The sequence below is a fragment of the Apodemus sylvaticus genome, chromosome 20 (assembly GCF_947179515.1).
Source record: "Apodemus sylvaticus chromosome 20, mApoSyl1.1, whole genome shotgun sequence".
Taxonomy (NCBI): domain Eukaryota; kingdom Metazoa; phylum Chordata; class Mammalia; order Rodentia; family Muridae; genus Apodemus; species Apodemus sylvaticus.
Window position 1 is genome coordinate 58,026,208 of NC_067491.1, and position 72,089 is coordinate 58,098,296.

The window sequence follows — 72,089 nt, forward strand, 5'->3', positions numbered from 1 at the left end:
CTTGCCTGACCTACAGGATCCGCTCCCCGCCTCCGATGCCCTGCGACCTCAGCCTGCTGTTCTGTCTCCAAGAGCTTGCCCCTTGTTGCTACTTTTGTTTCCAACACAATTCCCGGTAAAAGAAATCTCAATCGCTTAACAAAACAAGCTACAAGTCTAGATTGGGCAGATCTCCCTCCACACTACTCTATTCCCATCTATATTAGTCCATGTAACTTGCAGTTTCTCCAGGCCTGAGCTTCTTTCTACAGCCTAGCTGGCGATCCCAGTAGCCGCTCCCCTCCTATTTATCCCCCGTAGCCCCTCCCCTCCTATTTATCCCCCTTGGCTCCTCCCCTCGACTCTCAGCTCCTCCCCCTTCCTCCTGCCCAATCATTGGCTCAAGCCTTCATTTGAAAAGTTAAGGTGGGGAGAAGGTTTCCAAGGCAACTCCTCATCTGCAGTCCCTCTGAGGAGTGGAATTAGCATCAAACAGCCCCTCACTGCTGGCCCCACCCATCCACATAACTACACCCCCTCAGCTTCTCCTTCATGGACCCCAGAAGACGTTCATTTTCTTCCAGTCCTACTCACTGCTTTTCCCCCTCCCCAGGTCCGCTATGTTTCATATTTCTTCAAATCACGGCCACCCCAGCCCTGCCAGGAGGGTGAAGAGCCAGAGCGCAAGCCCAGTCTGTCACTGACGCTGACCCTTGGGGTCCGACCCTAGCTGCTATGGAAGCTCGAAAGTCACCCATGGGCCAGTCATGTGTTGGCCCTATGCCCCTAATCAGGCACTCCTGGCTTTGGAGCTGTCCCGGGGTCCTGGCTGGTGACTGTGGACCAGGGTCTTGGGTGCCTGTCTGGCCCTGAGTGTGGGCAGGGCCCATCCCCAGCATTCCTTGACTATCGAATGGCCTCAAAAGATGTGGTCCTGCTCGGAGGGCTTCTCTGGTCACCAATGGGTTTTCGAGGAGGGCCATCCCAGCTTGGCCCCGGGAATGGTTGGCCCGAGACTGTTCTCGAAGTCAGCACCCTCCTTGACGGCCCTGCAGGTGATGAACACCTTGTTATTCTGCGTGGGCAGGTGGCCTTGGGAAGATGGCTGCCAACCCTTGGACTGCCTGGAAGGTCACACGTTGCTTTTGGTCTGAAACCTTTAATCAAGCCTGTGGAAGATTACTGCTCGGGGCCTCCAAGCTCCTCCCTCAGGCTTGATGTGCTGTCCTGCCCCCACTCTGACCATGTGGACCAAATGTGTAGCCAGGCATTGGAAGTAGGTCCTCCTGGATCTGCCCTTCCTGATTGTTTCAAAACACTTTAAGTTACTGTCTCATGGGAGGGTGTGTTATAAACTTTGTACCAAATGTTTCTGCTGTGCCTGTTGCTTTTCAAGCTCTCCTGGTGAGGCAGAAGGTCCTCCTGTGCTTACCTAACCTCTCAGTGCATCATTGTGCAGGACCTGCCAGTCTTAGCAGAGACTTGGGGGACAGAGACCTGTCCTGGGTGTCTTGTATATAGGCCAAGACAGAGATCTCATAGCCACTGTGGCCTTCCTCTGTGCGTGGTGGATACTTATCCTAGGTCCAACATAGAAAACAGAGACCCTTCATGATTAGTGCTGGTGAGGTGTCTGATCGTGCTCCCAGGGTGCCTGGCCGGTCTCCCAGGGGCAGCAGGAGGGGTGCAGGTCTTTCTGTATCCCAGGACAAGGTGTGTGTTTCTCTGGGACTGGGCGGGCTCCTTATGTCCTTCAGGTCTTTGGGTCTGGGAGCTTGGGGGGGACAGTCAAAAGCACCGACCCCCCCCCTCCATTTCCTTCCTCTCCTTAGAGGCTGGGTCAGGATCCTCTGTATGCCACTGGCAGACACTAAAATCCAGGAGGCCCAAGAAATTCAGCTCAACTCAGAGAGCACGCAGGATGCCTCTGCCCTTGGTAGCTGGTGTTCAGCCTTTGACAGCCTGCATTTTCACGGGGATCCTCCCTGTTAAGTGACTGCGTGCCAGCATCCTCCAGCCAATGCTCTGCACTGTAGGTCCTACAGGTCCCAGCTGTTCTGTTAGAGGCAGAAGTTCCCAGTGAAAAGGCGGGCTCACATCCTGAGCACAGCATGGCTCTGCTTGTACAGATCCTCTGTTTGGCCTGACTGCAGCTGAGCTGAGCCTCTCCTGGGCACCCATGCCTGCCTCTATGCCTCACTGCCCGGTGCTGGCTCTGTTTAGCAGGCACAGAGACTGTGGGTGTGGGACACGTGCCTGTGACTTTGGCACTGGATGGCTGAGATAGTAGAATGGAGAGTGTGAGACCAGCTTGTGCAACAGTGATTCTCCCGTGTGCCTGCGCATGTTGGTGTGTGTGTGTGTGTGTGTTTGCATGTGGAAGTCAGAGGGCAACCTCAAGTGTCCATTCTTAGATGTTTTCTTTCTTTCTTTTTCTTTCTTTCTTTCTTTCTTTCTTTCTTTCTTTCTTTCTTTCTTTCTTTCTTTCTTTCTTTCTTTCTTTCTTCTTTTCTTCCTTCCTTCCTTCCTTCCTTCCTTCCTTCCTTCCTTCCTTCCTTCCTTCCTTTTCTTCTTCTTCTTCTTCTTCTTCTTCTTCTTCTTCTTCTTCTTCTTCTTCTTCTTCTTCTTCTTCTTCTTTTTTCTTCTTTTAATAAAACAAGGTCTCTAATTGGCCTGGAACCTCACCAAGTAGTCGACCTCACATTGTGGATTTCACATGTCATGTCAAGTCCCTAAAACAGTGGTTCTCAACATGGGGGGGGGCACAACACCCGCAGGGGTCACGTCCCAGACATCTTGCAAATCAGATATTTACATGATGTTTCATAATGATATCAAAATTACAGTCATGCTGTAGCAATGGAATAATTTTGTGGTTGGAGAGATGGCCCAGTGGCTAGTGTGCATGGTAACTCATGACTGCCTGTTAGCTTCATCATCAGAGGTATCTGATACCTTCTTCTGACTACTGGGCACTGGGCACTGAACATGTGTGCCTATACCACCCCCTCCCAAACCCCATACACTTAAAATAAAAGAAAAACATTTTATTTATTTATTTATTTATTCACTCTTATTTATTCATTCATTCACCTGGTTGATGCCCTCCCTCTTGGTCTTCCCCTCACTCAAAAAGACAGGTCTTCCCCCCTGTCACCCACCTCCTTCTCCTCTTAGAGGACCTCCCTCGGGTATCCCCCACCCTTGTGCATCAAGTCTTTGCAGGATTACACATATCCTCTGTCACTGAGACCAGACAAGGTAACCAAGTTAGGGAAACATATTTCACAGTTTTAGGGACACACACCACTCCACCTGTTGGAAGACCCACATGAAGACCTAATTACACATTTGCTACATTGCATGTGGAGGCCTAGGTCCAGCCCATTCAATCATCTTTGGTTGGTGATTCAGTCTCTGAGAGCCCACAGGGGTCCAGGTTAGTTGACCCTGTTGGTTTTCCTGTGAGTTCCTATCCCCTTCCAGGCCCTCAATCCTTCCCCCAACTCTTCCATAAGATTCTTGTAATGGCTGATCCTGGTTGTCAGCTTGACTACATGTGGAATGAACTACAATTCAGAATTGAGGGGCATACTTGTGATCCAGATCTTGAGGATGGAAGATACAAGCTTCTGATTTGGATCTTGGCATGGAGATCTTGAGGCATAGTGGCCATGAAAAGTTAGGCCCAGGCAAGGTGGTACACGCCTTTAATCCCAGGGGACTGAGGCAAGGAGATCTCTGAGTTCCAGGTCAGCCTAGGACAAAGCAAGTTCCAGATCCAGGTGTGGTGGCATACTCCTTTAATCTGGGCCACACCTTCTGCTGGAGATCTACATAAGGACATTGAAGGAGGAAGATTCTCTCTTCTTTGCCCAATTGCACTTACTTGCCAGCACATCTGTTGGAACCTACTTCTACAGAAGATCAGCTGAAACAACCAGCCACGTGGGAACTGAGCAACTACTAGATATTTGGACTTCCCATCCACAGCTGACCATTGTTGGATTAGTTGGATTACAAATAGTAAGTCATCACAATAAATTCCCTCAATATAGAGAGACATTCCATAAGTTCTGTGACTCTAGAGAACCCTGACTAATAAAAGTCCCCCACTTCCATCCCATGTTTGGATGGTTCAGTCAGCTTCTGAGTGGACCCTTTCAGAGGACAGTTATGCTTGGCTCCTGTTTGGAATCATAACAGAGTATCATCATAGTGTCATGGACTGGTGCTTGCCCACGGGATGTGTCTCAAGTTGGGCTAGTTATTGGTTGGCCAATCCCTTAGCCTCTGCTCCATCTTTACTCCTCCATTTCTTGTAGACAGGATAAATTTTGGGTCAGAAGTTTTGTGGGTGGGTTGGTGTCCCTATCACTTCACTGGGGTTCCTGTCTGGCTACTGGATGTGGCCTTTTCAGGCTTCATATCTCCACTGCTGTGAGTGTCAGCTAAGGTCGTCCCCACTGATTTCCTGGGGCCTCCCCCATCCCAGGTGTTTGCCACGTTCTTGTGATGCCTCCAGCCCCCAACCCTGCAAGTTGCAGATTTCTGTTTATTCTCCTGGTCTTCTGGGCCCTTCTATCTCCCACCTGATCCTGAACCCGATATCACCTCATTGACCTCCCTATCCTCTCTCTCACCCAGTTCCCTCCCTCCATCTATCTCCTATGACTGTTTTATTCCCTGTTCTAAGTGAGATTCAAGCATCCTCACTTGAACCTTCCTTCTTGCTTAAATTCCTTGGGTCTGTGGAGTACAGCATCAGTGTCCTGTATTTTCTGGCTAATATCCACAATGAAAACAGCGCTTGGAGGAAAACCCATAGCTATGAGTCATTTCCCTGTCCCCCAAAGAAAGAAAAAAATGGAGAGTTCATACACTATCAGCTAAACAGCACACCTGAAAGCTCTAGAACAAAAAGAAGAAAATACATCCAAGAGGAGTACCCGGCAGGAAATAATCAAAGTTAGAACTGAGATTAACCAAGTAGAAACAAAAAGAACTACATGGAAACCAACAAAACTAGGGGTTGGTTCTTTGAGAAAATCAAAGGGAGATATAAGGATGGAAACTGAGGAAATGCAAAAATATTATTAAATCTTACTACAGAACCCTATACTCAACAATACGAGAAAATCTGGATGAAATGGACAATTTTCTAGACAGATACCAGGTACCAAAATTAAATCACGATCAGACAAACTATTTAAATATTCCCATAAGCCCTAAAGAAATAGAAGCATCCATTAAAAGTCTCCCAACAAAAAAAGCACAAGACCAGATGTTTTTATACCAATATTCTTCAAAGTATTCCACAAAATAGAAACAGAAGGAACATTATCCAAGTTATTTTAAGAAGCCACAATTATACTTATACCTAAGCCACACAAAGACCCAACATAGAAGGAAAATTTCAGACTAATTTTCCTTATGAATATTGAAGCAAAATACTAAAGCAATAAAATTCTAAAAAATTAAAGAACACATCAAAACAATTATTCACCATGATCAAGTAGGCTTCATCCAGGAATGCAGGGATGGGTCAATATATAAAATGTTCACCAACACAATAACTCATTATAGGAAAAAAACTCAAAGAGAAAAATCACATGACCATTTATTTCATTAGATGCTGAAAAATCATTTGACAAAATCTAGCACCCCTTCATTGTAAATGTCTTTGAAAAGTCAGGAATTCAAGGCCCATACATAAATATAGTAAAAGCAATGCAGAGCAAATCAGTATCCAACCTCAAACTAAATAAAGAGAAACTTGAAGCAATCCCACTAAAATCAGGGACTAGACAAGGCTGTCTACTCTCTCCTTACCTATTCAATATATTACTCGAAATCCTAGGCAGAGCAATTAGACAACAAAAGGAGGTCAAAGAGATACAAATTGGAAAGGAAGAAGTCAAAATATCACTATTTGCAGATGATATGACAGTATATTTAAGTGACACCAAAAGTTCCAACAGAGAGCTCCTACAGTTGAAATATAAGTTCAGCAAGTGGCTGAATATAAAATTAAGTCAAAAAAAATCAGTAGCCTTTCTCTACTCAAAGGATAAACAGGCTGAGAAAAAATTAGGGAAACAACATGCTTCACAACAGTCAAAAATAATATAAAAACCTTATGACTCTAACCAAGCAAGTGAAAGATCTGTATAACAAGAACTTCAAATTCCTGAAGAAAGAAATTGAAGATGATTTCAGAAGATGGAAAGATCTCCCATCCTCATTGATTGGCAGGACTGATATAGTAAAAATGGCCATCTTTCCAAAAGCCATCTACCGATAAAAAGCAAACCCATCAAAATTGCAACTCAGTTCTTCATAGAGTTCGAAAGGGCAATACGCAAATTTAGTTAGAATAACCAAAGCTTAAGATAGCAAAAACTGTTCTGAACAATAAAATAACTTCTGTGGGAATCATCACCATCCCTGACTCCAGGCTGTGTTACAGAGCAATAGTCATAAAAACCACATGGTAGTGGAACAAAGACAGGCAGGTAGATCAGTGGATTAGAACTGAAGACACAGAAATGAACCCACACACCTATGGTCACTTGATCTGTGACAGAGGAGCTTAAACCACCCAGTGGAAAAGAACATTTTCAACAAGTGGTGCTGGTTCAACTGGAGATCAGCATGTAGAAGAATGCAAATGGATCCACTCTTATCTTCTCATACAAAGCTCAAGTCCAAGTGGATCAAGGACCTCCACATAAAACCAGATACACTGAAACCAATAGAAGAGAAAGTGGGAAAGAGCCTTGAGCACATGGGCACAGTGGAAAATTTCCTGAACAGAACACCAATGACTTGTGCTCTAAAATCAATAATTGACAAATGGGACCTCATATAATTGCACAGCTTCTGCAAGGCAAAGGACACTATCAAGAGGGCGAAACTGCTGTCAACAGATTGGGAAAAGATCTTTACCAACCCTCCATACAACACAGGGCTAATATCCAATAAGTACAAACAACTCAAAAAGTTAGACTCCAGAGAAACATGTAGCCCTAGTAAAAGCAGTGTACAGAGGTAAACAAATAAATTTCAACTGAGGGATATCAAATGGCCAAGAAGCACCTAAAGAAATATTCACCATCATATGATCAGTGGAGCAGCTGGGACAGGAGCCCTCCTGTCACCATTTGCACCAGGGAGCCCGGCAGCTCCACTTCTCTCTGTGCACTCCCCACCAGGAGAGTGGGATCTCCCAGCAGAGCCTTCAATTCTGGGAGTGGAGGTGAGATCCACACTTTGTCTCCAATAACTGTCTGGAGGGAAAAGGTTAAGAATGCACACAGCATCCAGTGGAGCAGCTGGGACAGGAGCAGTCCAGTTACCTTCTGCACCATGGAGCTGAGAGGCTCCACAGCCATCTGCATACAGATCCTGTCAGAAGAGAGTTGGTCTCCTAAGAGTGCTGACACAGGCTTACAGGTCCACAGGAGGGACAAGCTCCAGCCAAAGAAAGGAAGAACAATGAACACCAGAGATAACCAGATGGCAAAGGCAAGCGGCAAGACCATAAGCAACAGAAACCAACACTACTTGGCAACATCAGAAAACAGTTCTCCCGCCATAGCAATCCTGGATACCCCAACACACTGGAAAAGCAAGCGCTGGATTTAAAATCACATCTCATGATGCTGATAGAAGACTTTAAGAATAACATTAGTAACTTCCTTTATAGAAATACAGGGGAAAACAGGTAAACAGATAGAAGCCCCCAAATAATTACAGAAAAACACACTCAAACAGGTGAAGGAACTGAACAAAACCATCCAGGATCTAAAAATGGAAATTGAAAATTTAAAAAATCACAAAGAGAGATAACACTGGAGATAGAAAACCAAGGAAAGAAATCAGGAATAATAGATGCAAGCATCACCAACAGAATACAAGAGAAAGAAGAGAGAATCGAAGATAGAAAACATTGACACAACAGTCAAAGAAACTCAAAATACAAAAAGCTCCTGACTGAAAACATCCAGTGTAGAGAGCCTTACTGGGGTGCCATGCCACCTGGCAGGAACTTGACATTGACCAAGATGAAGTTCTTCTCCCAGTCTCTGAGCAGAAATTCCTGTGTTAGCCATAATCCTCTCCACCTAGGGTGGAACACTCAGACCAAGGTGAAGTTCTTTCTTCCTCCAGATTTACAAATTCCTGAATTAAGCAGGTGACCCACCCAGCTGCCTGAGCAGTGGAGCCAATGCCAAGTGAACAGCCAGACCAGTTCCCCAGAACACACCCTGGAATTTGGGGCAAGAGTCTTGCCTGAAACCTTAAAATTCTGAGTCCTCCATTAAACCTTGAGGCTTTGAGCAGGTGCTGTTGTCTTGGTCTCCATCTCTTTCTCCCACCTTTCCATGCATCCCCAGCTTCCCTTCTAGGGAACCTATTCCATGTAACTGTGGGCAATTACAGATTGGCGACCGACAAGTGTCCAGGCACAGGAAGGTCTCCTGAGGTGACCCTGTCTCGGCAAAGCTTTGCAGAAAATAGAAAAAGACAGTACCCTACATGGGGAGCAAATACAGGAGCTAAATACTAACACTAGTCTAAAATTTCATCTTTTTGAAGCTGTTGTTGTCGGTGCAGAAGGATACAGGCTAAGTGGGACAGCGTAGACCCAACACTAAGCTTGCTTAGGAGGTGACAGTGGGAAATGGGATAGGAACTTCAAAACAGGCATTTGTCCGCAGCCTTCAAGAGCTGCTTCAGGAGAAAGAGTAGGGTTTGAAAAACAATGGTTAGAAGGTTTTTTACATCAGATAGATTCTTGTTGCCCATGGTTCCGAGAAAAAAAGAACTTTATATAAGAGAACCTGGGAAAAAAAATGGAAAATCACTAAGAGCCACCGAGGCAGATAATACTACCCTCTGCCTCCAGATGCTTATAAAAGATGCTACTGATGAAGAGATCTCACAGGCACCAGATATCACACTTGAGGAATCCCAAGAAGGAAGCCTGACAGAGAGGACTTCCTCAGAAAAGAGTCTTCTCAACCCTAACTTAGAAAGCTCTAGAGACACTACTGATGAGCTAACATTAGAGGAGGAAGCTCATTCAGACGAAGGAGTTGCCTAATATTATGGTGAGGATTGGCCTCCTAGTACACCTTCTGCTCTGCCTGTGGCCTCTACTGTAGGAGATGATACCAATATGGAAATGCAATTACATAAATTGGAGTTTGAAATTAAGTTGCAGAAGGTGTCAAGTGCAGGAAGGAGCAGTGATCCTGAGACACACCAAACGCCCCTAGAAAGAGCTGTAAGTCAGGCTCACAGGGAAAGGCAGGACACATCTAACTTTGTCGTTGAGATCATAGGCCAGCAGAATATAGTTAGACAATATCAGACCTTGGAGTTCAAAGTGATAAAGGAATTAAAGACAGCTGTGGCACAGCATAGCCATAGCTCCTTTTCCACAAGCTTTATTGAATACTGTGATGCAGTCAAGCTTAACCCCACAAGATTGGAAGATTTTATGTAAGCCTACTTTGTTAGGAGGAGATATCTTGCTTTGGAATTCCGAATGGTGTGAAGCTAGTAAGAGAACTGCTGGGATGAATCAGGTAATTCAGATTGGGACACTAACATGCTACTAGGAGGAGGTCAATATGGAGGCAATGCTAATCAGATTGGGTTCCCTGTTGGAGTGTATGCACAGGTTGCAATGGCTGCCCACCACTCACCATTCGTGGAATCAATTATCGACTAAAGGGGATCTCAGTGGAAGTTTAGCAAGCATTAGTCAGGCACCTGATGAACTTTTTTCAGGATTTTGTGGATAGGCTACTGAAATCAGGTAGAATTTTTGGAATTTCTCAAGCAGAATCTTTGTCACACAGTTGGCTTATGAGAATGCTAATGCAGCTTGTCACACCACCATTAGACCTTACAAGGGACGGATAGACTTAGCTGGGTATATTTGCCTTTGTGCAGAGATTGGGCCTTCATACAATCAAAGTCTAGCTATGGCTACAGCTTTGCAAGGAACCACCAGGCAAGCAATACTCTCACAGAGACAGAGAATAAAATGTGTTTTAAATGTGTTTTAAATGTTTTAAATGTGGAGGTTTGGGTCATTTTAGAAGAACCCTAGGAACAGAGGCTCTGTAAGTGGGCAATCAAATTATCTCCAGGAGTTTGTCCTAGATGCAGGAAAGGTAATCACTGGGCCAGGGACTGTAAATCTAAGATATATTCAGGGCTTTCCCATGTCGGGAACCAGGCAGAGGGGCTAGCCACAGGAAGAGGGCCCAGCCTCAGGCAGAGGGGCCAGCCTCCTCCCAGATGCCCACAGCAAGCATTTTGTGGGGCCATTAAGCCGCTGCCAGGCCAGGGACATCTGTTTTTGAATTTTCAGGGCAACACAAGGCAGCTCAGGATTGGATATCTATTCCACCTCCCATGTTGTATTAACCCCAGAAATGGGAGTTCAGACCCTGCCTACAGGAGTTTTTGGATCTTTGCCTGCAGAAACTTGTGGATTGCTTCTAGGACGAAGCAGTACTATTGTAAAAGAACTGCAGAGTTATCCAGGTGTCATAGACAATGATTATGAGGGAGAAATTAAAATTGTAGCTGCTTCCCTTCATGGTATTATAATTATACCTGCTAACCAAAGAATTGCTCAACTTAGTTCCTTTGTATCAACTAACTACCTTCCAGATTCCAGTAAGAGAGGACAGAGTGGCTTTGGTTCCTCTGTTGTGTACTGGGTTCAATCTATTACTAGTAAGAGATCTAACCTTAAATTAACAATTGATGGAAAAAACTTTGAAGTATTAATAGATGCTGGAGCTGAAGTGACAATTATTAGAGGACAAGACTGGGCTTCAACTTGGCCCTTGTCAGATACGCTCACTCACCTCTGAGGGATTGGTTATGTCAATAACCCAAAGCAAAGCACTAAGCTTCTAACCTGGAAAGATGAACAAGGCAATTCAGGACAAATTCAGCCTTATGCCAAATTTGCCTACTACAGTTTGGGGGTAGAGAGCTCTTGTCACAGGTGGATTTATAATGTGTAGTCCTAATAAGGTAGTGGCTACTGCTTTACAGTAAATTGCTTTCACTATATTTGGGTATGGGCCTTGAATTCCTGATCTCTCTAAGTTTTTTATCATGAAGGGATGCTGAATTTTGGCAAAAGTGATTTCAGCATCTAATAAAATGACCATGTGGGTTTTTTTTAATTTTGTTTTTGTAGTGGCTTACATTGACGGATTTCCATATATTGTACCATCCCTGCATCCCTGAGATAAAGCCTACTTGATGATGGTGAATTATTGTTTTGATGCATTCTTTGATTCGGCTGGCCAGAGTTTTGTTGAGTATTTTTGCATCAATGTTCATAAAGGAAATTGGTCTTAACTTTTCTTTCCTTGTTTGGTCTTTGTTTGGTTTAGGTATAAGTATTATTGTGGCTTCATAGAATGAATTGGCTGGTGTTCCTTGTGTTTTTATTTTGTGGAATAGTTTGAAGAGTATTGGTATTAACTCTTCTTTGACGATCTGATAGAATTCCCCACTAAACCCATCTGGTTCTGGGCTTTTTTTTTTTTTTTTTTTTTTTTTTTGCTTGGGAGACTCTTAACAACTGCTTCTATTTCAACAGGATTAATGAAACTATTTAGATGCTATTTAGATGGTTTATCTGATCCCGTTTTAATGCTGTCACCTGGTATGTGTCTAGAAAATTGTCCATTTTGTACAGATTTTCCAATTTTGTTGAGTATTAGCTCTTGTAGTAGTATCTGGTGATTTCTTAATTTCCACAGTTTCTATTTTTTTTCCATGAGACAGGGTTTCTCTGTATATCCCTGGCTGTCCTGGAACTCACTCTGTAGACTAGGCTGGCTTTGAACTCTGGAATCTTCCTGCCTCTGCCTCCCAAGTGCTGGGAATTAAAGGCATGTGACACTACCGCCTGGCTAGTTTCTATTGTTATATCTCCCTTTACATTTCTGATTTTATTAATTTGTGGAGAGCCTCTGTGCCCTCTGGTTAGTCTGGCTAAGGGTTTATCTCTCTGGTTGATTTTCTCAAAGAACCACCTCCTGGTTTCGTTGATTCTTTGTATAGTTCTTTTTGTTTCTATTTGGTTGATTTCAGTCCTGAGTTTGGTTATTTCCTGAAGTTTACTCCTCTTGGGTGTATTTCCTTTCTTTTGTTCTATAACTTTAAGGTGTGTTGTCAAGCTGCTAGCGTAAGCTCCATTTTTTTTTTTTGGAGACACTTAGAGCTCTGAGTTTTCCTCTTAGCACTGCTTTCATTGTATCCCATAAGTTTTGGCATGATGATGTGTCCTCATGTTCATTAATTTCTATAAAGTCTTTAATTTCTTTCTTTATTTCTCCCTTGAGCAAGCTATCATTGAGTAGAATATTGTTCAGCGTCCCTGATTATGTATATTTTCTGCTGTTTTTGTTTGAACTAAAGTCCAGCCTTAGGCCGTAGTGATCTGATAGGGTGCATGGAATTATTTCAATATTCCTGTATCTGTTGAGACCTCTTTTGAGATCAATTAATTATACGGTCAATTTTGGAGAAGGTACCATGAGGTGCTGAGAAGAAAGTATATTCTTTTTGTTTAGGGTGGAATGTTCTATTAATATCTGTTAGATCCATTTAGTCCATAACTTCAGTTAGTTTTACTGTTTCTCTGTTTAGCTTGTGTTTCCATGATTTGTCCATTGCTGAGTGTGGGGTGTTGAAGTCTCCCACTGTTATTGTGTGGGGTGCAATGTATGCTTTGAGCTTTAATAAAGTTTCTTTTATTAATGTGGGTATCCCTGCATTTGGAGCATAGATGTTCACAACTGAGAGTTCATCTTGGTAGATTTTTCTTTGACCACTATGAAGTGTCCCTCCTTATCTTTTTTTGACAACTTTTGGTTGAAAGTTGATTTTATTTGATATAAGAATGGTCACTCCAGCTTGTTTCTTGGGACCATTTGCTTGGAAAATTGTTTTCCAACTTTTGACTGTGCGGTAGTGACTGCCTTTGTTACTGAGGTGGGTTTCTCGTATGAAGAAAATTGTTGGGTCCTGTTAACATATCCAGTCTGTTAGTCTATGGCTTTTTATTGGGGAATTGAGACCATTGATGTTAAGAGATATTAAGGAAAAGTGATTGCTACTTTCTGTTATTTACATTGTTAAAAGTGGAATACTGATTGTGTGGCTATCTTCTTTTGGGTTTGTTGAAAGAAGATTACTTTCTTGCTTTCTTTTTTCTAGGGTGTAGTTTCCCTCCTTTGTTGGTATTTTCTACTCATTATCCTTTGTAGAGCTGGGTTTATGGAAAGATATTGTGTAAATTTGGTTTTGTCATGGAATGTCTTGTTTTCTTTGACTATGGTAATTGAGAGTTTTGCTGGGTATAGTAGCCTGGAGTGACATTCATGTTCTCTTAGGATTTGTGACATCTACCCAGGATCTTCTAGCTTTCACAGTGTCTGGTGAGAAGTCTGGTGTAATTCTGATAGGTCTGCTTTTATATGTTTCTTGACCTTTTCCCCATACTGCTTTTAATATTTTTTCTTTGTTTTGTGCATTTGGTGTTTAAATTATGTGATGGGAGGGGTTTCTGTTTTGGTCCAGTCTATTTGGAGTTCTGTAGGCTTCGTGTATGTTCATGGGCATCTCTCTCTTTAGGTTAGGGAAGTTTTCTTCTATAATTTTTGTTGAAGATATTTACTGTCACTTTAAGTTGTAAATTTTTCTATCTACTATACCTATAATGCTTAGGTATATAATCTCATTCTGTCCTGGATTTCCTGCATGATTTGAGTTACAAACTTTTTGTATTTTGCATTTTCTCTGATTGTTGAGTCCATGCTTTCTCTGGTATTTTCAGCCCCTGAGATTCTTCTTTCTCCTGTATTCTGTTGCTGATGTTTGCATCTATGACTCCTGATTTCTTTACAATGTTTTCTATCTCCAGAGTTGTCCCCCTCTGTGATTTCTTTGTTGTTTCTACTTCCATATTTAGACTCTGGATGGTTTTGTTCAGTTCCTTCGCTTGTTTGTGTTTTCCTATAATTCTTTAAGGAGTTTTTGTGATTCCTCTTTAAGGGCTTCTACCTGTTGACCCATGTTTGCTTGCATTTCTTTAAGGGATTTTTGTGTTTCGTTTTTTAAGGGCTTCTTGTTGACTCATGTTCTCCTGTATTTCTTTAAGGGAATTATTTATGTCCTTCTTGAAGTCCTCTGTCAGCATCATGAGATGTGATTTTCAATCTAGATCTTGCCTTTGTGTTGTGTTAGGTGTATCCAGGATTGGCTGTTATGGGAGATCTAGATTTGGATGGTGCCATGTTGCCTTGGTTTCTGTTGGTAATGTTCTTGTGTTTGCCTTTTGCCATCTGGTTATCTCTGGTGTTAGCTGGTCTTGCTGTCTCTGACTGTGGCTTCTCTGTCCTGCAAGCCTGTGTATCTGTACTCCTGGGATTCCTGTTCTCTCTGTGCACACTGGTATGTAGGCACTCTTGGGAGACGAGCTCTCCTGTGGTGGTGTTTGTGTATGTAGCTCTGTGGTCCAGGATCATCACCATGCTCCCAGGCCACTCCACACTCCTGCAGAGGGACCAAGTGCCCTGAGTGCAGTGGGCTCTTTATGATGTATCAGGAGACGTTGTCTTCACTATAGCAGACCCAAAGTCCCTGAGTGCTTCTGGTTCTCAAATGCTCTGAGTGCAGCTGATTCTCTAGAATGTATCAGAAAATGGTGTTTTCACTATGGCAGACCTGGAAAGAGTCTGCCCCAGTAGAAATGACAGGCAGCAGTGGCACATATTATCCTTTTATCAGATGTAGGGTTGGTAAAGATCTTGTCCCATTCTGAAGGTTGTTGCTTTGTCCTATTCACTGTGTCCTTTGCCTTACAGATAACAGGAAAGTCATGAAGAAGGAATATCAATCTGTGGATGCTTCACTTCTATTTAGAAAAGAGAACAAAATAATCACAAGAGGTAGAGGGTGGGAGGGACTTTGAAGGAAGAGAGGAGGGAGAGAAAAAAAGATGGAGCAGGATCAGGTGTTGGAGGAGACTGGGGATGTGTAAAGAGGGTCAGGAAATTGAACGGAGGTCTGTACCAATGGCAGATGGGAACTGGGGGTAGCCAACAGGAAGTCCCAGAGCAAGGAAAGCAAGAGGCTCCCAGGACCCAATGGGGATGACTTTAGCTGAAATATCTAACAAAATATGGAGAGAGAAACTATAGAGACCATATCCAGAGGTTAGGCAGAGCCCCTGGTTGAGGGATGGGGTCACTCACCCTTCTTAAAATTTTAATGTACAATTACTCCTGTCTAAAGGAAATACAGGGACAAAGAATCGTACAGAGACTGAAGGAGAGGCCATCCATAGACTGCCCCACCAGGGAATCCATCACATATGCAGCCACCAAACTCATTCTCTATTGTTGATGCCAACAAGTACTTGCTGATGGGAGCCTGATAAGGCTCTCTCCTGAGAGGCTCTGCCAGACCCTTACTGATACAGGCAAGGATGCTTGCAGCCAACCATCAGACTGAACATGGGGACACCAGTGGAGGAGTTAGGGGAAGGATGAATAAGATGATGAGGTTTGCAACCCCATCGGAAGTACAACAATATCCACAAACCAGACCCCCCCCAGAGCTCTGAGGAATTAAACCAACAACCAAAGAATATACATGGAGGGACCATGGCTCCAGCTGTATTGGTAGCAGAGGATGGGATTATCTGGCAACAGTGGGAAGGGAGGAACTTGGTCCTATGAAGGTTTGATGCCCCAGTATAGGAGAATGGTAGGGCATAGAGGCAGGAATGAGTGGTGAGTGGGGGAGAATCCTCATAGATGCAGGGGGAGGGAGGGTGGGTTAGGGTTTTTTTTAATTTACAGAAGTTTTTGCTTACCTGTATCATTCACCTACACGTGCCTATACATTCTTTTAGTTATTATGTTGTACAACCTTCATGGCAATCAAACTAACAGGAAAATGCAAGCACGTCTACACTACAGAACAATGTATTTATTCTGCCTTAAATTGTTTTATTGATTTAAAATAGTCCCTGCTTATGATACATTTGTTGAGTGACTCCATGAAAGAAACATAGAGACCCCCACAGCATATGATATGTTCTTTGGAGAAATGGGGGGAATTTCTCTAATACCCTCATGTCAAAAAAAGAAAAAAAGGAATGAGTTGTTAAGAGGGCAATGAATATGAATTATATACATATATATATATATATATATATGTAACACACCATAGGTTGTACCATCCCACGACTTAGATCTTGGCAGAAACATCTGTTAATATGCTCTTCTCTTGGCTTTTTATCTTCTGGTTTTTACAGATGCGAACACCCATCTGGATCATTGCAGCCTCTTTTGGCCTAACAGAATCAGAACATGTACTGCAACATGATGGGTCTGTGGTCATTGGTGCATTTTATCCTCTCATAGGTGACACTGCTTCAAGTTTAAAAATAGATTGGAAAACATTACCTTTGGGCACATCTAATTATTTATGGTAAGTGATTTGTATCAACTCATTTTTAAATATTCGTTTGTCCTACTTTAAGTGTGGATTTGAACCTTATTCCAAAAATTTCTCCTCATGAGGTTTCCTTCATATATTCCCTTCCAAGATCCTCTGTTTAAATTTCTTTTCTTGATGACTCCTTATGTCCTCTCAAGTGAGAAGAGAAATATGTCATTAGAGAGTTTTGTGTTTCATATTTGGTCATTGCAGTTTGATCACCTTTCACCATGCTGTCTGTAATTCCTCAGACTGTGAGCACATATTATGCAAGTCCTGTACTACAAGGGATGTTGGCAGTAGCCTAAGACAACACTTCAGAGAATCGCGGAGTTTCATTTGTGATTGTATTAGAGCAGGTAATACCTTTGAAATCTGTGACATTGTAATACCTCCTCAGGTTCTAGAGTGATCAGTGTTGTTTGTGTCAGCTGACACAGATTTGAATGCAGTGATGGCAGAATTAGAAATTTATCTCTTTTCACTTTTATTTTCTATCCTTACCATTTTGCAGAGTATTGAAAGCTAATATTTTTAATTCATATGATTTCAGATTTTTATCCATTACAACCTATTTAATTTATAAATTTCCACTATGCAATACTTGATTTCATGAATTTATTCATACAGGAATATTCTGAGATTATGTCACTGAAGGCTCTTTCCTAGACAGTCTAATATCTGCAGGAACAGCAGATCTAGACAAAGTCTGCTTCAGCTTTCTTGGTAATCTCAGACATAAATAGCAATGTACAATAATTTTTTAAGGAAATAAAGTGTATATTGTAGCATGCTGAAATTTCTATCAGGGTATATATAAACTAAAGAACTGAAATAGAGAAACAAAGTACACACTCAACTCTGAATTCAACCTGGGGAAGGAAAACTGTGCAATGAATGTCCTGCTTCTGGTCAGTTGCTGGAAAATTGCTGAATGTCTAAGTGGATTTAGTCTAAGTAGAAACATTGCTAACACTTTGCTAGCAAATTGGTAAGTTGATAAATTGTTAGGTCAAGACAGTGTAGAAGGGAAATGATTCAGAAATAAAACATCATTAGGTGAAGAAGACATCTTTTCATATTTTGAAATAAATTTTAATATTAAAGATGATCAGAGTAATCCAAAAGTTCACAACCAGCTGGAATATTTCATGTGGCTCTCTAAATGCCCCAGGTATGTATCTTTCTTAACTTTGCAAGAACCATGGATGCACTTGATAAATGTTTTACACTGTTGTGCAGTTGCACCACGTCAGGAACCACTTTGCACTATGCCCCATGTCTGTCCAGACAGTGTAGTGGGAGCAATCTCACTGCAAAAGCACATTTGCAGTAGACCAGCTCATCAAATACTAACAAGTGGAAAATGACTTGTCAGATGATTTAACAGGATATGAAATAAGACAACAGAATTTGGGAAGTGATTTCTTTTTTCATGTATGATAAATATATGTATAAAGTATAAATATATTAAATATATTTATATTCGCCTTATTTAATGTAATTTAAAATTATCTAGTTTTCTACAAGAAAGGGTATCTGAATATAAAGTATTCATATAAAGTAAATATAGAGTAAGATCTATTAAATTTCATTCATACTTCTGATTAAATCTTTTATAATAGAGTGATGCTGTGCACAGTCATTTTGAAAAAGGATCTTTCTGATATTCTTCCCTTTCCGTTTCTATGTGCACAAGTGCAAGTGTCATGGTCACAATGAACACAATGATCATGTACTTTAGAGTGGCTAGAATTATGAGCCTTAACACTGGAGTTTCAATATACGTGTGTGTAATTGAACTCATTTTCTGATTTTTTTATTATTAATCCAATTTGCAATAGTTTAGTGGAAGGTATTTTTTTAATCAAAAAAAATATTTTGGAATCATAAACAGCAGGCAAGCATGAAAACCCCAAGCTGAAGTGTTTCCCAATAAAATGAAGTCTACATGTTTGATCCATTTTATATACTGGTGTTTAAATAACTAACTTTTTTCAACAAAAATATTGCTAGTGATGCCTTCAGTTACAAGGATATTTGGTGGATTTCAAATTACCCAAAACATCCTAATCATTAAACCGTAGTATTTTTGGTGTAAGGTGATTTAAATTAACAAAATAACATGACAATAGTACTGTGGAAGTGAAAGTACATAGTAATAAACAAAAGAACAAGTTATTTTGTTTTTTTTGTTTTGTTTTTGTTTTTTGTTTGTTGTTTTTTTTTTTTTTTGGAGACAGGGCTTCTCTGTATAGCCCTGGCTGTCCTGGAACTCACTCAGTAGACCAGGCTGGCGTCGAACTCAGAAATCTGCCTGCCTCTGTCTCCCAGAGTGCTGGGATTACATGTGTGTGCAACCACCGCCTGGCTAAGAACAAGTTCTTTATACACTCATGACACTAATGTTTGTTACATTGGGGCTATTCTTCCATTGTCCCTTAATCCCTATTTCTTACTTGCTCTCTCCAAATCTGTACCTCAGAACTAATCCACTGGTCAGTGAGAACATGCCATGTTCATCTTCCTGGGTCTGGATAAGCTTGCTCTGGATAAATCTACTTCCAAATTCCATGATGCTCTATTAAAGAGTTGTGTACTATGGCAGTATATAAACTTAACACATTTTTGTCTATTCTTTGCCTGAGGGATATCTAGATTGCTTCTGGTTTCTGGCTGTTATGCAGTAAGTTGCAAAGAACAGGGTTGAGCAAATGTCCTTGGGCACAACTGTAGAATATTTTGATGTATGCTCAGAAGAGGTATGGCTGGCTATTGAGTTGCTGATGGACAAGGTCACTGTAGAAGTTTGCCATGAATGGAGGAGCAAGCACATTCTTTCCTTGAGGTCCTCACCAGCGTCAACTGTCACTTTTGTTTCTGATCTTAGCCAAGCAGACATGTGTAAGATGAAATCACGGAATCATTTTGATTTACATTTTTCTGTTGAATTTTGAACATTTATTTAAATGTTTCCCAGACACTTAAGATTTTTCTGTTGAAAATTCTGTTTAGATCTGTACTGCATTTTAATTGAAATATTTGATTTATTGTTTTCTAGTCTCTTGAGTACTCTAAATATTTTGGATAATAGCTATCTGCAAGAAGTGGAATTGGTGAAAATCTTTCTGCATTCTGAAGACTGCTGTTTTGAACAACTGGTCTTTCCTTGGCCTTACCAAACCTTTTTTATTATCATTTTATTAGCTGTGATAATGTACAGCAACTGCATGATTGGTGTTCTGTTCAGAAAGTCTTTCCTCTTCAATGCATGCAACGGTTTGCCCTAATTTCTCTAGGATTAGATTCAGTATTTCTGGTCTAATGTTAATATCTTTGACCTATTTGGAATTTAGGTTTGTGCAAAACCTGGATGTGCAACTAATTGCATTCTATAATCATTGCCATCTAGTGAGACCACAACAATTCATGGAAAATACTTTCTTATTTACAATTGTATAATTTTTGGATTTTTATCTGAGATCAATTGTCCATAAGTGTATGGATTGCAATAAGGGTTTTTTCGTTTAATTCTATTAATAAACCTGTTTGATGGTTTTATTACGATTGCTGTGTAGTACAGTTTGATATCAGGGAAAGTAATACCTTGGGATTTTCTTTATTGTATATAATTGTTTTATCTACTGTAGGATTTTATTTCTACGTATGAAGTTACATATTCTTTTAAGTTTTGAAAAGTATTCTGTTGTAATTTTGATAATGATTAAGTTGAAACAGGAGATTTCTTTTGATTAGAAGGCCATTTTCATTATGTTGATCCTACTATTACATCAGCTCTTGAGATCTTTCTGTCTTCTGACATCTTCAATTTATTTTCAATGACTGAACATTTTTATTATACATGTTTTTAACTTGCTTGGTGTTTGTTACCACAAGATTTTTATATAATTTGTGGCTGTTGTATAGAGTGGTTCACTAGCAATTTCTTCCTTGGTCTCCTTATTCATTCCATATAAGATGGTTATTGATAATATTTGGTTAGTTTATTATATGTGACTTTGGACTCACTTATTTATATTATCATATCATCTGTGAATAGTGATATTTTGATAGCTTCCTTTTCAATTTGAATTCCCATAAACTCCTTTTCTGTTTTATTGTTCAATCTACAACTTCAAGTACTATATTAAATAGTTCTGGAGATAGTGGACAGCTTTGTCTTGTTCCTGATGTTTGAAGAATTGCTTTCTTGGATTTAGGCTTGGTGTAAACTGGCTTTCTTAAGTGTATGTCCCTTATACCACGGATCAGTAGAAAACTATTTATCTTTAAAGGTTTCTCCATGTTTTCAAATGCTGTTTCAGCATTTAATGACATGATTATGCACTTTTTCAGGTTTTTCATACTGTGGATTACATTGAAAGATTTGTATATATTTAACCATTTCTTCATCTCAGAGATGAGACCCGGTTGATCATAGTAGATGATGTTGTCAATGCCCTTTCAGTTCTTTGCAAGTCTTTTATTGAGTAGTTTCACCTACTTTCAGTAGAAATTTTTCTACAACAGGCTTTCTTATACTCTGTGGTGTTTGGTCATTAGAGTGTCAGTGGCATCATAAAATGAATTGGGCAATGTTCCTTTTGAATATATTTCTAGGAAGATTAGCATTAGTCTTTCTTTGAGAGTCTTGTTGAATTCTCCTCTAAAACCATCTGACCTTCAGTTTTTGTTGTTGTTGCTTTGCTTTAATTGAATGATTTTAATGACTTCTTCTATATCCTTTGGGGCTACAGGTCAATTTGAACTGCTTATCTGATTTTCATTTAACTGTGGTAAGTAATATTTATGAAGAAAACTGTTCCTTTCTTTTACCTCTTTTACCAATTATGTGGAAGAAGGGTCTTTAAAGGAGGAACTAATGATTATTTGAATTTCTTTGTTATCTTTGGTTGTTTGCCTCTTTTTCTTTCTGAATTTGTTAATTTGGGTACAGCTTTCGTGTCTTTTAGGCAGTTTGGATAAACATTTTTTTCATCCTGTTTGTTTTAGAGAATCAACTCTTGTTTAACTGATTGTTTTGTTCTTTTGTTTCAGTTGTAATAATTTCAGCCATGTGTTTGACTATTTCCTACCATGCAATTATCTTGCATGTGTTTGCTTCTTTTTATTGTAGAATATTCTGGTGTGCTGTTAAGTTGAATGTAGAAGACCTCTCCAATTTCTTTATGAAAGTACATACTGCTTTAACATTTCCTCTTAGCACAACGTCATTGAGTCCACAACTTTGATTATGATCTGTGTTCATTTTCATTGAATAGCAACAAAGTTTTTAATTTCTTCCTTTATTTATACCTTGATCCAGTAGTTATTCTGAAGAGATATCTTCAGTGTCCATGAGTTACTATGCTATTTGTTGTTCGGTCATTGATGATAGCTTACAAGTGATGTCATTGTTGATAGCCTGTTAATTAGTATTTTCCTGATCAAATATAAAGGTTTATTTCAATGTTTTTATGAGTTTAAATATACTTTGTGAATAATTATGTGGTAATTTTCTAAGAGTGTTAGAGGAGGTGCTCAGAAGAAAGTATTTTCTTTTGTGTTTGGGCGAAATACTTTTTAGTTATCTGCTATGTCCATTTGGTTCATATTATCTATTACATCTACAATTTCTATGTTTAGTTTTGTCTGGTATGTCCAGACTATTGGTGAGCGTGGAATATTGAAATCTTGCACTACAAGGGTGTGAAGGATGATGGGATTTGAGCTTTAGTAATATTTCTTTTCAAATATTGGTGCCCTTGAATTTGAGGCATAGTTGTTGAGAATTGAAGTATACTATTGGTAGATGTTTCCTTGGTAAGCATGAAGTCCACTTCCCCATCTCCTTTTGGCAATTTTAGCTGGAAGTCTATCTTGTTAGACGTGACCTTACTGATCTTCTTGGAAATTGGTTTGGAAACCCCTTCCAGGCCTTAATTCTGAGATAATTTTTTTGATCTTTGATGTTGAGTAGTGTTTGTATTATGCAGCAAAGTAACATCTTGATTTTGTAGTCATTTTATTTGGTTGTGTTGTTTTTCAGGGAATTATGTCCATTGGTAATGAGAGACAATGATTAATGATTATTAACTCTTGTTATTTTATTTTAGGTATTGATGTTGGTGGTAGGGTGGAGTGTATGTTTGCTTTGCTGCTTTTGTTATGCTGGTATGAGATTATTTATTGCCTGAATTTTCAGGGCTACATTTGACATCCTTTAGTTTGAATTTTTCTACAAGTACATTCTGTACTTTGTCTTTCTCATGGTCTATCTCGTTTTCTTCATCTATTGTTAGTGAAGGTTTCACTGGGTAAAATACTATCGATGGATATCTGTGGTCTCTTGGAGTCTATATGAAATCTTCCTGGGCCCACATGGCTTTTAGAGTGTCTCTTAAGAATTCTGATGTAATTCTATTTGGTATGCCTTTATATATTACTTTCCATTTTCTCTTTTAGTTTTAATCTTTTTTTGTATTTCTTCTTTTCGTTTGTGTACTTAGTGTTTTGATTATTATGTAGCAGGAATGTTTACTTAGCTTGTCTTTTTGGTATTTTGTAAGCTTCTTGCATGATTATAGGCAACTCTTTCTATAGGATATGACATTTTTAGTCTAAGGCTTTGTTAAAATATCCTGGATTTCTGACATGGGGATTCTCTACTTCTCCTATTTCTATGTGTGTAAACTTTGTTTTTTATATTGTCCAAGATTTTTCTGGATGTTTTGGGTCTGGAATTTTTTAAAATTTAACATTTTATTTGAATGATATATCTATTTTATCTATGCTGTCTTCTTTTTTTTTATACAAATACATTATTTATCATTTTTTGTTTATATTTATAATGAGAATTCCCTTCCCAGTTCCACTTCCACAAAGCTCCCAATCACATTGCCCCTCACCCCCCTAATCTTTACCTCTAAGAGGGTGCTCCTCCACCCACTCACCCCGTACTGCCTCACCAGTCTAGCATCCCTTTACACAGAGAATCATGCCTCCTTACCCTCCCTTGATGTCAGAGAAGGCCATCCTCTTCTCCATATGCATCTGGAATCATGTCTTGTTTCATGTACAATCTTTGGTTGCTTGTTTAGTCCCTGGGAGGCCTGGATTGTCCAGTTACTGGATGTTGCTCTTCATATGGGGTTGAAATCCCCTTCAGCTCCTACAGTTCTTCCCCTTCTCTTCTATTGGGGTCCCTGCGTTCAGTCCAGTAGTTGTCTGTTAGTTTCTCCATTAGTAATAATCAGTTGCTGGCATAACCTCTCAGAGAACAGTCATATCAGGCTCCTTCCAGCAAGCCCTTGACATCAACAATATTGTGGGTGTTTGCTTCTACAGGTAGGATGAATTCCTCTCGTGGTGGCCTCTAGATGGCTTTTACTTCAGTCTCTCTTCCATTTTTGTCTCTCTCTTTCCTTTGGACAGGAATATTTCTGGGTTTAAAGTTTTGAATTACATGGGTGGCATCATGATTCAACTGGGGGTCATGACTATCCACTGGAGGTTGTGTGTAGAGGTTTTGTATCTCTTTCTTGGATATTACTACTAAAGCCATCCCCATTGCATCTTGGGAGCCTCTCACTTTTCTGGAGTCTGGGACTGTCTTCTGGTTGCCCCCATTTCGACATCTCCACTGCTACTTGTTTCTGTTTTATTTTCTGTCTTCTCCCCTGTCTCTTCTATTACCTGTTCATGCCCCTCCTTTTTGCCCTCCTGCTCCTCTATCCCTCTTTGGTTACTCCTCTTCTCTAACTCTGTTGGTTTGCTTTATAGTTCTTTAATTATGTTTAGGTATGGAATTGAATTCCGGATCTCTCCTATACTTTTAGCATGAGGGGCTGTTTTATTTTGTCAAAAGTTTTTCAGGATCCAATGAGAAGATCATGTGGGTTTTTGTTTGTTTGACATTGTTTATATAATGGATTAAGTTGATGGATTTCCATATATTGAACCATCTCTGCAACCCTGAGATGAAGCACAATTGATCATGGTGAATAATCATTTTGATGTGTTCTTGGATTCATTTTGCTAGAATTCTATTGAATATTTTTACAGCAATATTCATAAGGGAAATTGTTAACTGTTCTGAAATTCTCTTTCTTTGTTGGGTCTTTGTGTGGTTTAGCATAAATGAGGCTTTACAAAGCATAAATGAGGCTTTGTAAAATGTATTGGGTAGTGTTCCTTCTGTTTTTATTTTGTGAAAGAGTTTGGGTTTATTGGTATTAAGACGTCTTTAATTCTGATCGAAATCTACCCTCAAATCTTCTGGCCCTGTGCATTTATTTATTAATTTATTTTTACTATATTTTTATTGAGTATCTTCTTCATTTAGATTGCCAATGGTAAAACCTTTCCCAATTTACCAACTCCCAAAAGCCCCCCTCCCCAAAGATTCCCTACACCTCCTCCCACCCCCTGCCTCTACATATACGCCCCTCTACCCTACACATTCCCACCTTCCCCCCCCCCACATTCCCCCTGTTCGTTTCCCTTTGTTGGGGTCTCTATTGAGCCTTTACATGACCAAAGACCACTCCTCTCACTGATGCCTAAAAAGGTCTTCCTCTGACACATTTTTGGCTGGAACCATGTGTACCCCTTTGTTGATAGTTCAGTCCCTGGGAGTCTTGAGGTGTCTGGGTGTCTGAAGTCATTGTTCTTCCCAGGGGTCTATATACTCCTTCAGTCCTCCGGACCACCCTCCTTATCCTCCGTTGGGGACCACAAGCCCAGTCTAATAATTGGTTGCTAGTTTCTGCCTCTGTATTTGTAAGGCTCTGGCAGGGCCCCTCTGGAGACAGCCATGGCATGCTCCTTTTGGTACATGCTTCTTGTCGTAGTATCAGGGCTTGGTGACTGTTTATAGGATGAATCTCCACGTAGGGCAGTCACTGGGTGGCCTTTACTTCAGACTCTGCTCCACACATTGCCTCCCGTATTGCTCCTGTGAGTATTATGGATACAGAAACTGTGGTATATATACACAATGGAATACTATTCAGCTATTAAAAACAATGAATTCATGAAATTCTTAGGCAAATGGATGGAACTGGAAAGTGTCATCCTGAGTGAGGTAACCTAGTCACAAATGAATGCACATGGTATGCACTCACTAATAAGCAGATGCTAGTCCAAAAGCTCAAAATAAACAATTTACAATTCACCCAGAACAGGAAGCTCAAGAAGAAGGAGGACTTAAGTGAGGGTGCTATGGTTCCTCTGAGAAAGGGACTTCCAGTTTTGTTGAGTATAGTCTATGGTATTAGGACCTGATAATTTCTTTAAATTTCCTCCATCTCTGTTGCTATGTCTCCCTTTTCATTTATGACATTGTTAATTTGGATACTATCTCTGTGTTGTCTAATTAGTTTGGCTAAGTATTTCCACTATCTTGTTGATAAAGAAACAGCAACTGCTTTTGCTGATTCTTTATATAGTTCTTTTTGTTTCTACTTGGTTGATTTCATCCTCGAGTTTGATTATTTCCAGCTGTCTACTCCTCTTTGGTGTATTTGCTTATTTCTGTAAGAGAGCTTTCAGGTGTGCTGTTAAACTGCTAGTGTATGCTCCCTCCAGTTACTTTTTGGAGGCACTCAGAGCTATGAGCTTTCCTCTTAGCACTGCTTTCACTGTGCCCCATAAGTTTGGGTATGTTGTGTCTTTCATTTTCATTGATCTAAAAGTCTTTCATTTCCTTCTTTATTTCTTTCCTGACAAAGTTAACATTGAGGAGATAGGTGTTCAACTTCCATGTGTACACGGGCTTCCTGTTTTTGTAGTTATCGAAGATCAGCCTCATTCGGTGGTGGTCTGATAGAATACATGGGATTAACTAAAAATTCTTGGATCTGTTGATGTTTATTTTGTGTCCAAATTATATGTTAGATAATTTGAGAAGGTACCATGGTGAGAAGGTGGTTTATTATTTTGCTTTAGGGTTAAATCATCTGTAATTAGCAGTTAAATCCATTTGTTTCATAAATTCTGTTAGTTTCACTGTGTCTCTCTCTTTAGTTTCTGTATCCATGATCTGACCATTGGTTAGATTGAAATATTAAAGTGACCCACTGTTATTGTGAGGTTCACTGTGTGCTTTGAACTTTAATAAAATTTCTATTATGAATGTGGGTGCCCTTGCAATTGTAGCACAGATGTTCAGAATTGAGAGCTCTCCTTGGAATATTTTTCATATGTTGAGTATGAAGTGTCCTTCCTTATCTTTTTTGAAAACTTTTGGTTGTAAGTAGATTTTATTCAATATTGGAATCGCTACTCCAGCTTCTTTCCTGAGATCATTTGCTTTGAAAATTGTTTTCCAGTCCTTTACCCTGAGGTAGTTTCTGTTTTTGTCTGTGAGCTATGCTTCCTGTATGCAGCAAAATGCTGTATCCTGTTCACATATCCAGTCTGTTAGTCTATATCTTTTTATTGGGAAATTGAGTCTATTGATATTAAGAGATGTTAGGAAATAGTGATTGTTGTTTCCTGTTATTTTTGTTGTTAAAGATGAAATAATGTTTTTTCTTTTGGGTATCTTCTTTGGGGTTCCTTGAAAGAAGATTACTTTCTTCTGTTTCTAGGGTGTAGTTTCCCTCCTCCTGTTGGAATTTTCCATTTGTTACCCTTTGCAGGGCTGAATTTGTAGAAAGATAGTAGCCTGGGCTGGCATTTGTCTTCTCTTAGGGTTTGTATGATATCTGCTGAGGATCTTCTAGCTCTCATAGTTTCTGTTTAGAAGTCTGGTGTAATCCTGATAGGTCTGCCTTTATATGTTACCTGACCTTTTAAACTTACCGCTTTTAATATTCTTTATTTGTTTTGTGCATTTTGTGTTTTGACTATTATGTAATGGGAGGAATTTCTGTTCTGGTTCAGTCTGTTTGGAGTTCTGTAGGCTTCTTATATATTCATGGGCATCTCTTTCTTTAGGTTATGGAAGTTTTATTCTATAATTTTATTGAAGATATTTACTTGCCCTCTCTGTCGGGAATCTTTGTTCTATTCTATACCTATTATCCTTAGGTTTTGTCTTTTCATTGTGTCTTGGATTCCCAGGATGTTTTGAGTTAGGAACTTTTTTCATTTTGTGGTTTCTTTGATTGTTGTGTCAATATTTTCTATGGTGTCTTCTGCACCTTAGATTCTCTCTTCTATCTTTTGTATTCTGTCGGAGGTGCTTGCATCTATGAGTCCTGATCTCTCTCCTAGTTTTTCTATCTTCAGTGTTGTCTCCTTTTGTTTCCTTTGTTCTTTCTATTTCCATTTTTAATCATGGATGGTTTTGTTCAGTTCCTTAACCTATTTGGTTGTGTTTTCCTATAATTCTTTAAGGTATTTTTGTGTTTCCTCTTTAACACTTTCTACCTGTTTTCCTGCATTTTCCTGTATTTCTTTAAGGGAGTTATTTATGTACTTACAGTCCTCTATCATTATCATGAGATTTGATTTTAAATGAGAGCCTTGATTTCTGGTTTGTTGGTGTATCCAGGGCTTGCTGTGGTGGGAGATGTGGGTTATGCTGATGACAAGTAGCCTTGGTTTCTGTTGTTTATGTACTTCCCCTTGGCTCTTGCCATCTAGTTATCTCTGGTGTTAGTTGGTATTCTTGTCCCTGATTGTGGCTTGTCCCTTCTGCAAGTCTGCGTGTCAGCACTCCTTTGATATCAGTTCTCTCTGGGAGGAATTCTCTCTGTGGCCCATGGTTAACTCGGGGCAGAGACTGAAACCCAAGCGATTCTATCTCACACTTCTCCTTGATTCCTGCGATCTGAGGACTCTGGTCAGGTCCCTCAGAGCAGATTGTTAGTCTTATCACTGCTCATAGGTTTGTCATCACTACTTGGAGACTAACTCTCTATTGGCAGTATTTTGGTATAGAGAGCTGGTGCACAGGTTCAGCTCTGGGATAGAAACCAGAAGTGAAACTAGATGTTGTTTGTGGGCAGGGAAAATATCCTATCAATGTTGCAGCTTCAGAGCTTATGTGGGCTTCTATGAGTGCTCATCAGTGAGGAAAAGCAGAAATCACCAAATCACTTGAGGCTAGGCGTTCATATGTTATTCTGACCTCCAGACCTGACTGTCCTCTTTAGCAGTGAAGTCCTACTATGTTGACTCCTTTCTTTCTCCTGTATTTTAGAATCATTTAGTGGAGAGCATCTAACTTAGCCAAAAGGTCAAGAAGCGACAACTTAGGTACTTTTAACAATATTTGTGATTTCACAGTGAAATTTTTCTACTTTTTCATTTTCTTTGAGATAGGGTTAATGTATATCCAGGGTTGTCTGGAAGCAAGATATAGACAGACTCATTTGGAATTTACAGATAGGCCTGCTTCTGCATGTTTAATAAGGTTGTATGTAGTAGACTCATGCACCCACCAGTGGTATAGATAATGACAGATGCTTTTCAATATTTTAAGGCATAGGAGTTTTAGGTGGGCAGATTACCAGAAAACTTTGAAACTCTCCACTGTAATACCTGCCACTATGTCCTGGATCTGGTCCACTTTACTTCTCTGCTCATCTTCAGGTCCATCCAGAAACCACAGTGTCCTGCTAGCAAGACTCCCCCCTTTGATTTCTGCTTTGAAGTATCCCTATATCTCCTGGAAGTTTTGCTATTCACTTTCTTCCCAGCTATATGTAGTCAGATATATCTTACATCCAAAAGGCAAGTGAGGAAGGATGTATGTTCACAAAATATCAAGCCAGTGATGGTCTGTAGAAATAGCAAAACCAAGAACTGACAACTAAGCCAGTGCTTTACTCCCTGAAAGATTAGAATTCAGCAATCCAATAATAGTGACAAAACATCATACAAGGTGCGCCAATATAGAAACTTGCCAACAATCTTGATCCTTTTCCTAGTTTTCTTTCTTTCCATCTTTCTTTCTTTCTTTCTTTCTTTCTTTCTTTCTTTCTTTCTTTCTTTCTTTCTTTCTTTCTTTCTTTCTTTTTTTGGATTTGGTTTTTTTTGAGACCGGGTTTCTCTGTTCCCTGAGACAGAGTTCCTTGGCTGTCCTGGAACTCACCCTGTAGACCAGGCTGGCCACGAACTCAGAAATCTGCCTGCCTCTGCCTCCCAGAGTGCTGGGATTACAGGCATGTGCCACTGCCACCCAGCTCCTAGTTTTCTTAAGGAGATGAGTCTGGGATAGAAGAAAAAGCCAGAAACCTAGTAAGCTTGAGTATGTCTGAGACCCTGGCACTCTGGTACCCAGGCACCCACCAGAGATTATAGGCATCTCCTAACTCCCTACTACATTCCTGAATTGGATATTTGCCATATTTTCCACATAAGGACATAAGACTTGTGATCACACACCACAAAACATAGTTTTCCATGCAAATGAGGTACCTAGTGGCTCTGAGGGTTTACACAATATGATTCCCTTTCTAGCCATTCCATCTTGCAAAAGTTATTTAATCTCTGGCCCACACAGAGAAGGTTGCATCCATCTATTTTCCAGGGTAAACCAAAAATGAACAGGTTTTTCAAAAGCCAAATCTTGCCACAGATAGACTGAATTCACAAAGTGAGCTCTTTCATAATAGTATATCACATGAATCTGGTGGCTTCATGAAAAATAAACTATTTTTCATAGTTTGGCATACTGGAAGATAAGTACAGTGAATGATTTGTGAAGAAATATATTTCATTCTACGACGGAATTATGTTATATTTCCACATCTGGAAGTCAGAGAAAGCAAACTCTCTTGGATATATAATTAATAAGTTTTGTTCGTCAGCATATCATTTGAAATGAAGAATTTGTTGAAGGACTGTGTGTTCTAAGCAAACACAAGCTTTCAGAATATAAAAGCCATTGCTCTAAAGTTATAGGTATAATAGTTATGAGTTCCCTATATGAATGCTGTGATACTTCTATGCAGGATGGATATATGAAACTACCAACTTGTTTTGGCCATGTTATTTGCCATCAATGAAATCAACTTGAACCCTCATGTTTTACCAAACATGTCTCTGGGACTTGAGATATATAATCTCCCAGATGCTGAAAGGAACATTCTGAAGAGTGTATTCTATTGGCTCACAGGTTTGAGCATATTTATCCCTAATTACAATTGTAGAAAAAAGTGGAAATCGGCTGCTACACTTACTGGAATATCATGGAAATCATCTGAAATCATTGGGACATTGTTGGGTCTTTACAAATTTCCTCAGGTAGGTGCACATGATGTGAGTGGTGGGAAGCCAGCTTTCTTTTCTCAGAATTAGCTGTTTGCAAAATGAAAAGGAGAGATTTTGATTAATTGGCATTAAAGAGCAAATAGAAAGACAAGTATGGACACAGTCTGTTTTTTTTTTTTTTTTTTTACTTTGATGTAGAGTAAGGAGGGTGAACAGTACACAAGGCAATTTAAAACTTTAATAGTTTTCAATAATTTTTCTGGAAACACTCAGGAGGTGAGATGTGACATTAAGAACTATTGAGCAGAGTATCAACTTTATAACTTAAATCGGGTTTTTAAGACTAAGACTATTTACATGGCATTTATTGTTCTCCTTTTTAAAATACTGATTTCCTTTCAGCTTACTGTTGGGCTTTTGATCATGCAGAGATTGACACAAATCAGTTTACATCTGTGTTCCAGGTAGCCCCCAAAGACACGGCTATGTTCTGTGGTATTGCCTCTTTGATGCTTCATTTCAGCTGGACCTGGGTGGGACTGCTCATCACAGATGACCACAAAGGTTCTAAGTTTGCATCAGATTTTAGAATGGAGATGGAAAAGAACAAAGCCTGCATAGCTTTTGTGGAAACAGTATCATATGTGGGAGAACCAATATATTATTTGCTAAGATATGATCAGATGCGTACTCTAGAGTCATCTGCAGATGTGATTGTAATTTATGAACACAATAATTTCCTATTAACTATAATAGTAAATATCCATAGAAAGTACACAATGAATAAAATCTGGGTTATGAATAAAAACTGGATTAGCCCAAGTATTCATCCATATACAGTGTTACATTTATCCCATGGGGCTCTCACTTTTTCACCCCATCATGGGGAGATTGTTGGTTTCATAAAATTTATGCAGGAAGCCAATCCTGTTAAGTACCCAGAAGATACTTTTCTTCATATCTTGTGGATGCTTCTTTTCAATTGCTCAAGATTGCATTCTGCACGTAAAATCATTGAAAACTGTCTGCCCAATGCCTCTTTGGGATTGTTGCCAAGGAATCTTTTTGAAATGGTCATGACTGAAGAGAGTTACAATGTGTACAATGCTGTGCATGCAGTGGCCCACAGTCTCCATGAGAAGAATCTCAATCAAATACAAGTTCAACCACAGGCAAATATTGATAGGACTCTGATATCCCCCTGGCAGGTAATGTGCCTTTCTTTGTATTTTAAATTCACCAATAGATGCATGAAAAGCTCTCAAACTAGTAATACTATATTATTTTTCCATTCAATAACCTATAAGACATAGTGCATATTTCAGTGCCTACATATCAATATAGTTCAATGTCTATGTATATGATAAGTGGCCTGTAGAAGATTCTGTTCAACAGACTAATTCTTCTTTTTTGTAGAAATAGCAGAGATAGCTGGGCATGGTGGCACATGCCTCTAATCCCAGCACTTGGGAGGCAGAAGTAGGCAGATTTCTGAGTTCGAGATCAATTTGGTCTACAGAGTGAGTTCCAGGACAGTTAGGACTACACAGAGAAACCCTGTCTTGAAAAAGAACCAAAACCCCCCAGCAAACAAAAAAATAGCACAGATATTTGTCTTGATAATTTCTCAGTAGAAAAACCAAGACTTTCATTAATGTGCCGATCCCTGAGGAATCTTCATGTCTTAGAGTTGGGAATACCCAGGGGATGCTCCACCATCTCAGAGAAGATGATGGGGGTTGGGTGGTGAGATGGATTAGTCTAAAAAGAGGAACTGCAATCAGGATGGAACTGAATAATTACATTGAAAAGCATACAAAACCTATAAAAAGGAAATGTAGATCCAAATTCTAGAGTAGTATTAGAAAGTAGAATGGGAATTGCCAATAAAATGTGATTATAGGGTAAAGGCAATGAAAATGTTGTTTAGAGGATACCCCACTTTAGATAAATAAGAATAATTTGTTGTTTCACAGCATGACATACAGTTAGTTGTGATGGGTAGTCATAGTTGTCAATATGACTGCATCTGCAATCCAAATCCAAGTGCCAAGCTGCTGGGTCTCCTGGGGTTACCCTGTTAAGCTGTCTTGAGAGACATGTGTCAGGCGACTTTTTGTGTTAGGTCATTGGATCTAGGGAAATGTTGTGTGACTTTTTATTCATAGGAACTATAAGCACTCTTTAAGTCAGTGAAGCATACAGGACAACTGTGTATCTCTGGGTTTCATAGAAGTCAACATACATGTAAATCATGGCTACCAATTCATGTTAAGCTATGCTTTCTAGTTTGAAAACTGCCATTGTATTCTATGTTGCTAAGTTTATAAAACATTTGATTGTTTGAAATGCATGTTCTCATTCTTGCAAATAAACCAGAACAAAAAGAAAAAAGAAAGAAGAAAAAATTCCAGGTTTTCAAGTTCATTTTACACAAAATATATACAAAATTCCTGTATGCCATTAGCATAAGTATGTGCCATAATCAGCCCACTCCTACTATCCACCAAACTCAAATAACCTCATCTTAAACATTGAGGCTGTGAAAATGTCCGGAAATATAAGGATATACCTAGTTTTTCAAAGAAGTTGAGATCTGTTCACTCCATACTCCTTGAACATTTAGTAGTACTTGGAAGAGTAATAAGATAGTTTTTTTTTCAACCATGGCAAAGTAATAGGGTCTTTTGTAGCATTTTATAGATTCTTGGAATTATATTTTATTCTATTAGATAATAGTGATAGAAATGAAGTAGTTTCAATCTTTTGAAAAGGGATAAAAAGTTGTGACTTGTTTGCTGTATTATTTTTGATCATTTGGTTCTTCTTGGCCTGGCATTTTCTATGCAAACTGACATTTAAGAAATAAATTATATTTATTTTCTCCTAAGGTTTCTTTTGTTGTGTTCAATCCCATAGATGATTAATTAAAACAGTGTTAACATCATACCTTATTGTCAGGAAATAACTCCTTATTCATAATTAAATTATAAATCCATAACTTCAACTTCATCATACGATTTCTCATATCTTTCAGCTTCACCCTTTTCTGAAGACTATTCAATTCAAAAACTCTGTAGGTGACCCTGTGGTTCTGGACTGGAAAAGGATGGCTGATCCAGAGTATGATATTCACAGCGTTTGGAACTTTCCATCAGGTCTTTCACTATTGGTGAAAGTGGGTACATTTGTTCCTAGTGCTTCCAAGGGGGAACAGCTGATGATATCTGAATACATGATTAACTGGCCCATAGGATTTACAGAGGTGTGATTCTAAGTAAATCTTATATGCTTCTTGATGTAGTAAATCTTGGTTGTTAATAATTACCCCATCAATACACTCATAACTATTATTATTAAGAGTTTTACTGATCGCTCATTCTTGTGGAAGTGTTTTAAATATTTTTAAATTATCTAATTATTTTGACCTTTAAAGAAAGGTTATCAGTTAGTACTTTCTGATATCATTGTAACATAAGAGATATCAAGCTGTTTACATTAACTTCTAGAGTCCAAGGTAAATTTTTTTCAAAATAACACAAATTGAACTTCCCTGAGAAGAGGAATCTTAGTATAGATAGTATTTCTGATCTTCTTTCATCAAGGAAAACCTGTCGAGTATTATCATAAAACATGGTAGTATGAGGGACCATTACTATGGGAGATATTTCCCTAATTTATTAAAAAAATGGGATTAGAAAGAAATTAGTGAAAAAACCACCCTTACCAATAATAACCACAAATAATGTAAACTATTTTGATGTATCTCTAACCAAGGAAATCAAAGACGTGTATGAAAACAAATTCAAGTCCTTGAAGAAATAAATTGAAGAAGATGTGAGAAGATGGAAACCTCTTTCATTCTCATGGATGAATTTGATTAATCTAGTGAAAATTGGAAATTTAGAGTGTTACCTAAATTTTACAAATTTAATAAAGGAATCTACAGATACAGTGTAATTCCTATGAAAATTCTCACACAATTATTTACAGACCTTCAAAGAGCAATTCTCAACTTCATATGGAAAAAACAAGAACCAAGGATAGTTAAATGAACCTGAACAATAAAAGAACTTTGGGAGAAATCACCATCCTTGCCCTCAAAATGTAATACTGAGCAATGGTATAAAACCTTTATAGTTTCCTATAAAATGAAAGTAGTTGATCAGTGGAATGAAATCAGCTCCCTGTAGTACATTTACGGACACTTGATTTTTGACAGAAGCCAAACCTTACAATGGAAAAAGAAAGAAAGCATCTTCAACAAATGATATCTCTCCTACTGAATATATGCTTATAGAAGAAGGCAAATAGACCAATATTTATCACTCTGAAGACACCCAAGACCAAGTGCATCAAAAACCTTAACATATTGAAAAGATATGGAGAGAGGGGGCAGCCTTGTCTAGTCCCTGATTTTAGTGGGATTGCCTCAAGTTTCTCTCCATTTAGTTTGAAGTTGGCTACCGGTTTGCTGTATATTGCTTTTACTATGTTTAGATATGGGCCTTGTATTCCTGTCTTTTCCAAGATTTTTAGCATGAAAGGATGCTGAATTTTGTCAAATGCTTTTTCAGCATCTAATGAAATGATCATGTGGTTTTTTTTCTTTGAATTTGTTTATGTAGTGGATAGCATTTATAGATTTCCGTATATTGAACCATCCCTGCATCCCTGGGATGAAGCCTACTTGATCATGGTGGATGATCGTTTTGATGTGTTCTTGGATTCAGTGGGCAAAAATTTTATTTAGTATTTTTGCATCGATGTTCATAAGGGAGATTGGCCTGAAATTCTCTTTCTTAGTTGGGTCTTTGTGTGGTTTTGGTATCAGCGTAATAGTGGCTTCGAAGAAGGAGTTTGGTAGTGTTCTTTTTGTTTCTATTTGGTGGAAGAGTTTGAAGAGTATTGGTGTTAAGTCTTCTTTGAAGGTCTGATAGAATTCTGCACTGAAACCATCTGGTCCTGTGCTTTTATTGGTTGGAAGCCTATCTATGACCCCTTCTATTTCTTTAGGGGTTATGGGTCTGTTTAGATGGTCTATTTGATCCTGGTTTAATTTTGGTAACTGGTATCTGTCTAAGAAAATGTCCATTTCCTCCAGATTCTCCAGTTGTGTTGAGTACAGGTTTTTGTAGTAGGATCTGATGATTTTTTGAATTTCCTCGGTTTCTGTTGTGATATCTCCGTTTTCATTTCTAATTTTGTTAATTTAGATACTTTCTCTGTGCCCTTTGGCTAGTCTGGCTAAGGGTTTATCTATCTTGTTGATTTTTTCAAAGAACCAGCTTTTGGTCTTGTTGATTCTTTGTATGATTCTTGTGGTTTCTACTTGATTGATTTCGGCCCTGAGTTTGATGATTTCCTGTCTTCTCCTCCTCCTGGGTGAATTAGCTTCTTCTTGTTCCAGGGTTTTCAGTTGTTCCGTTAATCTTCACCTCACACCAGTCAGAATGACTAAGGTCAAAAACTCAGGAGACAGCAGGTGTTGGCGAGGATGTGGAGAAAGAGGAACACTCCTCCACTGCTGGTGGGATTGCAAGATGGTGAAACCACTTTAGAAATCAGTCTGGCGGTTCCTCAGAAAACTGGGCATGTCACTTCCTGAGGACTCTGTTATACCACTACTGGGCATATATCCAGAGGATTCTTCAGCATGCAATAAGGACACATGCTCGACTATGTTGATAGCAGCCCTATTTGTAGTAGCCAGAAGCTGGAAAGAGCCTAGATGTCCTTCAACGGAGGAATGGATACTAAAAATGTGGTATATTTACACAATGGAGTACTATTCAGCCATTAGAAACAATGAATTCATGAAATTCTTAGACAAATGGATGGAGATGGAGAACATCATACTAAGTGAGGTAACCCAGTCTCAAAAGATCAATCATGGTATGCACTCACAGATAAGTGGATGTTAGCCTAGAAACTTTGAATACTCAGGACATAATCCACAAATTAAATGATGTCTAAAAAGAATGGAGGAGTGGGCCCTGGTTCTGGAAAGACACAGTGCAAGAGTATAGGAGAATTCCAGAACAGGGAAGTGGGAAGGGGTAGATGGAAGAATAAGGGGACAGAAGAGGGCTTATTGGACTTGCGGGGAGTGGGGACCCAGAAAAGGGGAAATCATTTGCAATGTAAATAAAATAAATAAATAAATAAAAACAAACCTTAACATAATACCAATATACACAGAGTCTAATAGAAGAGAAAGTGTGAAATAGCTTTGAACCCATTGGCAGAGAAGACAATTTCCTGGACGGATCATGAAACCATTGATAACTGAACCTGAAATGCTTCCATAAGGCAAAGGACATTATCAATAGGACAAAAGTGGCAGCTGATAGACTGTGAAAAGATCTTCATTAACATTACATTCAGTAGAAGTCTAATATTCTAAATAATGAGTAATTCAAGAAATTAGATTCCTTATTTTGAAAAGCTAATAACAAAATTTTTAAAATGTGGTAAAGAACTAAATAGAGAATTCTCAAAAGAGGAGCCTTGAATGTCTTAGAATCAGTTAAAGAAATGTTCAACAACCATAGTCATCAGGGAAATGCAAGTGAAAATGACCCTGAGAAATCATCTTACACCAATCAAAATGGCTAAAATAAAAAGAAATACTCAAGAGATAGCATATGGTAGTAAGGATATAGATAAAGGGCAGCACTCCTCTCTTTCTGGTGTGATTGCAAACTTGTACAATCACACAGGAAAACAATCTGGCATTTTCTCAGAAAACTTGAAATTGTACTACGTGAAGAAGTGTATATATACTGCTTCTGGGCATATAACCAAAACTGCTCTACCATATCAGAAAGACACTTGCTCTACTATCTTTATAGCATCCTTATCCATAATAGCCAGAAACTGGAAAAAATGCAGATAGGCCTCAATAGAAAAACAGATTCAGAAAATGTGGTTCATTCACATAGTGGTCTACTATTCAGCTATTAAAACACTTGGCCATTATAAATTTTCAAGGAAAACGGATGGAACTAGAAAATATCCTCCTCAATAAGGTAACCCAGACCCAAAAGGCATGCACTGTATTTGCTCACTCTTGAGAGGACATTAGTCATAAAGTACATGATAGCTCTGATTCAGTCCACAGATCCAGTGAAGCTAAATAAAGCAGGATACTGAAGGAAGCATACTTGAATCTCACTTAGAAGTGGTTTTTAAATAGTCATAATTGGTAGATGGAGGAAGGACTTGGGTGTGAGAGGGAAGGTGGTAGGGAATGGTGGTCTCAGTATCAGGTGTTGGGAGAATTAGAAGAATGAAAGGCAATCTGTAGCTGTCAGCAGTGGAGGGTTTGGGGGAATCACAAGAAGTGTCAGAAACATGGCTTCAGGAAGGGTACCAGTAGAAAATTCAGGTGATCATAGCTGAGAAAAATAGCCGTGGAGATATAGTACATGAAGAGGACAAACAACTCCTATAGCCATGCTGGTCCTGCCTTGGGGGGATAAGGACAACAACACAGACACTAAAATTTTGACCCCAAATCTGTCCTATTTAAAAGAAATGCAAGGATGGAAGAGAGATTGATAGAATGGCCAACCAATAATTGGCCCAATTTGAGATCCATCCTGGGGCAATACTCAATCCCTGAAACAGTTAATGATATTTTGTTATGCTTGCAGAAAAAGACCTAGCACAAGTGTCGTCCAAGATGCTTCACCCAGCAGTAGACAGACACAGATGAAGAGATCCACAGCCTAACACTGGACAGAGCTAAGGGTCTCTTATGGAAGGATTGAGGATAGTTTAGGAACTGCACAGGAAGACCAAGAGTCTAGTAACCTCAACCCTTGGGGGCTCTGACAAAATAATCCACCAATCAAAGGTCATACATGAGATAGACATAGTCTCAACACCCTCAAAATATGTAGTAGATGTGCAGCTCAAACTCCATGTTTGTTCCAAAAAGCTGAAGTGGGGGCTGTCCTTAAGCTATCTGTGGGACTCACTCCACAACTTAGCTGCCTTCCTTGGCCAGAGTGGGAGAGTATGAAGCTAATCCTGTAGAGACATGATGTGGCAGAGTGGCAGTAAATCCAGGGGGCCCACACCCTCTCAGCACAGCAGGCCAGGGGGAGGAGTGTTAGGGTGTGGACTAGGAGAGGTAGCATCCTGTATGTGAAATTAATAAAACAATTAGTGAAAAAATAATCGCAATGACACATAAAATGGAGTGGTGTCAGGTGGTCCTAAGTTGTTTAAAAATCATGGGTGAGAAACCCATGATTAGCAGGATAGTAAACAGAAATACTGCATGTTCTCCATTTCTATTAATTTTCCAGTTTCCTGCTTTAACTCCTGTCCTTATTTCCATTGATGAGAAACATGTCTGTCCTCAGTTTACTATTGGCATGGTGTTTGATCACAATAGAAACCACAACTAAGACAACTAGAAAGGCAGTCACAGTCAGTTTTCTGGAGGCCTTTGCTTTTAAGCCTTTGGCAGACACACAACAAACTGAGAGGATGTCCCTTTATTCTTAAGTCTCATCTTGGAAAAATGGCAACAAAACCAATGCGAGGAAAGTAGGATTGTCTTCAGAACATCGCAGTTGGAGGGTGAAGTTCATCATGGCAGGGAATCAGGACAGCAGTGATGTGAGGAAATTGGGCAGATTCTGTCCACATTCAGCAGGAGGAAAGCGATCGCTGTTGCTGGCCAAACTTCATTTCCACTTTTCATTCAATAGCACGTTTGTACGTTTTTAAATATAAATTTTAATTAATACACCTTCCATTATAAAATATGTACTTGGGCACTGATTAGGAGCTAAGCATTTTGTATCTTGTATTAAATATTTTTCAGATTCCTCGGTCTGTCTGCAGTGAGAGCTGCAGTCCTGGATTCAGGAAAGTTGTTCTGGAGGGAAGGCCTACCTGTTGCTTTGACTGCAGTCCTTGCCCAGACAATGAGATTTCCAATGAGACAGGTGAAGGACAAGTCGATCAGAGGATTTTACATCCTCCCTATGGCGCACTGACAAAACTAAGTAATGAAAAAAAACTAAACAAGAGAACTACGTGGCAATTACATTACTTCAGATTCGCAACTAAATCTTTAAGTCTATGCTCTTTCTTTAAAATTTTTTATTGTTTGTTTTATTTGTTTACATTTCAAATATTATCTCCCTTCCTGTTTTGCCTTCAGCAACCCTCCAATCCCATCCCTCCTGCTTCTATGATGATGCCACCCCCACCCACACAACACCTTCCTCCTTCAGAGCCCTAGCATTCTCCACCGCTGCGTCATCCACCCTCCACAGGACTAAAGGGCTCCCCTCCCACTGATGCCAGATAAGATAATCTTCTGGTGCATATGCAGCCGTACCCATGGTTCTCTCCATGTGTTCTGGTTGGTTGATACTGTTCTTCCTATGGAGTTGCAACCCCTTCAGCTCCTGCAGGCCTTCTTCTAACTCCTCCATTGGGATTCTTGTGCTCAGTCCAATGATTGGCTGTGAGCATCCCCATCTGTATTTCTCAGGCTCTGTCAGTAGACATCTGTATCTGGCTCCTCTGAGCAAGCACTTTTATAATTATTAGTTATATTCTTTATTTACATTTCAAATGTCGTCCCCATTCCTGATTTCCCCCCGAAAATCCCCTAACTCCTCCTCCTTCCCCCTGCTCACCATTCCACGAACTCTCACTTCCCTGTCTTGGGGTTCCCCTATACTGGGGCATCTAGCTTTCTCAGGACCAAGGGCCTCTCCTCCCTTTGATGTCCAACTAGGCCATCCTCTGCTTCTTATATATCTGGAGCCATGGGTCCATCCCTGTGTACTCTATGGTTGATGGTTCAGTCCCTGGGAGCTCTGGGGGAGCTGGGTGGTTCATATTGTTGTTCTTCCTATGGCGCTGCAACCCCTTCAGCTCCTTGGGTCTCTTCTCTAGTTCGTCCATTGTGCTCAGTTCAATGGTTGGCTGAGAGCATCCACCTCTATATTTGTCAATCACTGGAAGAGCCTCCCAGGTGACAGCTATATCAAGCTCCTATCAGCAAGCACTTGTTGGCATCCACAATAGTCTCCAGGTTTTGTAAATGTATATGAGATGGATCCCTAGGTGGAGCAGTCTCTGGTTTATCTCTCCCTCAGTCTCTGATCTACACTTTGTCTCTGTATCTCCTCCTGTGGGTATTTAGTTCCCCCTACTAAGAAGGACTAGAGTATCTATAATTTGTTCTTCTATCCTCTTGAGCTTCATTTAGTCTGTGAATTGTATCCTGACACTCTTTTCTCCTCATCCTCTGCTCTGTCAACCAATTTTCTCCCTCTAGCTCCCATTATTATTTTCTTCCATCTTCTAAGTAGGACTGAAGGATCCACAATTTGGTCTTCTTTCAGCTTGATCTTCATTGTTTGTCCATTGTATGGTGGGTATTACAAGCCTTTTGCCTAATAGCCACATCACTATGAGAGACTAGTACATATGTTTCATGTTCTTTTGCTGCTCAACATTTTCAGTGAGGATGGTATTTTCTACTTCCATCCATTTGAATGCAAAACTCAAAGTTGCCATTTCTAATAGCTAAATAGCACTCCATTGCGTATTTGCATGAAAAGTATTGTATCCATTCTTTCATTGATGGGCATCTGGGTTGTTTCAAGTTCTGGCTATTATAAAAAAGGCTGATATGATCATATTGGAGAGTCTTTTGGATATATGCCCAGGAGTGGTGTAACTGGATCCTCAGGTAGTACTATTTACAATTTTCTGAGAAACTATCACACTGATTTCAAGAGTGGTTTTACCAGCTTCCATTCCCACCAGCAATAGTAGAGTTTGCCTCTTTCTCCACATCCTTACCAGCATTTGCTGTCACCTGAGAGTTTGATTTTAGTTATTCTAAAGGGTGTGTGGTGGAATCTGAGGGTCATTTTGATTTACATTTCCCTGATGACTAAGAATGTTGAACAATTCACTAGGAGCTTCTAAGCCCCTTGAGATTCCTTATTTGGAAAGTCTTTTATTAGCTCTGTATTTCATTTTTAATAGCATTACCTGGTTCTCTGGAGTCTTTATGCTAACGTCTTTGATCCACTTCACTTGCAGTTTTGTTCAGGGTGATAGATATACATCTATTTTCATTCCTCTACATCAGACATCCCATTAGCTCACCACTATTATTTAGATGCTTTCTTTTTTCCCTATTGTATGATTTTGGGTTTTTGTCAGAAATTTAAGTGTCTGTAGGCATGTGGCTTTGAGGATTGATTCCATTGATCAATATGTTTGTTCCTAGACTAGTATCATGCAGATTTTATTACTATTACTTAAGGTCAAGGATGGGGTTGCCTCCAAAAGTTCTGTTATAGTTCAGGATTCCCTTAGTGATGCTGGGATTTTGTTTTTCCATATAAAGTTAAGATTACTATTTCAAGGTCTGTAAAGAATTGTAATTTTGATGGGAATTGGATTGAATACGTAGATTACTTTTGGTTTGGTAATCATTTACATTATGTTAATTTCAATTTCAAGGGCATGAGAGATCTTTGGATATTCTGATATCTTTCTCAACGTTTTCTTCAGTGATTTCAAGATAATTTCTTATAGGTTTTCAGTTGCATGGCTAGAATTACATGAAGATATTTATATTATTTGTAAATATTGTAAAGTAATCTGTTTCCCTAATTTCTTTCTCAGCTCATTTATCATTTGTGTAAAGAAGGAGTATGGCATTTTTAATGTTAATTTTGTATTCAGCCACTTTTTTCTGATTTTTAATATTTCTTTAATTATTATTTCTTTTTTCTTTTTTATTAATTTTATTAATTTTATTCGATACATTTTTTATTTACATTTCAAATGATTTCCCCTTTTCTGGTCCCCTACTCCCCGAGTGTTCATCAGTTGTACGTGTTCTCTGGTAGAAATTTTTGGAATTATTTATGTTTATTATCATATCATCTGTCAAAAGCAATACTTTGACTTCTTTCTTTCCAATTTGTAGCCACTTGATCTGTTTTAGTTCTCTGACTGTTCCAGCTACAACTTCAACCTCTGTATTGAATAGATTAGTGAGAGTGGGCAACATTGTCTTGTCCCTGATCTTAGTGGAATTACCTAAGTTTCTGTCCATTTAATTTGATATTAGCTACTGGCTTTCTGTATGTTGTTTGTGTAAAATTTAGATCTTTGACATATATCCCTGATTTTTCAAATACTTTAAAAATGAATTGATGTCACATTTTCTTTATTTTAATTAATTTTTTACACTCCATATTTTATTCACCCCCATCTACTCACCAACTGTTCAACATCTCATACTTCCTTCACACCCCCTGTCTCCACATGGAGGTCCAGACCCCCAACCTTCCTGACCTCTAAACTCCCTGAGGTCTCCAGTCTCTTGATGGTTAGGTGCATCATCTCATAACACTGACCCATCAGTCCTCTACTGTATGTGTGCTGGGAGCTGGTATATGCTGCCTGTTTGGTGGTCCAGTGATCGAAAGATCACATAAGTCCAGATTAATTGAGACTGCTGGTCCTCCTACAGGATCGCTCTTCTCCTCAGCTTCTTTCAACCTTCACTATTTCAACAAGAGGGGTCAGCTGCTTCTGTCTATTGGTTGGGTACAAATATCTGCATCTGACACTTTCTGCTGCTTTTTGGGATTTCCAGTGCTCTGTCAAGCTAGGAGGTTCCTTTCTGTGAATGAATTGGTATCACATTTTCATAATGTTTCCTTCAGCATTTAATGAGATGATCAATATGTTTTTTTTTCTTCAGTTTTTTTTCTATGGTGAATCAGGCAGAAGGATTGTCATGTATTGAACCATCTTTGGATCTCAGGGATGAATCCTACTGAGTTATGGTTTATGACATTTTTGATGTGTTCTTGGAATTGGTTTGTGAGTTTTGATTTTTATAGATTGTTTTTAGTATTTCGGCATCAATATGCATAAGTGAAATAGGTCCGAAATTATTTTTGTTTGTTGAGTCTGTGAAATTTGTGTATCAGTTTGACCGTGGACTCATAAAATGAGTTTGGCAGTGCTCCTGTTTCTATTTGGTGGAGTAATCCGTGAAGCATTGGTTTTAGCTCTCCTTTAAAAGTCTGGGAGAATTTTGAAATAAAACCACCTAGCCCTGGGTATTTTTTTTTATTTGATATATTTTTTATTTACATTTCAAATTATTTCCCCTTTTCTGTTCCCCCACTAACCAAAAGTCCCATAAGCCCTCTTCCCTCTCCCTGTTCTCCCATACACCCCTTCCCACTTCCCTGTTCTGGTTTTGCCCTATACTTCTACACTGAGTCTTTCCAGAACTAGGGGCCTCTTCTACATTCTTCTTGCACATCATTTGATGTGTGGATTATGTTTTGGGTATTCCAATTTTCTAGGGTATTTTTAATCAAGAGACATTTCATGACTGCTTCTCTTTTTTTTTTTTTTTTTTTTAGGGTTTTACAGATATTTATATAGGATACCTGATCTTGATTTAACTTTAGTAAGTGTGGAATTTGTTTAGAAATTCAGCCAGTTCATTAAGCTTTTCCAGTTTTGTGGAGTATAAGCTTTGAAGTAAGCTAACACTTTTTTTTTCTTGTCTGTGTTTTTGCCTCCCTTTTCATTTCTGATTTTATTTATTTATATATATATATATATATATTTATTTATGTTTGATTAGATATTTTCTTTACTTACATTTCAAATGTTATCCCCTTTCCTCGTTTCCCCTCTGAAAACGCCCTATTCCATCGCCCCTCCCCCTGCTCACCAACCTACAATCTCATGCTTCCTTGTCCTGGCATTCCCCAATACTGAGGCATCGAATCTTCTCAGGACCAAGGGACTCTCCTCCCTTTGATGTCCAACAAGGCCATCCTCTGCTACATATGAAGCGGGAACCATGGGTTCCTCCATGTGTACTCTTTGGTTGGTGGTTTAGTCCCTGGGAGCTCTGGGGGGGGTTCTGGTTGGTTCACATTGTTGTTGCTTCTATGGGACTACAAGTTCCTTCAGCTCCTTGGGTCCTTTCTCTAGGTCCTCCATTGGGGACCTTATGATCAGTTCAGTGGTTTTCTGAGATCATCCACCTCTGGATTTGTCAGGTACTGGCAGAGCCTCTCAAGAGACAGCTATTTCGGGCTACTGTCAGCAAGTGCTTGTTGGCATCCACAATAGTGATTGGGTTTGGTGACTGTATATGGGATTGATCTCTCTGTGGGGCAGTCTCTGGAAGGTCTTTCATTCAGGCTCTGCTCACACTTGGTCTCTTTATCTCCTCCCATGGTCACTTTGTGCCCCCTTCTAAGAAGGACCAAAGTATTCATACTTTGATCTTCCTTCTTCTTGAGCTTTGTTTGGTCTGGGAATTGTATCTTAGGTATTCTGAGCTTCTAGGCTAATATCCACTTATCAGTGAGCACATACCATGTGTGTTCTTTTGTGATTGGGTTATCTCACTTGGGATGATATCTTCTGCTTCCATTCATTTCCCTAAGAATTTCAAAATTAATAAATTCATTGTTTTTAATAGCTGAATTGTGTATTCTATTGTGTAAATGTACCACATTTTCTGTATCCATTCCAGTGTTGAGGAACATGTAGGTTCTTCCCAGCTTCTGGCTGCTATGAACATAGTGTAGCATGTGTCCTTATTACATGTTGGAGAATCATCTGGGTATATGTCCAGCAGTGGTAAAGCTGGGTCATCAGGTAATACTATGTCCAATTTTCTGAGGAAACAGCAAACTGACTTCAGAGTGGTTGTACCAGCTTGCAGTCCCACCAGCAGTGGGGGGGGGGGTGATCCTCTTTCTCCACATCCTTGCCAGCACCTGCTGTCACTTGAGTTTTTGATCTTAGCCATTCTTACTGGGGTAAGGCAGAAATTCAGGGTTGTTTTGATTTGCATTTCCCTGATGACTAAGGATCTTGAACATTTCTTTAGGTGTTTCTCAGTAAGAGAAAGAAATTACAAAAATAACATCCTACACAGTAATCACCAACAATATAAAGTATCTTGATGTGACTCTAACCAAACAAGTCAAAGATCTGTATGACAAGAACTTCAAGTCACTGAAGAAAGAAATTGAAGAAGACCTCAGAAGATGGAAAGATCTCCCATGCTTGTGGATTGGCAGGATTAATATAGTAAAAATGACCATCTTGTCAAAAGCAATATACAGATTAAATGCTGTCCCCATCCAAATTCCAACTCAATTTTTCAGAGTTAGAAAGAGCAATTCTCAAATTCATCTGGCATAACAAAAAACCCAGGATAGTAAAAATGATTCTCAAAAATAAAAGAACTTCTGTGGGAATCCAGCATCCTGGACCTCAAACTGTACTACAGAGCAACAGTGTTTAAAAAGTGAATGGTAAACTGGTACAGTGACAGACTGGTAATTCAGTGCAATGGAATTGAAGACCCAGAAATGAAACAACACACCTATGGTCACTTGATGTTTGACAAAGTAGGTAAAACCATCCAGTGAGATAAAGATTATCATTTCATCAAATGGTTATGGATTAACTGGTGATCAGCTTGCAGAAGAATGCAAATTGATCCATTATTATCTCCTTGTACAAAGCTCAAGTTCAATTGGATCAATGACCTCCACATCAAACCAGATCCACTGAAACTAATAGAAGAGGAAGTGTGGAAGAGCCTCGAGCACATGGACACAGGGGAAAATTCCCTGAACAGAGCACCAATGACTTATGCTCTAAGATAAAGAATTGGCAAATGGGACTTCAGAGCCCTGATTTGATTATTTCCTCTTCTTGCCTCCTCTTCCTGGTATTTCATTTTTCTAGAGCTCTCACATATATGCTTAAATTAATCTTTTGAGAATTTTCAAATTAAATTCTTTATAAAGACACTCAGTGCAGTGATCCTTCCTCTTAGCACTATTTTTACTGTTTCCCAAGAATTTGGGTTTGCTGTGCTTTGTTTTTATTGAAATCTAAAAATTTCTTTATTTCTCCCCTAATCCAGAGATCATTGAGTAATGAGTTCTTCAGTTTTCATGAGTGTTTAGGTTTCATGGTATTTCTGTTGTTGAAGTCCAAATTTCCTCCAAGGTTCTCTCATAACAGAAAAAATGATGTTTCAATTTTCTTGTATCCATGAAGGATGCTTTGTGACTGATTATCTGGTAAATATTGGGGGGAAGAATCCATTAGGTGCTGAGAAGACAGTATATTCTTTTGTGTTTGTGTGAAATATTCTCTAGATGCCTTTTAAGTGCATTTGATTCATAATGTCTGTAAGTTTTGTTATTTCTCTGTTTAGTTTCTGACTAAATAACATGTCAATTGGTGAAAACAGGGCGTTGAAATTAACCACTAGTAGTGATCAGAGTTTGACATGTGGTTCAAGCTTTATCAATGTTTCATTTACAAATGTTCATGCCTTTGAACTGGAGGCATGCATGTTGAGAATTGAAATATCATCTTAGTAGATTTTTCCTTTGCTGAGTATGAATTATCCATTCCCATCTCCTTTTATTAATTTTAGTTGGAAGTTTATTTTAATAAGTATAAGAATGATTATTTCAGCTTACTTCTAGGGCTTTTTGTCCTGGATTTTTTTTTCAGAACTTACTCTAAGGTAATGTCTATTGGTATTGCTGAGTTGTTTGTTTTATACAGCAAAATGAAAGCATCTTAGTCAGGGTTTCTATTCCTGCACAAACATCATGACCATGAAGGAAGTTAGGGAGAAAAGGGTTTATTCAGCTTACACTTCCACACTGCTGTTCATCACTAAAGGAAGTCAGGACTGGAACTCAAGCAGGTCAGGAAGCAGGAGCTGATGCAGAGGCCATGGAGGGATGTTACTTTCGGGCTAGCATCCCTGGCTTTCTTGGCCTGCTTTCTTATGGAAAGCAAGACTACCAGCCCAGGGATGGCAACACTGACAAGGGACCCTTCCCTGTAATCACTAATTGAGAAAATGCCCCACAGCTGGATCTCATGGAGCCATTTTCTCAAATGAAGCACCTGTCTCTGTGTCAGTACAACCTGTGTCAGGTTGACACACAAAACCAGCCAGTACAGAGAGTTCCTGTTTTTGTACTTGTTCGGTTAGTCTGTGTCATTTATTGAGAAATTGAATCCATAGATGGTGAGAAATATTAATGATCAGTGTTTGTTCATCCCTATTATTTGATGTTGGTGTTGTGTGTATATGGGTTTGTGTGTGTTTAAATTGATTTTCCTTGTATGGAATTACCTATTTCTTGTGTTTCCTTCAAATTAGCTATCATCTTTCTGTTGGAGTTTTCATTCTAGCATTTTGTTTTAGGAATGGATTTTTGGATAGATATTGTTTAAATCCAGACTTGTCTTGAATTATGGTTGCTTACTCCATCTATTGTGATTGACAGCTTTGCTGGTTATAGGACTCTAGGTTGGCATGTGTGATGTTTTCATAGGTTTTAAGATATTTGTCCAGGCCCTTCAGTTTTTAAAGAATCTATTGAAAATGCACAATTCTAACAGGTCTGCCATGGAATGATACCTGGTCTTTTCCCTCAGTGCTTAGTCTTTCTTAGTCCTCTACATTCTGCATTTTCATTATTTTGTTGAGGGAGGACTTTTCTGGCTCACTCTATTTTGTGTTACACAAGCATCTTTTATGTTTATAGGTATTTCTCTCTTTACATTGTGATTTATTCTAATATAATTTTGTTGAAAATACTTTCTCACCCTGGGATCTGGGACTCTTTACCTTCTACTATTCCGATCATTCTAAGGTTACTTGTTTTCCTTGTATTCCAGATTTCTTGGCTGTTTTGTTTCAGGGATATTTTAGCGTTACATTTTCTTTTACTGATGTGCCAGTTTCTATTTTTGTATGCCTGAGATGCTCTCCTACATCCTTTTATCTTATTGGTGATACTTGCATTTGTTGTTCTGTAAGCTTCTTTAGGTTTTCCATCTGCCGTTTACCCTCGGTTTGTATTTTCATTCTGGCTTCTATTTCCACTTTCATTTCCTGAACAGCTTTACTTACTTCCCTGGTTAACTGTAGTTTCTGCTATTACTTTAAGAGATTTATTTGTTTCATCTGTAAAGTCCTATATTTGTCTGATTGTGTTTTCCTTTTCTTTTTTAAGCATTTTATTCCTTTCCTCTTTAACGGCCTCTATCATCTTCATAAGACTGGATTTAAGGGCACTGTGGTTCAGTTGTGTTAAGATTTGCAGGGCTTGCTGTTGTAGAGTAAGTTTGCCCTGTTGGTGTCATAATATTCTTGAATTTTGTTGTTTGAGTTAGTTTCATGCCTTTAGCCATCTAGATTTTTTTTAATAATAAAACAATAAATAAAACAATAAATAATTCGACAACATAAGGAGGTCAAAGGGATACAAATTGGAAAGGAAGAAGTCAAACTATCATTATTTGCAGATGACATGATAGTCTACCTAAGTGACCCAAAAAACTCCACTAGAGAACTCCTACAGCCATCTAGATGTTTTAGTCACTGCATGTTCCTGTTATGATATATATTGGGATGATGGCTAACCACCGTGATCTTGGTGTGATAGTCCCCTGGTATATATTTTGGGGCTATATGGTTCTTGAATAGCAGGTCTTAAAAAGATGGCAAGAGACTTGGCAGAAAATTTTATATCTGGCAGGGACGATCTCCTCAGAGCCATGCCTGACAAAGTTTTTTGGGCAGGGAAGATTAGAGAAGGAAAGAAATCTAAATGTTTTGGTTCTGGATCAACAGGCTTGATGAACCTGGGCAGAGATGTAGTGGGAGAATAGAAGTCTGGTGCAGATTTCTGGATAATTATATTTCCTCATCTATTAATTTCCATTATTTGAATGTAAAATATTTTATATAAGGTATTTCTCTGCTACATATAGACTACCTAATTGCCTGTTAATTCGGTTATAGTTCCTGTATGCAGATTGAAGACATATAAATTTCACTTATGAATTTAATGTGGTTGTAGAAGGACCACTTCAACTGTCTCCCCAAAATGCTTTTTTTTATTACAGACTAAAGTTCAGACACTTTAGAGATATGTACATTTGGAGGGATGGAATAGAATAAAGGTTTAGACCTACATCACAGTATCAGATTGCATTGATTAAAAATACAGCTACATATATGTTGAACACTCAAAAGTTAAAGAAATTACTGATCAAAGGAATTTGAATACAGGGAAATATAATAAACATATATTTCAAGACAAACCATACGCCTTATACGAAATAAATTTTGTCTTATAGATCAGTTGCCATAAATTAATGAATATTGTTTATAAGATATAATATTAAAAGCTAGTATAACACAGCAACAAATATAATCTAACAACACAGCAGAACAGATTTATGTAAAATTGTTACATTAGCATGAATAGTCACATTGAGAAAATGTTAACTATTTGACAGGAGAGTTTAAGAAAGCATAAGAAAGATACACAAATACAGAACTGAGTGTAAAAAGAAGTAAATGTAGTCTTTCTGTATCTTTTAAGGAAAAGTGAAACTAAAATAGTTTTTGAAATAAAGCCTTTACAAAAATACGGAAAGTTATTTGTGACAAGAAATATGTGATTAAATAATATTAGGAGCATTTATTTTTCTCCTCTGAGTTTTATTCACAAAGATTTAGTTCTTAAAATCTATTCTGGAGGAACAAAGAAAACATAAATTAAACTATTAAGTAGTTCTTTTCCTGGAAATGTTTCAAAAAGTTTTCCAAAACAGTAAACAAATAGCCACGAAATTATCTCAATATGAAAAGGAACTTACATCCCCTACTCTACCCAAAATTTCATCACAGAATCCAGTAGTAGTTAAAAGAGAAAAGGCCTACTAACTTTTCTCAAACATCCATATATTCACTATAATACCTGTGAGAACTTCCTTTCATCAAAAATGAAAGGGGCTGGGGAAAGATAAGGAATGGTTTGAAGACATATTTAGTAGTTTCCAACCAACTTCACATGAGAAGAAAATATTTTCAAACTGAAAAAATTTTATAAATAAAAATGAATTTGTGTCATATATCCCAGACTAAAAAATCATTTTACATAAGAAATTCAATGAAAAATGTTTATTTCAAAATTGAATTCGCATCTTCTATTGGAAATTTAGAAATATTTTTGAGAACTGCTATAAAAATTGAATTAGTTATTGCAATGTAATTTGGTATTTTCTAGTTTGAAAATATGTGCTTCAACTGTACTACAAAATATAAATAAAAGAGAGGTAAAAAGCTAAAAATAAGAATACTTCAATAAACAACTAAAATAAATAGGCTCTCGGTATGAGATTTTATGGGTTTTTTTCATTGTCAATTTGACACAATCAAGATTTATGTAAGAAAAGAAAAACCACAATTGAAAATCCTTTGAAGGGCTGGACTGTAGCAAAGAGTTTTGTACATCCTCATGTTTAGTGGTTGCTGTGGGCTGCGCTGCCTCACTGGGTTGGTGCACCTCTGAGGAGGTGATCACAAGCTACATAACAAAGCAGGTCAGAGGCAGCACCTCACCCCAGTGGACTCACCTTCAGTTCGTACCTCCTTATCCTCCCTCCAGTTCCTGCATAGTTTCCTCAGTGATATACTTATAATGTATAATGTGAAAAATACCATATTCTCCAGAAAAGGATACTCTTCATGGGGTTTTTGGAAAGAAGTATAAACCTTAACTTGTGTAATTATTTACTTTAGAATACTCATATCTCCATACCAAAAGTGGCAAGGGAACATGGTTGCAATAACAATCCAATGAGTTTGAAGCATAAAATGTAGTAGGGTAAAGGGAAACTTGACCATGCATTCATGATCAACTTCATTTCCACCAGGTATGGATCAGTGTGTGCACTGTCCAGAAACTCATTATGCAAATGCAGAGAAGACACACTGCCTGGAGAAAACTGTCACCTTTCTGGCCTATGATGATCCCTTGGGGAAGGGACTCACATTCGTGTCCTTTGGATTTTCTACTCTCACAGCTCTTGTTATTGGGGTCTTTGTAAACCACAGAGACACTCCAATAGTCAAGGCCAATAACAGATCTCTCAGTTATATCCTGATCATCACTCTGACCCTCTGTTTCCTCTGTCCATTGCTCTTCCTTGGTCTTCCACACACAGCCACATGTATACTGCAACAGAACGTGTTTGGACTTCTGTTCACCGTGACTCTATCCACTGTGTTGGCCAAAACCATCACTGTAGTTATGGCCTTCAAGATTACAGCTCCAGGAAGAAAGATCAGATGGTTGCAGATATCACAGGTCCCTAAGTGTGTCATTCCAGCTTGCACTCTGATACAAGTACTTCTCTCTGGCATATGGCTGGGAACATGCCCTCCATTTATTGACATGGATGCTCACTCTGAACAGGGACACATCATCATACTTTGCAACAAGGGCTCAGATGTTGCCTTCCACTGTGCTCTGGCCTACCTGGGAGTCATGGCCTTGGGTAGTTACCTCATGGCTTTCTTGTCCAGGAACCTTCCTGACACATTTAATGAATCCAAGTCCATGGCTTTCAGCATGCTTGTGTTCTGCAGTGTTTGGGTCACGTTCCTCCCTGTCTACCACAGCACCACTGGGAAGGTCAGGGTAGCTATGGAAATGTTCTCTATCCTGGCTTCCAGTGCAAGCATTCTAATAGTGATCTTTATAAACAAGTGCTACATTGTTTTGTTTAGGCCAGAATTAAACACACTTCCTCATACCAGGGATGAAAGACACCACAGGGGCAAATATTTACTTAAAACATAGTTCACATGATTCTTCATCTAAACTGAATTTTACTGGATCTCTACCGTTCTGACCATCACATATTAGGTCACATGTTTTTCCTGTGATGGCTTTGTGGGTATGGCTTCTTCTCAGCAGGTATTATATTCTGAGCTTAATTCCCTGGAACCCCATGATGAAGTAAGGAATTGATTTTCTGAAGTTGGACTAGTGCATTTCCAGTCCCCAAAATAAGTAAACATTTGTAATATAACTTTAGAAAACCCTTTTGAAAACAATCATTACGTTGAGATATGATTGCATTAGCTCTTATTGTTTCCACTGACTTAAATTATTAATTTTTCCTATTGAAATCTCTCACATTTTGCAATAAGGACACTCTATTCACCAAATCATGTGATGGTCCTGGGGCTTTTTCTCTAAATTCTTATTTCTAAATCATATTAATTACTTCAACCAGTGGTGTTTTTTCCTTTAAGGACCTTTTCATTTCTCCCAGTGCTGACTATGCAATGTCTTTCTGGTGGCATTGATTTCTAACAGTTTCAGATGACAGGAATTTCACACAGTTTGTCTGCCACATAAAACTTCATACCACAACATTCCTCATAAATTTTCACATTTTCAAATCTTTCAGTACTGTTCTTATTTCAACTGAAGTCCTGAAACAGCAATCAGCAGAAACCATGGCATAGCTAAATGTGACCCATCTTGATGTCTGTCCTGCTAAATACCCAATTAGTTCTCTGAGTCTGAGGTCAGCATCATGTGGGCGAATCCTTGACACTGCTTCACATTATGTGCAATGTGTAACATGATTATATTGACCAATAAAATTCTTGTTCCTCTAGAACCATAAGTTAATTGTGACATCACTCTAACCATTATTCTCTACCTTCTTATCCAAAATTATGAAAAGTGTCCTTTAAACTCTTCCCACCACATTTTGAAAATTTTGTGTATCTCAAAATCTAAATTTATTTCTTGACACCATATAAGGATAACAGTGGATTAAATCCTGAGTCTTTGCAAACAAACAATGTGCTCTAAAAATTATGCATAATTTTTAGCACCTAGAATTCTTTACTTTTAAAATCTATTCAAAATGTGGGCATGTTACCCACATATTTCAGACTAAGTTAGCAGACCACTTGCCCAAAACTCACAAAGATAATGGTTTGCTCCTAACATGAATTAAAATTTGCTTGACCATCTTAAATCTGTGGTTCACAAGCTCTATAACTCTGTGACCGTTTAATAGTGTGCATAAGCGTGAAGTTATATTTCTTAGATTTCCATTCAGTTTCATTGATCAACCTGTCTGTGATGTAGCAATACCATGCAGTTTTTATCACTATTGACCTGTAGTATAGTTTTAGCTCATGGGTAGTGATTGCCCCACACATTCTTTTATTGTTAAGAATTGTTTTTGCGGCAGCAGCAGCTGCTCCAGAGGAAGGGCCATCAGCAGTAGAACCAAGCGGACAGGGTCCAGGCAGACCCTGCGCCCACGACCACTGGCCATCTCTGGTCAGCCAGGCTGCGAGCAGTGGAGGATTTACGGCGCCTTTCACCACACAGAAGCCACATCAGAACTCTGCCTCCTGCCAGTCAGATACGAGGCCACCATATTGATTCTCGGTCGCCAGAGAAATCAGACTGAGGTACTCAAATATAACCCGAGACCAACATCGCGGGGGTCTAAGCCCGAAGGGCGTTGGCCTGCACCCAGGCCCTGGGCTGATCGGGGGGCCACCAGGGTGCAAACCCGGCCAGGAGCTTCACCCCTCCCCCCGCCGGCGCACGCGCACCACTGCCATTTTGCCTAAGGGAAGCCAGAGAGACCTAGCAGGCAAAACCAAACAGGCTAACAGGCATAGCCCGAGGCGGACATAGCAGGGTTCTCAGAGGCTGAAACACCAGCCAGAGACAAGACCAATTAGCTCCAGAGAACATGATGGCAAAGGGCAAACGCAGGAACGCTACTAACAGAAATCTAGGCAATATGGCAGCATCTGAACCAAACTCTCCAACATCAGCAAGTCCTGGTTATGCCAACACACCAGAGAAACAAGATTTGGATTTAAAATCACTGTTCATGATGCTGCTAGAAGAACACAAAAAGGACATGAATGAATCTCTTAAAGAAATACAGAGGAACATGAATAAGCTAGAAACCCGTATAATGGAAACACAAAAAACACTTAAAGAAATGCAGGAGAATAAGGCCCAAGAGATAGAAGCCAATAAAGAAGAAAGGCAAAAAAAACTTAAAGAAATGCAGGAGAACTTGAGTCAACAGGCAGAAGTCATGAAAGAGGAAACACAAAAATCTCTTAAAGAATTACAGGAAAACACAGACAAAAAAATGATGGAACTGAGCAAAACCATCCTGGACCTAAAAACAGAAGTAGAAACAACTAAGAAATCAAAAAGGGAGACAACTTTGGAGATAGAAAACCTTGAGAAGAAATCAGGGGCCATAGATGCAAATATAAACAACAGAATACAGGAGATGGAAGAAAGAATCTCAGATGCCTAAGATACCATAGAAACCATTGACTCAACTGTCAAGGAAAATACAAAATGCAAAAAGCTTGTATCCCAGAACATCCAGGAAATCCAGGATACAATGAGAAGACCAAGCCTAAGGATTATAGGTATAGATGAGAGTGAAGATTTACAACAGAAAGGGCCAGCAAATATCTTCAACAAAATTATGGAAGAAAACTTTCCTAACTTAAAGAGAGAGATGCCTATGAATATACAAGAAGCCTACAGAACTCCAAACAGACTGGACCTGAGCAGAAATACCTCCCGTCACATAATAATCAAAACCCCAAATGCACTAAACAAAGAAAGAATATTAAAGGCAGTAAGAGAGAAAGGCCAAGTAACATATAAAGGAAGACCTATCAGAATCACACCAGACTTCTCACCAGAGACCATGAAAGCTAGAAGATCCTGGGCAGATCTCATGCAGACTGTAAGAGAACACAAATGTCAGCCAAGACTGCTATACCCAGCAAAACTCTCATTCACCATAGATGGAGAAACCAAGATATTCCATGACAAAACCAAATTTACACAATATCTTTCCACAATCCCAGCTCTGCAAAGAATAATAGGAGGAAAACTCCAATACAAGGAGGGAAACTACACACTGGAAAAATCAAGATAGTTACCTTCCTTCATCAAACCCAAAAGAAGATAACCACTCAAATATAAAAAGAACATCAAAAATGACAGGAAGTAATAATCACTATTCCCTAATATCTCTTAACATCAATGGTCTCAATTCCCCAATAAAAAGACATAGACTAACAGACTGGATAAGGAAACAGGACCCTACAATTTGCTGTATACAGGAGACTCACCTCAGTGTCAAAGATAAAAGCTACCTTAGAGTAAAAGGCTGGAAGACAATCTTACAAGCCAATGGTCACAGGAAACGAGCAGGAGTAGCCATTCTAATATCAGATAAAATTGACTTTCAACCTAAAGTCATCAAAAGAGACACAGAAAAACACTTCTTGCTGGTCAAAGGAAAAATCCACCAAGAAGAACTTTCAATTCTGAACATCTATGCACCAAATGCAAAGGCACCCTCATTCGTAAAAGAAACTTTACTAAAGCTCAAAGCACACATTGCACCTAACACAATAATTGTGGGGGACTTGAACACTCCACTTTCCTCAATGGACCGATCGGGAAAACAGAAACTAAACAGAGACACAGTAAAACTAATTGAAGCTTTGGACCAATTGGATTTGACTGATATTTATAGAACATTTCACCCTAAAGCAAAAGAATATACCTTTTTCTCAGCACCTCATGGTACCTTCTCCAAAATCAACCATATAATTGGACACAAGGCAGACCTCAACAAATATAAGATGATCGAACTAATCCCATGCCTCCTATCAGATCACTATGGTGTAAGAGTGATTTTCAATAGCAACAAAAACAACAGAAAGCCCACATACACATGGACGCTGAATAATACTCTACTCAAAGACACCTTGACCAAAGAAGAAATAAAGAAAGAAATCAGAGACTTTTTAGAATTTAATGAAAATCAAGGCACAACATACCCAAATCTTTGGGACACAATGAAAGCAGTGCTAAGAGGTAAACTCATAGCCCTGAGTGCCTCCAAAAAGAAAATGGAGAGAGCATACACTAGCAGCTTAATGACACACCTGAAAGTTCTGGAACAAAAAGAAGCCAATTCACCCAGGAGGAGTAGAAGGCAGGAAATCATCAAACTCAGAGCTGAAATCAACCAATTGGAAACAAAGCGAACCGTACAAAGAATTAACGAATCCAGGAGCTGGTTCTTTGAGAAAATCAACAAGATAGATAAACCCTTAGCCAGACTGACCAAAGGGCACAGAGAAATTATCCAAATTAACAAACTTAGAAATGAAAAGGGAGATATAACAACGGAAACTGAGGAAATCCAAAAAATCATCAGATCCTACTACAAGAGCCTGTACTCAACACAACTGGAGAATCTGGAGGAAATGGACAATTTCTTTGACAGATACCAAATACCAAAATTAAATCAGGACCAAATAGATCATCTAAACAGACCCATAATGCCTAAAGAAATAGAAGGAGTCATAGAAAGTCTTCCAACCAAAAAAAGCACAGGACCAGATGGTTTCAGTGCAGAATTCTACCAGACCTTCAAAGAAGAGTTAACACCAATACTCTTCAAACTATTCCACAAAATAGAAACAGAAGGAACATTACCCAATTCCTTCTACGAAGCCACAATTATGCTGATACCAAAACCACACAAAGATCCAAGAAAGAGAACGTCAGACCAATTTCCCTTATGAACATCGATGCAAAAATACTCAATAAAATTCTTGCCAAACGAATCCAAGAACACATCAAAACGATCATCCACCATGATCAAGTAGGCTTTATCCCGGGAATGCTGGGTTGGTTTAATATACGGAAATCCATAAATACAATCCACTACATAAACAAACTCAAAGAAAAAAAACATATGGTCATTTCATTGGATGCTGAAAAAGCATTTGACAAAATTCAGCATCCTTTCATGCTTAAAGTCTTGGAAAGAACAGGAATTCAAGGCCCATACCTAAACATAGTAAAAGCAATATACAGCAAACCGGTAGCCAGCATCAAACTAAATGGAGAGAAACTTGAAGCAATCCCACTAAAATCAGGGACTAGACAGGGCTGCCCCCTCTCCCCTTCTCTTTTCAATATTGTACTTGAGGTACTAGCTCGGGCAATTCGACAACATAAGGAGGTCAAAGGGATACAAATTGGAAAGGAAGAAGTCAAACTATCATTATTTGCAGATGACATGATAGTCTACCTAAGTGACCCAAAAAACTCCACTAGAGAACTCCTACAGCTGATAAACAACTTAAGCAAAGTGGCAGGTTATAAAATCAACACAAGTAAATCAGGTCACAGCAGCATACACCGTCGGCACTCCCTGGGGGTGCACACGGGCTCCATCTGGTCCACAGACAGAATCTGGGGCAAGGCCTCAGGCAGAAGCCCTCAGCTCAACTCTCTCCGATTCCGGAGCCAGATCAGCCTGGGCGGCCGCACCACATCTCCAGGTCCTGCAAGAGGCTAGCTGGGCTTCCGGGCGGCCAGCTGGGAGAAGTCAGTGTGCTCCAGTGAATCCAGCGGGCCCCAGCGGGAGCCTTCAGGTGCCTGCTTTGGGATCTGAACAGCCTGGGCAGCAGCACCCTGTCTACAAGCAGTGCAGGAGGTAAGCTGTGCACCAGAGGCCAACGGGGAAGGGGCAGCTTGCACTGGTGAGTTCAGCACTGACAAGACAAACTAACACCAGTGAGAACTAAATGGCAAAAGGCAAACGCAGGAACTTCACTAACAAAAATCAAGGCAATATGGCAACATCTGAACCCAATTCTCCTTTACCAGCATGTCCTGGATACCCCATCACACCAGTAAAACAAGATTGGGATTTAAAATCACTGGTCATGATGCTGGTACAGGAACACATGAAGGACATACTTAAAGAAATTCAGGAGAAAATGGATCAAAAGTTAGAAGCCCTTGCAAGGGAAACACAAAAATCATTGAAAGAAATCAAGGAGAATACAAAAGCCAATAATGAGGAAACACAAAAAAACACTTAAAGAAATACAGGAGAACTTTGGTCAACAGGCTGAGGTCATGAAAGAGGAAACACAAAAATCACTTAAAGAATTACAGGAAAGCACAAACAAGCAAGTGAAGGAGCTAAGCAAAACCATCCAGAGGGCGACGACAGCAGCGGCAGTGCAGCAGTGGCTGATCCAGCTGAAGGGCCATCAGCAGTGGAACCAAGGCGACACAAGGTCCAGTTAGGCCCTGCGCCCACGGCCACTGACCTTCGCTGACCAGCCGGGTGGCAAGCAGCTGCAGTTGTGCGGCGCCTTTCCTGCACGGAAGCCACTTCAGACCTCGGCCTCCCACCAGTCAGGAGAGGTGCATCCATATTGGTTCCGGACTCCAGAGATCGGACAGACTGAGGTACAAAAACATAATCCGAGGCCAACACCGCGGTGGTCTGAGCCCGACGTGCGTTGGCCTGCACCCAGGCCCTGGGCTGGTCGGGGGGCCATCGGGGTGCCAACCCAGCCAGGAGGGTTTTTGCCCAGGCCTGCACGCGCACCACCATTTTGCCTACAGGACGACAGAGAGCTCTGGCGGGCAGACCTGTAACAGGCATAGCCTGAGGCTAACAAAGCGGGGGTCTAGGCCCCAAAAGGCACAGGACTGACCCCAAGAACTGGGCGGCTTGGTGGGCCATCTGTGAGTCAACCCGCCCAGGAGGTTGTTAGCACAGCAGACTCTCCAGGCGCTTTCAGGGAGCGCGGGCACGCTCGCCCACCATCCTAGTCACCTGGCGGACCCAATTAACAGTCATAGCCCTAGGGGAACTTTGCTCGGATCTTGGCCTCCCAGGCTTTTGCCTGGACTCAGGGACTGGGCGGCCAGGCTAACCTTGTGTGCGCCAGCCCGGTTGGCGGATCAGCTGCCCAGCGGAGTGAGCAGAACACAGGGGAGGTCACAGCAGCATACACCGTCGGAACTCCCTGGGGGTGCACACGGGCTCCATCTGGTCCACAGACACAATCTGGGGCAAGGCCTCAGGCAAGGCCTTCCGGATCCAGATCAGCCTGGGCGGCAGGTTATAAAATCAAGTCAAGCAAATCAGTGGCCTTCCTATACTCAAAGGATAAGCAGGCTGAGAAAGAAATTAGGGAAATGAACCCCTTCACAATAGCCACAAACAGTATAAAGTATCTTGGGGTGACTCTTACCAAACATATGAAAGATCTGTATGACAAGAACTTCAAGACTCTGAAGAAGGAAATGGAAGAAGACCTCAAAAAATGGGAAAACCTCCCATGCTCATGGATCGGTAGAATCAATATAGTTAAAATGGCCATTTTGCCTAAAGCACTATACAGATTCAATGCAATACCCATCAAAATCCCAACTCAATTCTTCACAGAGTTAGAAAGAGCAATTATCAAATTCATCTGGAACAACAAAAAACCCAGGATAGCTAAAACTATTCTCAGCAACAAAAGAAAATCTGGGGGAATCAGTATCCCTGACCTCAAGCAATACTACAGAGCAATAGTGTTAAAAACTGCATGGTATTGGTACAGTGACAGGCAGTAGGATCAATGGAACAGGATTGAAGATCCAGAAATGAACCCACACACCTATGGCCACTTGATCCTCGACAAAGAGGATGAAAACATCCAATGGAAAAAAGATAGCCTTTTCAACAAATGGTGCTGGTTCAACTGGAGGTCAGCATGCAGAAGAATGCGAATTGATCCATCCTTGTCTCCTTGTACTAAGCTCAAATCCAAATGGATCAAGGACCTCCACATAAAGCCAGACACTCTGAAGCTACTAGAAAAGAAACTGGGGAAGACCCTTGAGGACATCGGTACAGGGAGAAAGTTTCTGAACAGAACACCAATAGCGTATGCTCTAAGAGCAAGAATTGACAAATGGGACCTCATAAGGTTACAGAGTTTCTGTAAGGCAAAGGACACCATCAAGAGGAGAGATCGGCAACCAACAAATTGGGAAAAGATCTTCACCAATCCTACATCAGATAGAGGGCTAATATCCAATATATATAAAGAACTCAAGAAGTTAGACGCCAGAAACTGAACAACTCTATTAAAAAATGGGGTACAGAGTTAAACAAAGAATTCTCACCTAAAGAATTTCGGATGGCAGAGAAGCATCTTAAAAAATGTTCAACTTCATTAGTCATTACGGAAATGTAAATCAAAACAACCCTAAGATTTCATCTTACACCAGTTTTCTCTTACACCAAGATTAAAAATTCAGGAGACAACAGGTGTTGGAGAGGATGTGGAGAAAGAGGAACACTCCTCCACTGCTGGTGGTGTTGCAAATTGGTACAAGCACTCTGGAAATCAGTCTGGCGGTTCCTCCGAAAACTGGGCACCTCACTTCCAGAAGATCCTGCTATACCACTCCTGGGCATATATCCAGAGGATTCCCCACCATGTAATAAGGATACATGCTCTACTGTGTTCATAGCAGCCCTATTTATAATTGCCAGATGCTGGAAAGAACCCAGGTATCCCTCAACAGAAGAGTGGATGCAAAAAATGTGGTATATCTACACAATGGAGTACTATTCAGCCGTTAGAAACAATGAATTCATGAAATTCTTAGGCAAATGGATGGAGCTAGAGAACATCATACTAAGTGAGGTAACCCAGACTCAAAAGGTGAATCATGGTATGCACTCACTAATAACTGGTTATTAACCTAGAAAACTGGAATATCCAAAACATAATCCACACATCAAATGAGATACAAGAAGAAAGGAGGAGTGGCCCCTGGTTCTGGAAAGACTCAGTGAAACAGTATTCGGCAAAACCAGAACGGGGAAATGGGAAGGGGTGGGAGGGAGGACAGGGGAAGAGAAGGGGGCTTACGGGACTTTCGGGGAGTGGGGGGGCTAGAAAAGGGGAAATCATTTGAAATGTAAATAAATTATATCGAATAAAAAAAAAAAGAAAAAAATGCTCAACTTCATTAGTCATTAGGGAAATGCAAATCAAAACAACCCTAAGATTTCATCTTACACCAGTCAGAATGGCTAAGATTAAAAATTCAGGAGACAGTAGGTGTTGGAGAGGGTGTGGAGAAAGAGGAACACTCCTCCACTGCTGGTGGAGTTGCAAATTGGTACAACCACTCTGGAAAGCAGTCTGGCGGTTCCTCCAAAAACTGGGCACCTCACTTCCAGAAGATCCTGCTATACCACTCCTGGGCATATACCCAGAAGACTCCCCACCATGTAATAAGGATACATGTTCTACTATGTTCATAGCAGCCCTATTTATAATTGCCAGATGCTGGAAAGAACCCAGGTATCCCTCAACAGAAGAGTGGATGCAAAAAATGTGGTATATCTACACAATGGAGTACTATTCAGCCATTAGAAACAATGAATTCATGAAATTCTTAGGCAAATGGATGGAGCTAGAGAATATCATACTAAGTGAGGTAACTCAGACTCAAAAGGTGAATCATGGTATGCACTCACTAATAAGTGGATATTAACCTAGAAAACTGGAATACCCAAAACATAATCCACACATCAAATGAGGTACAAGAAGAAAGGAGGAGTGGCCCCTGGTTCTGGAAAGACTCAGTGAAACAGTATTCGGCAAAACCAGAATGGGGAAGTGGGAAGGGGTGGGTGGGAGGACAGGGGAAGAGAAGGGGGCTTACGGGACTTTCGGGGAGTGGGGGGGCTAGAAAAGGGAAATCATTTGAAATGTAAATAAATTATATCGAATAAAAAAAATCATCCAGGATCTAAAATCAGAAGTAGAAAGAACTAAGAAAAGTCAAAGGGAGACAACTTTGGAGATAGAAAGCCTTGGGAAGAAATCAAGGGACATAGATGCAAATATCAACAAAAGAATACAAGAGATAGAAGAAAGAATCTCAGATGCTGAAGATACCATAGAAACCATGGACTCAACAGTTAAAAAAAATGCAAAATACAAAAAGCTTGTAACCCAAAATATCCAGGAAATCCAGGACACAATGAGAAGACCAAACCTAAGGATTATATGCATAGATGGGAGTGGATTTACAACTTAAAAGGCCAGAAAATATCTTCAATAAAATTATGGAAGAAAACTTCCCTAACCTCAAGGGAGAGATGCCCATGAATATACAAGAATCCTACAGAACTCCAAACAGACTGGACCAGAACAGAAATACTTCCCGTCACATAATAATCAAAACACCAAATGTACTAAACAAACAAAGAATATTAAAGGCAGTAAGAGAAAAAGGCCAAGTAACATAAAAAGGAAGACCTATCAGAATCACAGCAGACTTTTCACCTGAGACTATGAAGGCTAGAAGATCCTGGGAAGATCTCATGAAGACTCTAAGAGAACACAAATGCCCGCCAAAACTACTATGCCCAGCAAAACTCTCAATCACCATAGATGGAGAAACTAAGATATTTCATGACAAAACCAAGTTTACCCAGTATCTACCCACAAACCCAGCCCTACAAAGAATAATAGGAGGAAAACACCAATAGAAGGAGGGAAACTTCACCCTGGAAAAAGGAAGATAGTAACCTTTCATCAAATCCAAAAGAAGTTAAGCAATCAAATTTAAAAAATAATGTCAAAAATGACAGGAAGTAACAATCACTATTCCTTAATATCTCTTAACATCAATGGACTCAATGTCCCAATAAAAAGACATAGACTAACTGACTGGATACGTAAACAGGACCCTACATATTGCTGCTTACAGGAAACACACCTCAGGGTCAAAGACAAATACTACCTTAGAGTAAAAGGCTGGAAGACAATTTTACAAGCAAATGGTCTCAGAAAATAAGCTGGAGTAGCCATTTTAATATCAGATAAAATTGACTTTCAACCCAAAGTCATCAAAAGAGACTCTGAGGGACACTTGCTGGTCAAAGGAAAAATACAACAAGAAGAACTCTCAATCATAAACAACTATGCTCCAAATGCAACGGCACCATCTTAAGTAAAAGAAACTTTATTAAAGCTCAAAGCACACATTGCACCTAACACAATAATTGTGGGTGACTTCAACACTGCAATTTTCTCAATGGACCGATCAGGAAAACAGAAACTAAACAGGGACACAATGAAACTAATTGAAGCTTTGGACCAATTATATTTAACAGATATATATAGAACATTCTATCCTAAAGCAAAATAATATACCTTTTTCTCATCACCTCATGGTACCTTCTCCAAAAGACCATATAATTGGTCATAAGACAGACCTCAACAAATATAAGAAGATCAAACTAATCCCCTGCCTCCTATCAGATCACTATGGAGCAAAAATGATCTTCAATAGCAACAAAAACAACAGAAAACCCACATACACGTGGAAACTGAACAATAATCTACTCACTGATATCTTGGTCAAGGAAGAAATAAGGAAAGAAATTAAAGACTTTTTAGAACACAATGAAAATGAAGACACAACATACCCAAATCTATGGGACACAATGAAAGCAGTGATAAGAGGAAAACTCATAGCCCTGAGTGCCTCCCAAAAGGAAATGGAGAGAGCATACACTATCAGCTTAATGACAACCTTAACGCCCTGGAACAAAAAGAAGCTATTTCACCCAGGAGGAGTAGAAGACAGGAAATCATCAAACTCAGGGCCGAAATCAATCAAGTAGAAACAAAGAGAACCATACAAAGAATCAACAAAACCAGGAGCTGGTTCTTCGAGAAAATCAACAAGATAGATAAACCCTTAGCCCGACTAACCAAAGGGCACAGAGGCAGTATCCAGATTAACAAACTTAGAAATGAAAATGGAGATATAACAACAGAAACTGAGGAAACTCAAAAAATCATTAGATCCTACTACAAAAGCATATGCTCAACACAACTGGAGAATCTAGAGGAAATGGACAGTTTCCTAGACAGATATCCGACACCAAAACTAAATCAGGATCAAATAGATCAACTAAACAGTCCCATAACACCTGAAGAAATAAAAAGGGTCATAGAAAGTCTCCCAGCCAAAAAAGCCGGGACCAGATGGCTTCAGTGCAGAGTTCTATCAGACCTTCCTAGAAGACCTAACACCAATACTCTTCAAACTATTCCACATAATAGAAACAGAAGGAACTCTACCCAACTCATTCTATGAAGCCACAATTACACTGATACCAAAACCACACAAAGATCCAACAAAGAAAGAGAACTTCAAGCCAATTTCTCTTATGAATATTGATGCAAAAATACTTAATAAAAATCTTGCCAACCGAATCCAAGAACACATCAAAATGATCATCCACCATGATCAAGTAGGCTTCATCCCAGGGATGCAGGGATAGTTCAATATAAGGAAATCCATCAATGCTATCCACTACATACACAAATTCAAAGAAAAAAACATATGATCATCTCATTAGGTGCAGAAAAAGCATTTGACAAAATCCACCATCCTTTCATGCTAAAAGTATTGGAAAGAACAGGAATTCAAGGCCCATACCTAAACATCATTAAAGCAATATACAGCAAACCGGTAGCCAACATCAAACTAAATCGAGAGAAACTTGAAGCAATCCCACTAAAATCAGGGACTAGACAAGGCTGTCCTCTCTCCATATCTTTTCAATATAGTATTTGAAGTTCTAGCTAGAGCAATTAGACAACATAAGGAGGTCAGGGGATACAAATTGGAAAGGAAGAAGTCAAATCATCACTATTTGCAGATGAAATGATAGTCTATTTAAGTGACCCGATATCCTCCTCCAGGGAACTCCTACAGCTGATAAACAACTTCAGCAAAGTGGCTGGTTATAAAATCAACTCAAGAAAATCAGTTGCCTTCCTATAGTCAAAGGATAAGCAGGCTGAGAAAGAAGTTAGGGAAATGACACCCTTCAAAATAGCCACAAACAATATAAAGTATCTTGGTGTGACTCTAACAAAACAAATGAAAGATCTATATGGCAAGAACTTCAGGTCTCTGAAGAAGGGAATCGAAGACGACGTCAGAAAATGGAAAAATCTGCCATGCTCGTGGATTGGCAGGATTAATATAGTTAAAATGGCCATCTTGCCAAAAGAAATCTACAGATTCAATGCAATGCCCATCAAAATCCCAACTCAGTTCTTCACAGAGTTAGAAAAAGCAATTCTCAAATTCATCTGGAATAACAAGAAACCCAGTATAGCTAAAACTATTCTCAACAACAAAAGAAATTCTGGGGGAATCACTATCCCTGACTTCCAGCAATACTACAGAGCAATAGTGTTAAAAACTGCATGGTATTGGCACAGTGACAAATAAGTGGACCAATGGAATAGAATTGAAGATTCAGAAATGAATCTACACACCTATGGTCACTTGATCTTCGACAAAGGTGCCAAAAACATCCAGTGGAAAAAAGATAGCCTTTTCAACAAATGGTGCTGGATATATTGGAGGTCAGCATGCAGAAGAATGCACATTGATCCATTCTTATCTCCATGTACTAAACTTCATTCCAAGTGGATCAAGGACCTCCATGTAAAACCAGAAACACTGAAACTAATAGAAAAGAAACTGGGCAAGACCCTTTAGGACATGGGCACAGAGGAAACGTTCCTGGACAGATCACCAATAGCTTAGGCTTTAAGATCAAGAATTGACAAATGGGACCTCATAAAATTACAAAGTTTCTGTAAGGCAAAGGACACTGTTAAAAAGACAAAAACGGCAACCATCAAATTGGGAAAGGATATTCACCAACCCCACATCTGATAGTGGGCTAATATCCAATATATACAAAGAACTCAAGAAGTTAGACCCCAGGGAACCAAATAACCGTACTAAAAATTGGGTACAGATCTTAACAAAGAATTTTCACCTGAAGAAATTCGGGTGACCGAGAGGCACCTTAAGAAGTGCTCAACATTATTTGTCATTAGGGAAATGCAGATCAAAACAACCCTGAGATTTCACCTTACACCAGTCAGAATGGCTAAGATCAAAAACTCAGGAAACAGCAGGTGTTGGCGAGGATTTGGAGAAAGAGGAACACTCCTCCAGTGCTGGTGGAGCTGTAAGATGGATGGTACAACCACTGTGTAAATCAGTCTGGAGGTTCCTCAGAAAACTGGACATGAGACTTCCAAAGGACCCTGCTATACCTCTCCTGGGCATATACCCAAAAGATTCCCCGGCATGCAATAAAGACACATGCTTCATTATGTTCATTGCAGCCTTATTTATAATAGCCAGAAGCTGGAAAGAACCCAAATGCCCCTCAAAAGAGGAATGGATACAGAAAATGTGGTATATTTCCACAATGGAATACTACTCAGCAATTAGAAACAATGAATTCACAGAATTTTTAGGCAAATGGTTTGATCTGGAAAATATCATCCTAAGTGAGGTAACCCAATCACAAAAGAATACACATGGAATGCAATCTCTGATAAGTGGATATTAATTAGCCCAGAAGCTCTGAATACCCAAGGCACAAATTGCATAAGAAATGACTCCCATGAAGAAGTATGGAGAGGGTCCTGATCCTGGAACGGATCCATCTAGCCTTGGAAGGGATTATAAGGACAGAAAAAAGAAGGGAGGTGATTGGAGAAGGGATGGAGAGAAGAAGGTTTATGGGACATATGGGGAGGGGGGATCCGGGAAAGGGGAAATCATTTGGAATGTAAACAAAGAATATACAAAATAAAAATATTAAAAAAAAAAAGAAAGAAAAGTTAAGGTGGGGAGAAGCTTCACAAGGCAACTCCTCATCTGCAGCCCCTCTGAGGAGTGGAATTGGTATCAAACAGCCCCTCACTGCTGGCCCCACCATCCACATGACTACCCCCACACACCTTCTCCCTCAGGACCCCCAGAAGACGTTCTTTTTCTTCCAGTCCTACTCACTGCCTTTCCCGCTCTCCAGGTCCACTATGTTTCAGATTTCTTCAAATCCCGGCCGCCCCAGCCCTGCCAGGAGGGTGAAGAGCCAGAGCGCAAGCCCTGTCTGTCGCTGACGCTGACCCTTGGTGACCGACCCTAGCTGCTATGGAAGCTGGAAAGTCACCCGTAGGCCAGTCAAGTGTTGGCCCCATGCCCATGATCAGGCACTCCTGGCTTTGGAGCTGTCCCGGGGTCCTGGCTGGTGACTGTGGACCAGGGTCTTGGGTGCCTGTCTGGCCCTGAGTGTGGGCAGGGCCCATCCTCAGCATTCCTTGACTATCGCATGGCCTCAAAAGATGCGGTCCTGCTCGGAGGGCTTCTCTGGTCACCAATGGGTTTTCGAGGAGGGCCATCCCAGCATGGCCCCGGGAATGGTTGGCCTGAGACTGTTCACGAAGTCAGCACCCTCCTTGACGGCCCTGAAGGTGATGAACACCTTGTTAGCCTGCGTGGGCAGGTGGCCTTGGGAAGATGGCTGCCAACCCTTGGACTGCCTGGCAGGTCACACGTTGCTTTTGGTCTGAAATTTTCCTCACACCTGTGGAAGATTACTGCTCGGGGCCTCCAAGCCCCTCCCTCAGGCTTGATGTGCTGTGCTGTCCCCACTCTGACCATGTGGACCAAATGTGTAGCCAGGCATTGGAAGTATGTCCTCCTGGATCTGCCCTTCCTGATTGTTTCAAAACAGTTTAAGTTACTGTCTCATGGGAGGGTGTGTTATAAACTTTGTACCAAATGTCTCTGCTGTGCATCTTGCTTTTCAAGCTCTCCTGGTGAGGTAGAAGGTCCTCCTGCGCCTACCTAACCTCTCAGTGCATCATAGTGCAGGACCTGCCAGTCTTAGCAGAGACTTGGGGGACAGAGACCTGTCCTGGGTGTCTTGTATATAGGCCAAGACAGAGGCCTCATAGCCACTGTGGCCTTCTTCTGTGCGTGGTGGATACTTAACCTAGGTCCAGCTTAGAAAACCGAGACCCTTCATGGTCAGTGCTGGTTAGGAGCCTGATCGTGCTCCCAGGGTGCCTGGCCGGTCTCCCAGGGGCAGCAGGAGGGGTGCAGGTCTTGCTGTATCCCAGGACAAGGTGTGTGTTTCTCTGGGAATGGGCAGGCTCCTTCTGTCCTTCAGGTCTTTGGGTCTGGGAGCATGGGGGGACAGTCAAAAGTACCGACTCCCCCCTCCATTTCCTTCTTCTCCTTAGAGGCTGGGTCAGGATCCTCTGTATGCCACTGGCAGACACTAAAATCCAGGAGGCCCAAGATATTCAGCCCAACTCAGAGAGCATGCCGGATGCCTCTGCCCTTGGTTGCTGGTGTTCAGCCTTTGACAGCCTGCATTTTCACGGGGATCCTCCCTGTTAAGTGACTGCATGCCAGCATCCTCCAGCCAATGCTCTGCACTGTAGGGTCCTACATGTCCCAGCTGTTCTGTTAGAGGCAGAAGTTCCCAGTGACAAGGCGGGCTCACATCCTGAGCACAGCAGGGCTCTGCTTGTACAGATCCTCTGTTTGGCCTGACTGCAGTTGAACTGAACCTCTCCCAGGCACCCATGCCTGCCTCTGCCTCATTGCCCAGTGCTGGCTCTGTTTAGCAGGCACAGAGACTGTGGGTGTGGTCGCGTGCCTGTGACACTGGCACTGGGCAGCTGAGGTAGTAGAATGGGGAGTGTGATATCAGCTTGGGTGACAGTGATTCTCCTGTGTGCCTGCGCATGTTCGTGTGTGTGTGTGTGTGTGTGTGTGTGTGTGTGTGTGTGTGTGTTTGCCTGTGGAAGTCAGAGGGCAACCTCAAGTGTCCATTCTTAGATGTTTTCTTTCTTTCTTTCTTTTTTTCTTTTTTTCTTTCTTTCTTTCTTTCTTTCTTTCTTTCTTTCTTTCTTTCTTTCTTTCTTTCTTTCTTTCTTTCTTTCTTTCTTTCTTTCCTTTTCTTCTTCTTCTTCTTCTTCTTCTTCTTCTTCTTCTTCTTCTTCTTCTTCTTCTTCTTCTTCTTCTTCTTCCTCTTCTTCTTCTTCCTCTTCTTCTTCTTCTTCTTCTTTTAATAAAACAAGGTCTCTAATTGGCCTGGAACCTCACCAAGTAGTCGACCTCACATTGTGGATTTCACACTTCATGTCAAGTCCCTAAAACAGTGGTTCTCAACATGGGGGGTCACAACACCCACAGGGGTCACGTACCAGACATCCTGCAAATCAGATATTTACATGATGTTTCATAATGGTATCAAAATTACAGTCATGCTGTAGCAATGGAATAATTTTGTGGTTGGAGAGATGGTCCAGTGGCTAGTGTGCATGGTAACTCATGACTGCCTGTTAGCTTCATCATCAGTGGTACCTGATACCTTCTTCTGACCACTGGGCACTGGGTACTCTACACGTGTGCCCATACCACTCCCTCCCAAATCCCATACACTTAAAATAAGACATTTTATTTATTTATTTATTTATTTATTTATTTATTCTTATTTATTCATTCATTCACCTGGTTGATGCCCTCCCTCTTGGTCTTCCCCTCACTCAAGAAGACAGGTCTTCCCCCCTGTCACCTACCTCCTTCTCCTCTTAGAGTACCTCCCTCCGGTATCCCCCAACCTTGTGCATCAAGTCTTTGCAGGATTACACATATCATCTTTCACTGAGACCAGACGAGGTAACCAAGTTAGGGAAACATATTTCACAGCTTTAGGGATACACGCCACTCCACCTGTTGGAAGACCCACATGAAGACCTAATTACACATTTGCTACATATGCGTGGGGAGGCCTAGGTCCAGCCCATTCAATCATTTTTGGTTGGTGATTCAGTCTCTGAGAGCCCACAGGGGTCCAGGTTAGTTGATCCTGTTGATTTTCCTATGAGTTCCTATCCCCTTCCAGGCCCTCAATCCTTCCCCCAACTCTTCCATAAGATTCTTGTAATGGCTGTTCCTGGTTGTCAGCTTGACTCATGTGGAATGAACTACAATTCAGAATTGAGGGGCATACTTGTGATCCAGATCATGAGGCTGGAAGATACAAGTTTCTGATTTGGATCTTGGCATGGAGATCTTGAGGCATAGTGGCCATGAAAAGCTTAGGCCCAGGCAAGGTGGTACACGCCTTTAATCCTAGGGGACTGAGGCAAGGAGATCTCTGATTTCAAGGTCAGCCTAGGACAAAGCAAGTTCCAGATCCAGGTGTGGTGGCATACTCCTTTAATCTGGGCCACACCTTCTGCTGGAGACCTACATAAGGACATTGAAGGAGGAAGATTCACTTTTCTTCACCCACTTGCACTTACTTGCCAGCACATCTGTTGGAAACTACTTCTACAGAAGACCAGCTGACACAACCAGCCTCTTGGGGACTGAGCAACTACTAGATCCTTGGACTTCCTATCCACAGCTGACCATTGTTGGCTTAGTTGGATTACAGACTGTAAGTCATCACAATAAATTCCCTCAATATAGAGAGACATTCCATAAGTTCTGTGACTCTAGAGAACCCTGACTAACACAAGTCCCCCAGTTCCATCCCATGTTTGGATGGTTCAGTCAGCTTCTGAGTGGAGCCTTTCAGAGGACAGTTATGCTCGGCTCCTGTTTGGAATCATAACAGAGTATCATCGTAGTGTCATGGACTGGTGCTTGCCCGTGGGTTGTGTCTCAAGTTGGGCTGGTTATTGGTTGGCCAATCCCTTAGTCTCTGCTCCATCCTAACCCCTCCATTTCTTGTAGACAGGATAAATTTTGGGTCAGAAGTTTTGTGGGTGGGTTGGTGTCCCTATCACTTCACTGGGGTTCCTGTCTGGCTACTGGAGGTGGCCTTTTCAGGCTTCATATCTCCACTGCTGTGAGTGTCAGCTAAGGTCGTCCCCACTGATTTCTGGGGACCTCCCCCATCCCAGGTTTTTGGCACGTCCTTGTGATGCTTCCAGCCCCCAACCCTGTGAGTTGCAGATTTCCATTTATTCTCCCGGCCTTCTGGGCCCTTCTGTCTCCCCACCTGATCCTGAACCCTGTATCACCTCATTCACCTCCCTATCCCCTCTATCACCCAGTTCCCTCCCTCCGTATATCTCCTATGACTCTTTTATTCCCTCTTCTAAGTGAGATTCAAGCATCCTCACTTGAACCTTCCTTCTTGCTTACCTTCCTTGGGTCTGTGGAGTATAGCATTGGTATCTGTATTTTATGGCTAATATCCACATTGAAAACAGCGCTTAGAGGAAAACCCATAGCTATGAGTCATTTCCCTGTCCCCCAAAGAAAGACAAAAAATGGAGAGAGCATACACTATCAGCTTAACAGCACACATGAAAGCTCTAGAACAAAAAGAAGAAAATACACCCAAGAGGAGTACCCAGCAGGAAATAATCAAACTTAGAACTGAAATTAACCAAGTAGAAACAAAAAGAACTACATGAAAACCACCAAAACCAGGGGTTGGTCCTTTAAGAAAATCAAAGGGGGACATAAGGACAGAAACTGAGGAAATGCAAAAATATTATTAGATCTTACTACAGAACCCTATACTCAACAAAACTAGAAAATCTGGATGAAATGGACAATTTTCTAGACAGATACTAGGTACCAAAATTAAATCACGATCAGACAAACTATTTAAATATTCCCATAAGC

General features: G+C 40.1%; 1 pseudogene; it reads left to right on the plus strand.

The window, feature by feature from the left end:
• Positions 1-16,315: 16,315 nt before the first annotated feature.
• Positions 16,316-52,463, plus strand: LOC127671145 (vomeronasal type-2 receptor 116-like; annotated as a pseudogene).
• Positions 52,464-72,089: the final 19,626 nt, after the last annotated feature.